Genomic DNA, 60,948 nt, shown 5'->3' with positions numbered 1-60,948 from the left:
CATCGGAGGGGATCTGAGCACCACACCGACGGGGAGATGGGTTACAGGTGCTGATTTACGCTGCCTGTGCCTTGAGACTTTGGCCCCACATCCGCAAAGGAGTTTGGTTTGGGGGACCCTGTTAGATCCAATTTTCTGATTCTGCTGTGTAGGACAGTGGTGTGAATCAGGCGTAACTCCATGGAAGGGACACTGGGGTCAAACCAGCAGAAGCAACTGGAGAATCAGGTTGGGTGAGTCTAATCCAGAATTAACCTGTGACCGTTAGAACGTCCAGCTAGTGAATTCCAGCTGCATGCTTCATGCCGCAGGCCCCCGTGCTGTTCAGTGGGGCCAGAATTTAGCTCCGCATGAGGCTCGAAGGCTGTTTTCATTCTCAAGTCTCTTCCCTTTTATCCTGCAGGCTGGCAGGGGCTGGAATCTAGTAGCAGGTGTTTCGTTGCTACGGGGCAGGGTCACCAAGGGTCCCAGTAGCTGAGCGGTTCAGCAAGTGCTACTCTCTCCGAACTGCCTGCCTGCCAGGTGACCTTTGGAAATAGCCGGAGCAAGACCAGCTGAAAGACTTTGACTTTGGCCCTTTCAGAACTCAGCCCCGAGGTGGCAGCGCAGAAATTGGCAAGGATTTCAGCATCTCATAATTATCCACTGCAATTTTCCTTGTGCGCTACCATTTTTTAAATTCATGTTTTATTTGTTTTTTGACTGGGAGATGCAATGCCCAGCCCGGCTTGAACTAAACTGGTTGGAGGTACTTATAACTACCAAGGCATCTGCACCAACACCCTGATCTCTCTATGATCCTTACACAGCCCTTCTAGTGTGAGAGCTGCTGAGATACTAATCTTTAGTGTATTTATCCCCATCGCCCCCCTGTGGGGTAGGGCAGTGCCCCATTGTACAGAGGGGAACTGGGGCACAGAGACCCCAAGACTTTCTTGTGACGGCCAAGACTATAACAGGGTTCAAAAAAGAACTAGACAAGTTCCTGGAGGACAGGTCCATCAATGGCTATTGGCAGGGATGGTGTCCCTAGCCTCTGTTTGCCAGAAGCTGGGAATGGGCGACGGGATGGATCACTTGATGATTACCTGTCCTGTTCATTCCCTCTGGGGCACCCGGCATTGGCCACTGTCGGAAGACAGGACAGTGGGCTAGATGGACCATTGGTCTGACCCATGATGGCCGTTCTTATGTTCTTGTGTCTACATTGCAATCAAGGCAAGTGATTGCAGCATGTAGCCCAAAGCTAGTTTGAGTAACAGCAGCAGTGAGGCCACAGGCGAGGCTGCTGGTGTATGGAACCAGGGTCCTGAACAGACAGGGCTAACCTGGGCGGCTGCAGAATCACTGCGGTTGTTACTCCAGCTCGCTTCGATCTAGCTAGATCGGGGGTGTTCACACCTGCTGTGCTCACATCTAATTGTAGAGTAGCTGTACCCCAGAAGTCTTTGGCAGAGCAGGGAAATTAACCCAGGTCTCCCAAATTCAAAGTTAGCATACTAATCCCTGCCGGGGGTGGGTGAGTGTGTGTGTGTGTGTGTGTGTGTGTGTGTGAGAGAGAGAGAGAGAGAGCACGAGCGAGCGACTTAGAACCCAGTGGATTTCATGAGCAAACGCATCTCGATCCTCCTGTGGGTTGACTGGATTTTATAAATTGCCCAGTTGTTTTCTCTTTGTGCACGGGTCTCCCCCTCTCACTAAATGTTTGCCCTTGGATGGATGCTAGTTTCATCTCCCCAGTGTTTAAAATAAAAGACAAATTCCTGTTTCCATGGAGAGGGAAAACACAGAAACATTACTATTCGTTCTTGGTTTTAAAATCACAGGGCATGATTTGCATTCAGAGCCACATGGGTCGAGTTCCATGGGGGCTGCCCTGGTGCTGGGCTCTGTCCCGGTAGGTCCAATTGCCGGAATGGGAACTTATTTTTCTTTTACAAAACCTAAATTTGGGATTTAAATTGGATAATTCTAAAGGCTCCCCCACTTAAAGCGTTCCTGAAGATTGCAGTCGTTTGCAGCTGCCCCTCCAAAATGATGATTTACGTCCCTGTAGCACTTGGAGGGCCCAGCTGAGACTGGGGCTCCTTATGCGAGGCGCTGTATAGACCTTCCCCACCCCAACGAGCTTCCAATCGAAATACCCACAGGGTGGGAGTGGAAACAGAGGAACAGCGGGGGCAAGTGACCAGCCTATGGTCACAGACCAGGTTGGTGGCAGAGCCAGGAAGAGAATCCAGGGACGCTGATTCTCAGTACAATGCCTGGTACGCTTCTAGGCCACGCTGCCTAAAGATTTCAGGAGTGAGATCTGGTGCTCGTGCAAGGAGCTGTCCTATGCCGGCTCTGTTGTGGGATCCCGAGGTACCTGGGACGGGGGGCTGAGGGAGGCTGAGTCATTGTGGCCCACGGCGGGTTGGGGAAGGTGATCCTCCCCTCTCGGGTGCTGACCTTTCAGCCCTTGTGCCATGTTGCCCAGGTCCTGACAATCCCAGCTGGGGAAGCTGTGCCTTCTGCCGGGGGGAAGGAGCGTCTGACTCCTCTCCCTCTGGATAAATCAGCTCTTTGTCCGGGCCAGGCAGACCGAGCCATTGCCTTGCCTGGAAACCTCAAAGGACATTGCCCTTCCCTCAAGCCAGGTCCAGCACATGCAAGAAACCCACTCACCCACCAGCTGAACAAATCAAATCCTGCCCCTTTGGCTGCCTTGTCTGTCTGCTCCCCCCTGACTGCCCCGGGAGCCTGCCTTCGCTTTCACGCCACACGCTGCTCCGCTCGATAGCTGGGGCAGGGCTCAGAGGCCCAACCTGATCATCAACCAGCAGGCAGTGAGTGCCCGGCTTAGATCTCCCGAGTGAATTCTGGCCCAGGTGGGCCACCCCTGGGCTAGTGGATCCTATTTAGTAACACAGCAGTGGGCAGAGTCACGTTTAACATGGGGTTTATACCGTGCTGGCATGTCCCAATCGGGTTCAGTTTGGGTTGCCACCTTTCTAATTGCTGGTAACTGGAGCCCTGAAGCCCCGCCCCTGCTCCGCCTCTTCCCCTGAGGCCCCGCCCCTGCTCCACCTGTACCCCTGAGGCCCCACTTCTGCTCCGCCTCTTCCCTTGAGGTCCCACCCCCATCGCTTGCTCCTCTCCGCCCCTCCCTCCGTCACTCGCTGGGTCATCTCAAGGAGCCTGCCTGCAGAGGCAGCCCCGGCTGAGCGGGGGCTGGCGGGGTTAATGACCCGACGCCTCCCCCCGCCCCGCGGTAACTGGACTTTTGGTTCGGTTGCCATTTAGGGTTGCCAGGTCCCTGACAACCAGGCACTCGGCAACCCTAAATGGCACCCGAACACAGAAGCCAAAACCCGGAGTGTCCGGGTAAAAACCGGCCGGGCGGTAACCCTAGGTTCAATCCCCGGAACGCCGGGCCCCCAACAAAAGGACGGGCCTGGAGCCGGTGTGCTCTCGGCACGCAGGTGGGAGCACCGGGAGTCGGTGCTGTTTGTCCCTGTCAGCCACATGGCTCAGCGTGACAGGAGGGCCACGAGCCAGTGATTCGATACTGGTCCAGGAGCTGGTAGGGTCAGAACAACAAGCCCTGATGGTGCCTGGATCCCCAGTCACTTGTGTCTGTCAGCACGCGGGCAGCTGCACTGCCTCTGTTTCCTTCTGTCCTCCTGCTACTTTGTTCCTTCACTAGACAGGGCTGGCGTCTGATGTGAGCATGACTGGGGCGATAAAAGGCGACATGCCCCAAATAACTCACCCGGCGAGGGGTTTGCATAGCAGAGATTCTCCTGAACGCTGGCCAGGACGAGGGCATGACTTACTGCCCGGGCTGGGCCAGAGCGGTGCAGTTCAGAGCAGGATCCAGTCGCGTGGGGGGGTCCTGAACCCGCATTCTTGTTCGGGCCCGTAGCTAGTTAAAAATATACAAACCTGGCCCCGCTCTTGGTAACCCCATTGCCCTTGTGGGAGGCAGAATCCCATCGGCCGTTTCACTAGCTGGGATCAAATTACCAAAATTGCCATGCTTCAGGGCATGGAGTTGTCAGGGGCTGCGGGTCAGGCAGACACTTCCTCCCGGCGGTAACAGCAATCATTGCAACTGGAAATCAGCAGTTCTCAGCCCGCGGCCGGCACGCCGCCTGCAACCCAATTAGCACACAGCTGTGGTGGCCCAGCTCAGCTGTGTGCTAAAGGCTGCGGGCTCCCGGCTCCCTGCCACGCAGCGGCCTGTGGGCTCTGGGCAACCGGCTGCCGCTTGACCCCACCCAATGGGGCAGTTGGCTGCCACCCGGGTCTCAGGGTCCGGGCAGCCAGCCGCTGCCCAGCCCCACATGGCGGGGTCCCGGTGGGGTTGGGGTCCTGGCTGCCCCAAGGCCTCATGTAGTGGGGTCTGGGGGCCCAGCGGGGTCTGGGGTTGGGGTCCTGGCTGCCCCTTGGCCCCCCACGGCAGGGTCTGTGGTTCCGGCTGTCCCCCACGGCAGGGTCTGTGGTTCCGGGAAGCTTAAGAAACCTGCAACCTGCCGGATGTTCCTGAGTGGGGCGCAGGAGGGCGGTTACTCCCCCATAACCCATTCTAGACGGGAGGCTCAGGTCAGTCTGCCATTCACGAACCACTGCCCCATGCTGCACCACCAAAATAGTCTTGTATGGGGGAGAGGACACCCTATCAGATCAATTCACGGGCAGCAGCACCTGGGCTGAAATTCTGAGCCCCCTTTGAATAGACGGTGGGCACAGCCACCTACTAATAATGCCTCGCTCTGATATAGCACTTTTCACCCCTAAATCTCTCAGTGCTTTTCAAAGGAGGCCGGTATCATTTTTTGCAGGAGGGGAAACTGAGGCACAGAGCAGGGAAAGTGACTTGTCCGAGGTCACCCGACAGGCAAATAGCAGGGCTCGGATTAGAGCCCTGGTCTCCTAAATTCCACTCTAGTGCATTACCCACTAGGCCACCCTGCCTCCTCGAACCCCAGAAGAAGCCAAACTTTCGGTGCCCTTGCAAAGCAGAATCTGGCAGGGGAAGGGCTGGATTTGATGGACCCTGCCCCTTGCTGGGGAGGGGAGGCGGCTGTTCTGGTGGCTTTGTCACCCAGTGCTTGGCTCTCAGCCGGTGACGTCGGTGATCGGAGCTGGTGGAAAGAACCCCGTGAGTGAGTCGCACTGAGCCCAGGTGAGTCAGGCCCCGTTCCCAACTGAGTGTGCTGATGGAGGGGAAGGCCGGCTGCCAATCCCCCTCCCAAGGCAGTCCCAGCTTGACTGCCAGACACCGGATCTCTTGCTTACGCGAACAGCGGGTGTCGGTTTCATCCTGACACACAGAGCACGCAGGCCTGGGGATAATTATAGCCTCCCAGGCCAGCCCCCCCCAGCTCCAGCTGCGTCTCTGAGAACCAGCCCTCCCCCAGTGCTGTGGCAACTACTGCAGCCTTGTGCATAGCTGGGCTGCCAGGAGCACCCAGGGGTGGCCCCTCTGTCCTGAAGCGTGAGATTTAAAAGCCCTGGCTCTAGGACTGCATTTTAATTGTTGGTAGTTCTTTGTATTACAGCAGCAGCTGGCGGCCTGTCACAGGGTTCCCTCAGCCTGCGCCTCGTGTTGCAAACAGCCCTCACGCCCGGCTGCAGCATGTTCAACACCCGGTGCGTGATTTACAGCACGCCACACACATGCTTGTTCCCCACGGGTGGGAGAGCGTCGCCCGCCGAGGTAGCGCTGTCCACACCGGCGCGTCTGGCGGTGTAACTCACGTGGGTCAGGGGTGAGTTTTTTTCACACTCCCGAGCGACATACATTTTACCGACAGAAGTGCTAGGGTTGACGTAGCCTGACTGTCCTCAGCTGAAGAGCGGAGTCACCTTGTTAATGGGTTAATCGCCTGGTGCTTCATCAATTGTCTTGTCAATTTAGCACATGTGGGGATGCTGACTATTCCCGCTCTGTCACAAGGCCCCAGCCCAGATCAGGGCCTCGCTGTGCTGGGCGCTGCACAAACCCATGTGGGAGGCAGTCCCTGCCCCACAGAGCTGACAATGTAATTAGACAAGGAAGGGTTCTTCGCCTCAACCCCTCATCGGTAAAAGAGAGTGAGAGAAGTCACGTGACTTGCCCAAGGTCTCGCAGGGAGACTGTGGCAGAGGCAGAAATTGAAGCTAGGTCACCCACAGCCCTGTCCAGTGCTTTAACCATAAGCCCCTTCTTCCTCTTTTCTCAGTGGAGCCATGTGTGTTTGACACTTGGGTGGAATTTGGCTTATTCCCTCTCAGCTCACTACGTGTTTCTTTGAAGGCCTCGGGTGGCTAACCTGGGTTAACTTCCAGATGGTGGCAGCAGTGGGCTGGTGGCTAGCTGACGCAACTGGCCTCAGGTCCCGATTCTGCCCACTGACTTTTACACTCCATAGCATGGCCGTTTCTGCTGTTGACCCAGTCCTAGTAACTGGGGAATTCAAGACTGAATCACTTTCATGCTCAGATTACAAGATGAAGAGGAGACATGAGCTGCCACTTAAAATTCTTCATCTTACAAAAGGCAATTGACTATAGAGCGTGAAACAGTCCATTGTGCCGGAGTGCTGAGAGCCAGCACCTGACCCAGGGTTTGGGTCACTTACTAGTTCCCCCAAAGAAGCCCTGATTGAGGGGAGGAAGACTTAATTATCTAATCAGACTGGGAGCTGATGAGCTAAGGGGTTAATTATCCCATCAGCTGAACCGGTAGTTCAAAAGCACAGGCCCTAGGTACAAAGCGGGGCTAGCAGAGCCCAGGGGAAGATGGGTTTCTGGTTGGTGAGAGGCCTGCTGCTGCTTGGAGACAGGGCTGAGGATTGAAGGACGCTGTAGGTAGATCTACTGCATGGGGATTGTGGTGGTAACATCAATAATCTCACAGAGGTGTTGATAATTAAGAGGCATCTGACTTTGGAGAACTCCAGGGTGGGAGAGAAACTAGCTTTGTGAAAGCCACAATATTTTAGGGTAAGTGCAAATTTGGTTCAAGCATAGGGTGACCAGATGTCCCGATTTTATAGGGACAGTCCCAATTTTTGGGTCTTTTTTTTATATAGGCTCCTATTACCCCCCACCCCCGTCCCGATTTTTCACACTTGCTGTCTGGTCACCCTATTCAAGCATAAAATAATATGTCGAGGTTTGGCTGACACACAGCTCATTTCCTTCCGATCAGCATGTTTTAAAAAACGTGAACTTAAAAGTGATATCACCAGCAATAAAACAAAGGTTTAACATCGGCTCAAAAAACCAGGCAGACCAGATGGTGGTTTTCTGACTGTTTCGTGTTTCGTTATAAAAATGCATCTTAAACCGTTACATATTTAAACCAGTGGAATATAAAAAACTGTCTGTGGCTGAGTTGTAAATTACGCCTCCATTTTTTTTTCCAATTATATACATAAGAGCTTTTCCAAAGGACAGTATGTGACTGGTTTACACAGAATTCTGTAGGGTTTATCCATCTTCTAATCTCTAAAGTACTATTCACGTCACATCTGGATCGTTAGCTCTCCTCAGACCCTGAAAAGCAAGAAAATAATCCCCGAGGATGGAAGGCGTGTGCTGTTTCAGTGGGGTCAACCAATACACAGAGAAGCAGAGGTATATTTCCCTATGAACAATTGAAAAGCATGTTCTGAATCTCTTCGAAGACCTGATGGCACAGGTCATCTCTGGACTTCAATCCATCCAGATAAACTGAAAAGGGGGGAAAAAAATCACTGATTAGTTGCAGTCAGAATGGCATTTGTGAAGGTCAAATTTCAAAAGGCACTTGAACCACGTCATGCAGGTGGCCAGCACAAAATAACTCCCGGCCCCAAAACACCTGCATTTTCAACCAAAATAAATCTCATTCCACGGAGTCTCTCAGGTGGGTTTAGACTTCCGGGAATAACCTGTTCCTAGGGCTGCATGGTTATAAATAACACTTTGCCTTTGAATGGTGTTTTCTAATCAATGCTGTTAGCTACCCCTGAGTAATTTCATTGAAGTTAATGAGGCTGCAACCAGGCCAGTGTTCTTGGCTTCATCACAAGCCAAATAGTAGAATGACAGGGAATAACCTCCTGGAATGAAGTCTTGCCTGCCTTAAATCAGCAGCACCGTTTGCAGAGAGAGTAACTTACCAGCATCAACCTCATGGGTCTCCATTTCCTTCCTGTATTTTAAATACATGGGCCACACGTGTCCATCGAAAAGACCAGGTGGGTCAGGTATAGGATAATGGCGTGTACTGTGGGTGTTAAAAGGGAAAGGAATCTGTTAGATTACTATGTTTCATTGTGTCTGGCACCATAGGCGCCGACTCCGTGGGTGCAGCGGGGCTGGAGCACCCATGGGGAAAAATTACCGGGTGCGCCGCACCCACTGGAAGCCAAGCTCCCCCCACCCCCGCCTTGCCTCCTACCCCCTCCCTCCCAGCGCTTCCCGTCCGCCGCCTAACAGCTGTTTGGCAGCACTTAAGACTTTATGGGAGGAAGGGGGAGGAGCGGGGACGCGGTGCACTCGGGGGAGGAGGTGGAGAAGAGGTGGGGCGGGGACTTGGGGGAAGGGGGCTGAATGGGGACATAGAGGGGGCGGGGACTTTGGGGAAGGGGGTGGAATTGGAGTGGAGCGAGGGTGGTGCAGGGGTGGGGCTGTGGAATGGGGGCTCGAGCACCCACGGGGCAGAGGGGAAGTCGGCGCCTATGTCTGGCACAATGCTAAAGACCAAAGGCAGGTAGCTAATGGTCCTTCAATAGTATATGTGTAATGGGATTCCTTCCTAGGTGGTGTGCTGGGGAGTGGGTTAGCACTGAAGCCGGTTTTATTTTTTTAATGGCGATTCTTCAGGCTGATGCCAAGACTATTTGGTGACGGGGCCGCGTGTTGCCCGTTGAAATTTTGTTGGTTGCTTTCAGGTTTACAGAGCCATCAAGACCCAACACTTCAACTCTGCCCTTAAAAACAGAAGCCCTCACATCGTAACCAATTCAATTCCAGGCCTTCTCCCTCGCCCTCCACCCCGCTTTGCAAAAATGGTGAAATCTGAGGTTTCCTAAGGGAGTTAAGTGCCCAGAGACAATAAGAGTTGGATATTTCAGGAAGTAAAGCTGTCTTTGGAAATGCCCCATTAGCTGGCCTCGTCCTCTGACTGGCTTGAAAGTTTGGAATTGGAACTTCAGTTGGAAAGTGATGTCAATACATCTAGTATTGAATCACAACAGTCACGTGACTAATACGTGGTCTTGCCTACGTGCGCAGAACCTAGAGCAAAGCCAAATATTATTAAACGTAGCTCAAGCGACTAGCTTACCTCCTCCTCCTCTTGCATTCGTCATAGGGAACTGTCAGATAGTAGCGTTTGTTGAACAAGTCGGTCAGTGGTCTGGGGAAGCAGGGGAAAAAAGGCAACACTAGATCACTACTAGATCACTTATCTCCTCAGACCGAGAGACAAATGCTAGTGGCCACGCTGGGACAAATAGAAGCTTTCTACATTTCCTCTATGGCTTGGCGTGCCATTGCTTCAAATTTTGCAGCAATGTTTCAGTCAGCCTGAAATTTCCAAATACTCGTGCGTACTACACAGAAGTAAGGTGTCTAAAGGGGCCCGAACAGCCAGATTTGGCACAAGAAAGCTAGTCAGCCCGTGTTCCTAGGGGGAAAAACAATGCAGGCTGTTAATTCTTTCACATTTGACTTGAATTATGTTCCTACTAGGCTGAAAAAACACTCACTGGAGAGGTCAGATCAGACCAGAGGATCACTGCAAGACCAATCAGATTTGTACAGCAGGGTTGAGCAAAGTTTGACTGACAGAATTCTGATACCTCCCATGAAGGCTCCCAGAATGCAGCATTCCATCTTGGCCTACAGATAAGCTGTTCACTTCAAGATGGAGCCTTTCATAATGGGACCCAAAGTCTCATTTGGGCAACACTGCTCCACTTCATTCAGGCACTGTACAGGCCTTGGGGGCCCTAGGCAAGTTACCGATGTAGTCTTCAAAGAGGCTCTCCTAATATGTAGTCTGTGGAGACAATCCATTTACATTTGACGTTCAGCTTCAGAAAGCAGATTGTCGCTACCTGTGAAGCTTGATAGACTCAGCGTTTAAACGTTGAGCAGGTGGCATCGTACATGCTGTCCCCGCAAAACTAACCACCGAGGGTAAGGCCAGAAGGGACCGTTGTGATCATCTCGTCTGATCTCCTGACTAACACAGGCCAGAGAACTTCCCCGAAATAATTCCTTGCGCAGATCTTTTAGAAGGACTTCCAAACTTGATTTAAAAATTGCCAGTGAGGGAGAACCCACGATAACCTTCAGTTAATTACTCTCACTGTTAAACATTTATGCCTTATTTCCAGTCTGAATTTGTCTAACTTCCAGCCATTGGACCGTGTTATGCCTTCTCTGCTAGTCTGAAGAGCCCATTATTCAATATTTGTTCCCCATGAGGGTACTGTTAGATGGAAATCAAGTCGCCTCTTATCCAGTAAATAAGCCAGTTGTTGGGAGCTAAGATTCTGATGCAAGGCAACTGTAACGCTTCTTGGAAGTCTCATAGTTGTCGACTGTATTTCACTAAAGTTACATTAAGGTTATATGTGTGGACATATAAGTCATGGAGACTTCCATGTCCCTCCGTCTCCAGCCTAGTCCACTACTCCCCACCTCCAAAACTAATTTTTCACCGCAAGAAGAGTGCAGAAAAATGGTGTTTTTCTCAAATGTGAAATTAATTGCTGAGCTCAGTCTAGTTCCTAATTGAGATTTACCTCACAGGAGGCTATTAGACGGCTTTCCCTTCACCCTGTCCCTGGGTTCTTGTCACGCAGACAGAAAGCAGAAGACCAGAAGTCCAAAGTGCAGGCAATGCGATGTTTATTGGAGTTAGTTTCCAGCAAGCATGTGACACTGCCGAGCCTTGTTTCCTAGTGTCCCCTCTCCCCCTCCTCAGCAGGTAATGCACGCCCACAGTCCCACCCCTTACAACTTAGGGTCATGTTCTGTTTTGGGCCTGGGGTCTTCATCCCACCTCTTGTACCCCTTGGGAGGGGTAAGGAGTGAGGTTGTGCTACAGTCAGGGACAGGCATTTCTTTGGTCTTTTATACCTCCCCTCCATCCCTCTTTGCCCCGCCAGACTGGTTGCTTGACCTTGCCTTGAGATAGGGGTTGAGGCAATCTTAAAGTGTGCTCTCCAGTAACACGTTAACTGCTCTTAGCTGTTCCCATTGTACTTACAAACCCATCTGGAAGCACCATACACAGAGTCTTTTGTCCTTTGTTAGGACATATTAGTAGAAGATATAAGAGGATCAAAAAGTCAAACCCAAAATTCTATCCCAGGCTAACAAACAAACCTATGTACTAACAGAGGCCAAGGACTGAATGGGCTTGGAGAATAAAGTATCTTCTTGATCCCATCAGTGATCATTGCCGGTCTAGGCTGAGACACGCTGGCAGGAGAACATAGGAGGGAAGTTTTAATGCAGGATCAGTGGGTAAGGAGCTCTGGTCTAAGCAGAAGTATGGGTGCCTGTCACTCCCAAATTCAAATTCTGGCTCTTGATTAAAAATTTGCCTTGAACAAGTCAATCTCTATGGGCTGGTCTACACTGGGGGCGGGTGTCGATGTAAGATACGCAAACTTCAGCTACGCGAATAGCGTAGCTGAAGTCGAAGTATCCTATTCGACTTACCCCGCTGTGAGGACGGTGGCAAATCGACCGCTGCGGCTCCCCCATCGAGGCCGCTTACTCCTCCTGACGAGGTGGAATATGCGCATCGATTCGGGGATCGATTTATCGTGTCTAGATGAGACGCGATAAATCGATCCCCGAGAGATCGATTTCTACCCGCCGATCCGGGCGGGTAGTGAAGACGTGCCCTATGTGTCTGTTTCCCCATCAGTAACGTGGGGGAAATTCTTCCCTACGGCACCTCACAGCAGCACTGCAAGGATCAGTTAACTAATGGCAAGGAGGCTTCGGTGCCCAGAGCTCTAAATCTAGCCTTTTCATTGCCACACATTTGTCTGTAAATAAAAAGACATTTTACTTGTAATTGTAAAGCAGGAAGCCTTCAATGACGAGGATGTGGATCTCCTCTGGGACGGGTTCTTTAGAGTTAGGCCTAACGTTCACCCCATGGGAGCGGGCAAACTTCCTTGGCTCCTCAATCCACGCCTGCACCGTGCTCACCATTGCATCCATATCCAGCGATTCCAGCGCTAGGTAGAAGAAAGGAAGGCGGGGAAGTCAAAAGCCACAAACCACAGAGGCATGAAAGTGTGTAAATATAAACTTGTCATATAGAATTATGGAAATTTACCATTAAATCTTAATATTAGAGTGAAAAAGAAATACTTAGGAAAAATATACATTACTGCTTCCTACAGCGATCACCGCTCTTACCATCCCATTGTTTAAAGCCGTCTTCCCCGACTTCTATCTGATCTTGTGGCTGAAATATAGTGAGCAATAAAACAGGGCTGCAAAGGCAGGGTGATCAGTTAGCTAAGACAAGATCACAACCTGAGCACTGTTGCACTACACAACGGAGCAAGTGTTCATTTAACAAACCGGCTGCCGCCTCTTTCTCGGGGGGAAATTTGACGGAGCCTTTTGACAGGCCCCGCAGCCTGAGAGCTTCAGAAAGTTCGTTTGCTCTCTTGTCCCCGGGGGCTGCTTCTGACAAAGGATTCTAAGTTTAACATAGTCTAATAATGCCAGATCTGATTAGATATAGGACCATGGTTTTTACACAAAGAAATAGAATCTTCGGCTATAAAAAACACAGGTAGTATTAAGTGACAATTGCTAGATCACATGTTCAGCATAGTAGGAATTAGTGTAACGAACAGGTCCAATAAAAGCTGTATGTCAGCATAGTAAATCTTCATCTTAGCTGTGCTTTCAAGAGCCATTTATAAATTAAACATGCCAGAGTGAAATTATATATTTTACAGAAAAAAATTAGCGAGAACGCCACCCCCTTTACCCTAAACTCCTATTAGCATTAATCTAGCTGCATTTTGTGGGTTAGGGTGAAGAAATGCTCCCAATTTAGCAATATATACAATCTATTTAGTTCTATTCAGTAGGGTGTGTATGCTTATGAAGGGCGGACAAACAACGAATAGGTTTGTCAGCACAGGAAAATCGAGGCTGGGGATATCGTGTTATTAAAATAGAATTGCTCCAACCGTATCATCATAACATGGCTTGGTCTTGCCTAGATCAGTGGGATCAAACTATGGTATAACCCGGGGGTAGGCAACCTATGGCACGGGTGCCAAAGGCGGCACACGAGCTGATTTTCAGTGGCACTCACACTGCCCACGTCCTGGCCACCGGTCCGGGGGGCTCTGCATTTTAATCTAATTTTAAATAAAGTTCTTAAACATTTTAAAAACCTTATTTACTTTACATACAACAATAGTTTAGTTATATATTATAGACTTATAGAAAGAGACCTTCTAAAAATGTTAAAATGTATGACTGGCACGCGAAACCTTAAATCAGAGTGAATAAATGAAGACTCGGCACACCACTTCTGAAAGGTTGCCGACCCCTGGTATAACCATTATGAAAATTGTTAGTGTGAAACACAATTCAGGAACATGTTCTAACGTGGCTTGGTCTTTGACATCATCTGGGCTTGATCCAACACACCCACTACCTCCAGTGGGATCTTTTTCCACTGACTTCCATTGGCTTTGGCTCAGGGTCCTACAGAGGTAAAACAGAGCTAATGGTGTTAGACAGTCCCCTGACATAATACTCTTCCTGGCCCAGCTCCTGAAAGGTATTTTGACTCCTAACTTCCATTGAAATCAGTGACAGTTAGGAGCCTGAATACTTTTGAGGATGTGCCTAAAGGACGATAGATTGGTTTGGCTTTGTTTTAAATTATAAATGCCGACTTGCTTGCAGCTTTGTCATAAAAGATCATTTGAAAGCACCGGAAAGAGAATGCTAGCAAGAAAGGGTCAAGGTAGGGACAAACTAGGAAAATAATTTGAAATAAAAGCAAAAAAAAAAAAGTTGCCTATGTTCCAACCTCGTTGGCCTAACACGCTGGGTTCCACATACTGTGTTGAAACGAACACACTAGCATTTAATAAAAGGCAATTGTATTTCAGTCTGTCCAAAACAATTCAAAAGTGAAATATGTTCTTCCGAAACAACTTAACCTCACAAACGCACACCGAACGTCCCTACGGTACATACTTGACATTGTACTAAATAGAGAAATACATTCAATATATAAACTATTTCTAAATCCATTAAAACGGCAGAGTAGTTATACTTACCTTGTAAAAATCATCCTGATGGACAACACAACAGTTTGGAAGTGCTTTGATAAGCCGGTTGGTCAAAGTGGTTTTGCCACCGTTGGTCACGCTAAATAGAAAATTTGAAGCAGCATTGGGGAAGATGCATTAGTTCAATGGGCAATGACTGCCGACTAACAGTACTTCTTCCATTACAACCAGGTCTATTTGCTTCTGCATTATATGAATTAAAAAGAATCTTTAATCAAGCATTCTGATTTGTGGCACGTGTTGATGGCCAGCAGGCTCCACACTGTTTGCCCTGATGGAAGGAAGGGATGTTTCTTACATTAATTCCATCACTTTCGCTTCAATATTTCTTGTCCCCGCAGGATCTGGCAAAAGAGGCTAGGGACAGCAACCCTGCCCGTCCTAATAGCCATTGATGGACCTGTCCTCCATGAATTTATCTAGTTCTGTTATAGACTTGGCCTTCACAACATCTCCAGGGTCCTCATCTCAAGAACCAGAGCCAAACGGGGGGACCCCTCCAGTCAGAGGGAAAGTCCCCCTGTCCTTCAGATTGTTCCCCTCAGTCTCAAATGGGGGGTGTTCTATGAAACCTCTAGTTAAATTGCTCCCCTTTTGGGATCTCTGCCATGTGTGTTTCAATGAGAGCCCTGACATCTCTCTGAGACCCATGTGGCTTCAGCCCTGAAGGGGCAAAGTTGCTCACTTAAAATATCGCCCCGTCTTTAAATCCTGGAACTACGAACAACGAACATGAGCAGACGTCTCCCAGGGATTCACTCAATGGGGGCTGGCCCAGGCAGGCACCCTTTTGATGAACAAGCCATTTTAAAAATAGATTCCAAATGTCTTCTTCTTGGCATTGCTTTAGCCCCGTTACCCTTCTATCTGTGGGATTTAGGATACATCAGTTGATACAGCCAAGATCCTTGAGACTTTAAAAAAAATCTGCCACAAGAGGGAAATGCTTTAAACAGCTGCCTTAAAAATAACCCCAACGCAGGGAGTCTACCTTTGCTGTCCTGTGAATGAGTCTTGGGGCAGATCTGGATTCAAACTCCCACGTTCCCCCCACAACTGCATCCCCAAGTGGAGGGATTTTCCTCCCCAGAGGAGGGCGCAAGTCATCAGGGCTGAATGTGCCAACTTCGAACTTTTCATTCCAAAGCTTTCACCCTCGCATGCTTTTTCATACCCTATACATCAGATCCTCCGCTGGTGTCCGTTGAATGGCCCGTGACAACCGGCACCCGCAGAGGATCTGTCCCCTGCAGTCACCCAATTCTGGAGGTTCATGCAGATCTACTTCCCAGTCTCATGCATTTGGAGAGGAAGGAAAAAAAGACCCTTCTTTTTGGATCCATTTTAGGAAGCTTTTCCATCAACTTCCCCTGTGTTTTGCAATGGAACACTTAAAACCTCACTCTGCCTTGAAAGGCTCTTTCGTTTTCTTAGCTGTTTAAACCTACTTAGAAATCACGGCTAAAGATAAAGCTTTTCTGGCTTCAGCTCCCTCCCTTTTTTACTATATAAATCCCAACCTGCAGAACTCTCCGCATGCAATATAACAAGCATGGTCTAGTGTTAGGAGACATCAGTGCTAGATTTTTGCCTTATTTAAATCCCCGCCTTATTACCACATGAAAGTACATATCATCTTCACGCCCCAGGGCGTGCTGCGCGCAACAAAAATAAAAGGCGGGAAATAAATGCAGTGACTTACCCCCCTATACCTATGATGTATTTCATCTTCCTGGAGTTGCGTCCTCAGCAGCAATGGGGAGGGAAGAAACTTGGATTCACGAGCAGAAAGGATGCAGAGCTAATGTATGATCCTTTCTCTCTCTAAACGTGTGCTTGTCTCCAGCCTCTCACTCTCAGCTCTGCTTGCAAGTTGCTTGACTATTTCATTGAGGAAAAAAAGACGTGGGCGCCTTTAATTTATACCCTGCTTCTGCAATGACCTCCCCCCTCCCTCCGCCTTTCCGTGCCCCACGGGATGATGGAAAAGCACTATGACTATCATGAGATGCAATACTTTAGAAGCTGGTCTTAGCCAGTCCTGATCTCAGTAGCTGGGTCATGCGCACAGCAGCGGCACCTGTTTTCCACTCCTCCCAGACCCTTTACTATCCCTTGCTAGCTGGGTTATAAATACCTTCTTGGCAAACCTTTCCTTTGCCTAAATTAGTAATGGGCAAGCTGAGACTGTCACCCCTTTTTACATTTCCACGGGGACTTCTGGGGTAGGGGAGGGAGGTTGGTAATGGCACAGTGAAAAGCGTTGCCTTTTCCTTGAAGTGACACACACAACTTCTTTGCCTTCCCTTGCCTTTCTCCTGTGTTTCTAAGTGTCTCACAGCGAAAGCATGCGAACTCAGGATTCCACCTATGATTTTTAGAGGAACATTTCAAAGAAGACTGCAGGGGGAGGCGGTGAAATTATGCTGGGCTACCACTCCTTGAGGCTTTTTTGGGAAGGGCACGTTGGCTTAACCGCCCACTATTTGGGCTTATTTCTTCCACGTAGACACAAACGCATGAAAAATTACATGGGCTGCCTTCCTAAGTGCCTGCTTCTGCAAAATTGACTCCTATTGAGTAGCACTGACTCATGGGAGTTGACTTGAGTTGGACTACACACTTGAATACGTACTACTCAGTGTGAACAAAGATTGGAGAACCTGCCCCCAAACCTTTATTCTTTCCAAAGGCCCTGCTTTTTGTCCTACTCAAATGCTTTTGCAGGTATAAGGAACTGGGGACCTTTTGAAGTGAAGGCTAAAAAAAGCTGCTGTTAACCTGGAGATCATTTTTAATGATCTTTTTTTTTCAGATCAATATGATGCTAACAATGCATAAAATACACTTAAACCGCCTCTGTTTTGAACAGAGATGGAGCTTCTGGGTTCGAATTCCCCAACCACAGTGTATCTTTTCTGTTGTGCGTTTGATAGGATCAGTGGATAGACAAAAGCTTACCGGAAGATTCCTTACTTTGCAAGGCTTTGTATGCACCACTGTCAACCTTTGTGCTGTTGATTTTTATTTAAACGACACTGTGGACAAGTCCTGTCCCTTTCTTCTTCACTCTTTTGCAGTCCCAGAGAGCCAAATTTTGCACTGTGCTCATGGGGTTACCGTACATGTGGGTAGTGCTGAGGTGGGGGCTTAGCCAGTGGATTGTCGGGCTGAAAGCCAAGCTGAAGGAGAATGCAGGGGACTCAGACACTCCTACAGCACTGAAGTTGCATTAATGGTCATGGAAAGGGTTCCCAGGTGCCCTGCTGTAAGGATTTTTAGGGACCCTATCTGACCAGAAGACTTCGGGGAGCTTTACAGTATACCTCCCGCTGGGTCCCCACTTAAGCCCCTCTATCCGAGCTGGAATAAAAGAAACCACCACACGGAGATAAACTCACAACGCTCTATTTACTAAAGGAGAAGAAAGGAAGGGGAGGGGGATGGATTAAGGACACTGGAGATTTGGAATATAAGCAAACACACGCACTCGATAAAGCGAAGATGTTTTTCTACCTCCTTCAGGTACTGCCGGTGGCGAGGTTGCAGAATCCAGACTGGTGAGATCAGTGATGGACACCAACGATGGATCACAGGGGGCCAAGATAGGTAAGTAACCCTATCTCAGATCCACCCTGTCCCTCTTTGCGTCGTCTGTGGGTGAGTGTCAGATCTAACTAACCGGATCTAGTCCGAGAGCGCACGTCTGCTTCCCAAAAGCAAATAACTAATAAACCCCAAGATGATAACTTCGTTCAGAGAGTGGCTACTGCAGGCCAGTAACCCATGTGGGAGCTGTACCACCCCACATAGAGAGCGAGCTTTTAGACACCCAAGCCCCAAAGATTAGACAAGAGCTCCTGGCCCCCTCCTTCGTTTGTTTATATAGAAACCGGTTACTTAGCAACAACTGATTCCCGCTCTTTTCACTTTCCCGCCTTTTGCAAGGAGTCACCTTGTTCTTATCCAGACCAAGATGGCCACCTAATAAACAGTGCCCTTTGGCAGGGTTGTAATTAACACTGCATCTTGGAGAAGAGGGAAGAGAAGAATTCTTGCTGAGCTTTTACACGGCACTAATCATTGTAGCATCTGATTGCGTAGTATTTTCTGTACTGCATCTTCCAGAGACTCACCGGGCAATACAAACACACTCAGCATTTGACCCATTAAGAATAGAAAATCTGCCCATCCCAATGATAAACATCTATGGACGGTCGCAAAAAAAATAGCACGGTTTGAGTGGTTTGCACATGTCACCCATAGGCCTAGATCAGTGTTTCCTAATGTATTCCCATCAGTTTAAGCACAGCACAATATTTGCAGTGGGGAGTCAAGGGGGCAGATCTTCAGCTCGGTTGAATCGTCATAGCTCCATTTCAGTGGAGTTGGAGCTATGACCCGCTGAGGATCTGGCCCAAGATTGGATCTAGGGTCATTTAGCTTTTCCCACCCTCACTGCACTTGTCCTCTGCCCTGCACGCCTGGGCTGGGAAGCTCTGCCAGAGATAAAAATACCAATGTATTGCATTAGTTTGGTCGGGTGTAATCTGGTGTTTGCACAGTCGTATTTCAAACATAACACATACAATTTTAATTAAAACATCACTAACAACATTTCTCAATGTATCATTATTGTTGGATCAACTGAAACTTCCTTTTTCCTCCCTGTGTGTAAATAGTGTCTTTACTGACACTTTATTCGTACAAATACCTCCCACCAACCCACCTCAAACAGATAAGGAATATGTTACCTCTCTTTATATTTCTTGCGTATTACGAATGTTTACAAATAGTTAAGGGGGTTAAAATATTTTGATAGTTAAAATTTTGGAGCCGGTTTGAATTGTATGTGAAAGCAGATAATTTTACATAGAACTTGATGCTTTTTCCAAGGACTAAAGTAGGACTAAAAGTCAAATGAACAAAATGTCTCAAATACCCCAAGAAGCTAACGATCGCAGCCCGAAGTTCCTGTATGTGAAGCACCAAAAATAAACATAAAATGTTCTGTTGAAGACTTTCCCTCTCTCCATTTGCTTTGTCACTTCATTAAGCTCCCCTAGTGTTGAAATTTTCTTTACTCATGGTATTAACGATGCATAATTGTAAGATTTCTGGGGCAGGGATCTTGCCTTGTTTTCAGCCTAACGCCCCATGCACATCTATCATGACATATATCTGATAATAATGTACATCGGGGTAGGCAACCTATGGCACGTGTGCCAAAGGCGGCACACGAACTGATTTTCAGTGGCACTCTCACTGGCCGGTCCTGGCCACCGGTCCGGGGAGCTCTGCATTTTAATTTAATTTTAAACGAAGCTTCTTAAACATTTTAAAAACCTTCTTTACTTTACATACAACAATAGTTTAGTTATATATTATAGACTTATAGAAAGAGACCTTCTAAAAATGTTAAAATGTATTCCTGGCACGCGAAACCTTAAATTAGAGTGAATAAATGAAGACCCGGCACACCACTTCTGAAAGGTTGCCGATCCCTGATGTACATCATCAAACATGTTGCTTCATTCATGGGCTACCTTAATTTTTAAATAACAATATTGGCATAAAACAGGGGTGTGGGAAAGGTGAATTTTCAGTGGTGGTGGTTGGGGTGGAACTTTGCTCTTTTGTTGTGGGAATTTGGGTAGAAAGGGTTTCAAAACTCCTGGACGATTATGGGAAATGTTGAAGTGTCACTTTAAGGCTTGAGAATTGAAATGATTTCTATAGTAGTTGATTATAAGTTTTGGGGGGCAAAGCTTTGTTTTTATCATACTTTATGAATTTTTGGATGGTCTGGTGGGGTATTTTTCTTGCTTACAGTCTGTGGACTTGCTTGCCATTTAATGAAACTAAACTGAGCAAGATTTGCCACACAGAGTAATTTTGGGTTAAAGTGGCAGATTTGGATTTGAGCTTTAACAGGATGTGCCATTCTTGTACATGTCTCATTAATGCCTCCACCAGAGAAGCCCGCTTTATATGTCCAACTAGATGCTCTCTAAACAGGCAGAAAGCAAAACCACAATAAGTGACTTTTGATTGAGAAGGAGAGGAGGGACTCAAACCTTTCATCTACCCCATGTGGCCTGGTTCATAGACCTTAGCGATAGACACAATCTTTTAGGTAAGATTGGCAGAATTTGATTTTTATTTTGTTGTAATTTTGATGGATAATATGTTTATTTTTAAGCATTTTTTTCAATTTTTATCAATTTAAATTTTCACGGTTGCATGAAATTGGGGGTAAGGGGGAGTCAACATCACATGTCAAAATATACTAAGTAAATATCCTTAGCATTTTTCTTATCGTGCCTGTCTCTACATTTCAGTCATCATCAATGGAAATATTTTTCATTGGTTTGTGTGTATATGGTGAAATGGACATTTTCCGACATTTACCCATAAAAATCTAATCCGTCTAAGATTACTTTAAAATAATTTATTCTATCCCAGAGCCTGGCAGGATTGTTTCCTACAGTGCTTTGCCAAGTGCTGATTATGGCAGAGCTTAGTAGTATAAGGGGCTTACCATCAATCAAATGTTGGCCCCATCAGGTCCCACCCACCTGTCACCCTAAGACACCTTCCCCCCCGGTGGGGTATTACTTCCAGGGTCAAGATGGACACATGACCGGAAGAAGCTTAATTACTTGGACTTATTTTCCATTAGTGGCCTTCTCATTAAGATTTGGTCTTTTACTGTAACTGAGGCCACATCTATGTTACGGGCACTACAATGACAGCGCTGAAGTTATGCTGCTGTAGTGCCATAGCTTAGATGCTTCATACAGCAATGGACTGGGTTTTTCTGTTGATGCAGGTCATCCATCTTCCCAAATGATGTAGCTAGGTTGATGGCCTAGCCATGTCTATACAGTGGGTTTGGTCAGACTAACTATGGCACTCAAGGGTAAGAATTTTTCACATCCCGGAGTGCCATAGCTATGTCGACCTATGTGTAGACCCAGCCGGTGTGTTTTATCTTTTCATGTAGGAAGGGAGTGCTGTGCACCTAAGGAAAATATTAGCAAAGTCATCTGTTTCACAATCCATTTATCTACAGAATACACATGGAGGATTTCCCAGGTTAAGTGAAATGAGCAACCTAATTCCCCCCTAAACCCCAGTACAATTCAGTATCCCCCCAGGGTTTCTAAGCTTTCCAGTGAATCTCCTCTTCTGTGTGCCAGTTTTCAGACTACGCTTTTTGTCCCAGAGATGGTTGTCTTTTTAGTTCTGAAGCAGAACTAAACATTAAGTCAGTGCTTAATAAATACTAAATAAGAATATAAACTCAATAAAGCAGTCTGCTGCATAGAAGAAATCAGTGTCATTTATGGAAAAATACAGCAAAGACTGCGCAAACAGTGTGTGTTTTTCCGAGAAAGGACATTTTGCCTTCTGATTACAACACTTTGTTTCTTCAGTAGAGTAGCAGTTAATCCTATTTCAGTTGCACGGCGTAGTCATAATGTGGGGAGCTTTCAAACTTTATCTGTTGTGCTGGTCACATTCCTAGCTGTCAGGATGTGTGATTAGCATACCTTAGCCAGGATTCCCGGCCTCCTTTTTTGTCACCACTGACTCAAATTCTTCTGATGGCAAAGCAGTGAGGTTAATAACAATCTGGTGAAGGGCCACTTGAAATATTTTAGAAGTAATTCAGATCCAAGTAATAGGTGCCCCTACCACTGAGGCAGTGTTTTTATCTCAGATAGCATGTTACACAGCATTACTTCAATCAGCATACTGTTGGTAAGTCTCTGGAAATAGACCAAACGAGAAGTTCATACACTATTACTTCCACCTCCATCTTGCCTTAAGCTTTAAAATACCACTCTCTAAGCACAGTATTTCATCTGCTCATACCGGTTCTTTTGAGAGAAATATAATTTAAAATCAGAGATGGGATCAGACAAATTATCAGAAGAACGTTAGTTGTTCTATATAGCGGTTATAGGGATAGATGCTCTGTAAATCAATATTAAAAAAATAATGGATCCAATTCTGCTCAAATTCTGCTCTCAATTTCTGCTCTCGTGTAACCCAAATGTCACCCTAATAGTTTATACGCATATTAAATGTTATGGATTTCATGGTAAATTTTTCACAACATACATCCAACAATGTTTGGTTTACGAGGATATTAATTTATATTTTATGTTCACGCAAATATCTAATTTAAAAATGTTTCTAGCATTCAAGTTAGGATCCTGACATCTTAGCTATATGTTGGTTTATAACAGAATCTCTTGTGACTGAATGGGGAAGCACGTATGTCAATTAGACTGCAAATGAATATACAAAGAACAGGTCTTCTCAAATTTCAGTTTTCGTGGCAGAGTACGGTTCTGCACAGAGTGGGAGACACAAAGCTAATAGGACAGTTTTTCCATGAGTCTTTTCTGAAGCAAAATGTAGAGACACACTTGTAAAAATCATATTGATATAGTAAAGGAAAGTTGCTATATTTTTAGTAAGTATCAGAGGGGTAGCCGTGTTAGTCTGGATCTGTAAAAACCGACAAAGAGTCATGTGGCACCTTATAGCCTAACAGACGTATTGGAGCATAAGCTTTCGTGGGTGAATACCCACTTCATCAGATGCATGTAAGAGCATTTTTAGTAAGAGCATTTTGAGAGATTCACCTTGCAGCCTCAGCATTAGAAATCTGGCACTTTGTGACTTGTTTTCTAGGAGGAAATGGTCCTTAATCCAAAGAAACTGAGATTTTCCTCCTGGTTTTTACATTTAAGGCCACTTTGTAAACAAAATACAGTGAAATTAGATGCACACAAACTGTAGGAGAGGCATTTTCCTTTAAGGGTCATTCTGATTTTAATTAAATATCCACAGATTTGTATGGCATAATACAAAGCAAAAAATAATAATAATACATAGTTAACAATCATCTAGGTCTTCTAGCATAAACCACCTAAATACAAACACTTTAGAAAAATGACAGTTCACACATTATTACATGTAGGTATGTTTTGGAGGGCCCACTGCAAAAGAAGAAAACTGAGATTGATTATAATCCCCCTCATATGGTGGCTTCAAAATTCACTTTAACAGTAGCATGCTCTATTTTTGATTGCCAGTAAGTATGGAAATACAAAAGAAAAGGTGTCTGCATTTTTAAAGCAATCTTGCCTGTATATTTCTCCCGCTATCAAGTCAATATCAACTTAAAGCAACCATTCTTGTATTAACTTTTCTTTTTTCCTAGCCAGGAAGGTGAAATAGAGGAGTGCTGCTTTTAAGAACGTTTAACACTTAGGAATATTGTTTTTCTCTACCAACATGTAGACACATCGGTAAGCAAAGAGTCTTTGGAAAAAGTAGATGGAAAAAATTGCCATGAGGTATGCTCTAAACGGACACTCGGATTTACACCGGACTGATTAGATCACAGACTCTGTCCATTTCGTTTCCTGTGTCTTGTGGGACCAAAACAAAAACTATTGGACAGTCCTGAATTTGGACACATTCTAACAATGCCAGCACACAGTAGTTTGATGGCATACCCCTGTTGACTGCTGCTTAACCCTGGAAAAAATATCTGCAGTTCAGAAGGATTGATCCTGTCTAGCTCATTCTACTGATTTCGTTGGGTTGTCAGTAAAATATAGCGGAACAACAAGTAGATTGGAGAGAAATCACTGAAGCTCTTAGACAAACATACAAAAAAGTTTCCTTCACTATGGCCCACGTCCAAAGTTTACTGAAGTCAAAGGGAACATTCCCATTGACTTTAATGGACTTTGGAACAGGCCTTTAGGGAGTATGCATGAATACATTCAAAATTGAATTAGGATGTTTTAAACTCTGCCCTTTAACTATCTCGATATAAAGACCAGAATCTGATTTTTTTTAGTTCCTGGTTTTCTATGACCTGGATGGTAGAATTCAACCACTAGTAGGTGTGAGTGGAATACCTTCTTGTTATTCTTGGAGCTGGTGTCACAGATGTAAGATAAACTTTTCCTCTATCAAAAATGTTGCTCTGGATGGACTCAATATTTGAACTAAATCACATAAGTGGTGGAGTCCAGGAGTTGCCTCACCCAGGAAAATGTTTGATAACACCTGTTATTTGATATCATACAGAGCATTCATAAGCCCAAATAACTACTCTTCAGAGGAATAAGGCAGGAATAAGACCAGGTCTACATTAGACCAGGTCTACACTAGAAACTTTTCTGTTATAGTAATTGTGATATTTTTACATTTTTATACCAGCAAAAGCCCTAAAGAAGATCCAGTTATACCGCCAATTGCTGCTTCTGCTGGTCTTGCTGATTTTTGGTTGGGGAACTGATTAAAACCTGCAGCAACACTAGAGTTTTTTGCTAGTAAAACGATACCAACTTCGCTATCCCATTAAACTCTTTCTAGTATAGACAAGGCATTAAAGTCATCACTGTCAGACCTCTTTAAGTCAATGGCAAGGAAATCTCGTGCCCTACCTCCAATACTCTTTCCAGTTGGTATTCTGTATAGCAACATCACATCCAGGCGTAACCTTTTTGAACGGCAGACCCATTTTGCCTTGGAAAGTAATATTGTTATTAACATGGATGTATTTCTCCAGCATAGAGTAAGAGTGGAGCTTCAGTGAGATGCGTGGAAATAAACCCACCAAAGGCTTCTAATGACATCATTAACCTCAACAGTGGACCTTGACTGATGTCACCAGCTTTCTGACATGGCATTATGTGGTACCAATTTGTGCATTTCTAGCAGATCCCTGCACATCTTAGTTCTGCGATGAGGCCCAGGTATGTTAAATGCCTTCAACTACCTAACGAGTACAGCTGTCCAGTATGACGGCACTTTGTGAAGTGTTATTACTGTCATAAAGCGTATTTTGTTGTACTTTTTAAACAACTGGTTGAGGACTCCAGGCCTATGCGGTTATACCAGATCCCTGCGCTCTCTGAAACTTTGTCCACCATTCTGATTCTCTCTTTTGGCAGGCCAAATTCAACCCTCTTTGAAATTCACTGAGTCTTCCTATTGTCTTCATTGAGAGAATCCAGCTCTTTTTAAAATGAGTGCAGCCATTTTGCATTGAGTATTTTTACAGTCTAGGGATCTTCTATTATATTCATGTATAAAAACATTTTAAAATCGCACAAGGCGATAATACCAGTCTTAGATATGTGGCTGCATATCTGGTTAAAGGGATACTGCCAACCTGAACGGCACATTTCCATCTCAAACTTTTGTAGCTACTATGGTTACAAGTAATACCTAAAATCCCCACAAGTGAAAGAAGTGATTGATACTTTTTTGTCTCTTTTTAAAATTTACTTTGTGCATTTGACAGGACTGTGTGTATCATCTGTTTCACTTTTTCTCCTGTATAGTCAGTTTTTTTCATATTGAAAAGATCCTTATAAAGACATCAGCTGGGAAGCAGAAAATCTCTCAACACATTTTTAAAAATTTTTTAGGATATCCTGTTTAAAGAGTGCTCTACCAGAAAGTGTAATTTTTAAAAAAATTAGCTCATTTTACGAAATTCAAGTTGACGTTCTCCATTTCAATGAATTACCTTCCCTGTATGTGCAAATGAAATAGATGATGTACATTTTAATATCCTGAAACCTCAACCCCAATTGTGAAGGACCTACCTACTAATACTTCAATCTCCAGGTCCATCCTTTCTGTGGTTTCTCTGCTAACGCTGCAAATGATGGTGTTTAAAAAAGTTCACCTATTGTGGTTACTATTCACAATCAACGTTTTAGTTCTCAAGGTCCCAAGATTTTTTTTTTTTTACCCCAGCAGCATGTGTGCCAGAACAGTGTTAGTCCACTGACTGGGATGTTGTGAACATTTTTGCTGAAGTGTTGAGTTACTACAGATGTGGTATCAAGTATCAGGGGTTGGATTTCAAACATCTCTTTAATGTTCTACCAAACTGCCCATGATATGACTTTACAACTCCCTTCCACCTTTCAATATCATAAGTTTATTGCATTCTTAACGTCCACTGAAATGCAGGAAAGTGTTCTCAGAATGAAAGCGAAAGTCTAGGCCCGTGAATTTCTGATGGCAATGGGGAATTCACATGTTCTGTGCTACAGTAAGAGCTGTAACGATTTATTCTGAGTGTGTTCCAAAGTTCTTTGATGTCAGGGGGAGTTTTTCTATGCACTCCAATGGGATTTGGATCAGTCTGTTTGTGGACCAGATTAACCTTCACATATTCTGACTACTGCTTCTTGCCTTGAAACTGAGTGACTGCCGAGTTTTTGGAATGTTTAGTGCAAAATGTTCTTTTTTTGTCTTATTCAGTGTAAAACTCAAACGCCAAAAAATTTGAAGTGCTGCTTTCTTTTGCGTGTAGCACAGAAATCCTACCTCTACAGCCAGCAATTGGCCAAGAGTGAAATTTCCAGGAAGCCAGGTGGCTTCACGAATGCTTGGCAAATGAACTGTTACTTCTTTTTAACATGCCTGCAAGAGAAAACATCTAGTTCTTCTGCTTCTGTGGTTCAGGAGATCACTGCAGTTCTCCTCTCCTTCCATGCATATGTCTGTTCAGTAAATAAATCCATGATTGAAGAGTCATGCATCCCACTGAAAACCTTCTGCCCACAATATAGGAGAAACATGCGGAACATGAGAAGATAAGAACATTGGCAAGTATAGGGTGAGCTAGCATACTCTCTGCTCCTCCGCCATTGTTAATGATCGGAAAGAATAAAAAGCAACGCTCTGCATTTTACAGAAAGACGATTCCTCTGTTCAGAAAATCTTGCTTTGCCAGTATTGCCCTCCTGTGGGGTTTTACAGCAGAGGGAAGTGGTATTAATTTCAAATGGTAACGAACAGCTGGACGGTTGGGGCTCTGTACCCAAGATCCGCCAGGGACACCAGTTATAAAATGTCTCTTGACCACTGAGATTCTCAGATAATTCTTCAGCTGCAGAACTCAGCCATCAGGGGTTTTACCTTGTGCATGTGTAAGATTGTTTGCATAGGCTGACCCTGGGCTAAGCCAGGGGTTTACAAATCACGTTGCCCGATTTCTGCTTGTTCAAATGCTTCTCTCCTCTGCTGAAAAATCCTCACGAGCCCCCAAGCCACGTGTTAAAGTCCTGATGCCATGTCTGCATCGCTTCAGAGCTGAGCACCTGCAGGTCCATACAATTCCCCGTCTTCATATTTGCAAGATTCCCAACCTGGGTTTGTGCTGGTCACACTGCAATCCGCCCTTCGCTCAGACAAGACTCTCACCACCCAGGAAGAGAATGTAGGAACATTTAGCGGCTTGTTTTTTGCAATAGGAGGTATAAAGAGTGGATGATTGTCCAGTGTCATCATCTATATAAAGAAGAGGTGTGAAAAACTTCCCAGTCCATAAGGTTCCTTCATAAGAATAGGTCTTCCTTTGTGCCATGCTGTGAGAAAATGCTTATAGAAGGATTCTGGCTAAGGTGGCATCCGAGATAGAGGATCCTTCTTTCAGAGTATAGTCTTTTATCTGTGAGAGCCTTATGAAGAGGGACAGAACAAATTAAACATCATCGCACTCACTCATAGATAAGTTTCACCATGAGCTAGCTAGCAAGCTGAACCAGCAAGGATGTAGGAGATGCGGGAGCCAGGGATGGGGGAAATGTGTTGGCCAAAGGCTTGGTGGACACTCAACATCTACTGGAAGAAACATACACCGTCTCTGTAAGGGAGGAAAACTCGCTCTTCCCAGTTCCTGCGTCAGTTAACGTAGGGCCATCGGAATCGCTATGTGGAGGAAACATGATGTGCAATTGAAAGCAAAAGCGCACAGTGCTGGCCAGCAGCAAGTTGGAGAAGGGGTTTATACATTAAAAAAAATAGAGCTCTTCTTTTGGGCTGGTGGCTGTGATGGACTATGGAGTGATGTTTACGTGCTAAGAGGAAATAGTGTATACGTTTGCACTATTTATCTCTTGCCACAAGCCATCGTAGAAACAGGAGCCCTAGAAAGTGCTATTATTGAATTATTCTTTCCTTAAATAAAATGTTTCCAGAAGCTTTAAAGGACTTTGCATCTCTGAGAGGGGGGAGGCAGGTTCCTTGATCTTACAGGAGTTGGAATGAGACGATGACTAGATCTTGTACCAGGAAGGGCATTTACAGTGGGTGGCTGCCGGGCGGCATCATTCTCCGGTTCCATTCATTCCTCGTTATTTCTATTCATGACATGCTAGGAGGGGAGAGAAAGACAGGGACATTTTTAGAGGGCAAATGGTAAGAAATCTTATGCCTTGAAAGCCAAATAGCTAAGCATCCCAAAGAATATGGATATGTGGGAGTTTAATCCTCCATAAAATTCTGCAAGCCAAATACATGTCGGGCCACCTCATGAAGGCATTCCTTTTCCAAAACTCCTATCAGGGCCGGCTCCAGGCACCAGCCAACCAAGCACGTGCTTGGGGCGGCACTTGGTAAAGGGCGGGCAATCTTGGGGTGGTGGGGGGCAGCACGGCGCGGCGCTCGGCGGGGGGGTGGGGTTCCGGCGGCGCAGTGCTCGGCGGGGGGTGTTTGCCGGTGCTCTGCGCGCGGGGGGGGGGGGTGTTTCGGCAGTGCAGCGCTTCGTGCGGGGTGTTTGACAGCGCGGCGCTCGGCGGGGGGTGTTTGGCGGCGCTCCATGGGGGGCGGGGATTTCGGCAGCGCGGCGCTCCGCGAGGGTTTCGGTGGCGCTCCGTGTGGGAGGGGGCTTCAGCAGTTCGGCGCTTCGCGGGGGGGCAGGGGTGTTCGGCAGCGCAGCGCTCGGGGATGTTTGGTGGTGCGGCACTCGGCGGGGGTTTCGGCGACACGGTGCTCGGCGGGGTGTTCAGCAGCGCGGCGCTCAGCGGGGGGTTTTCGGCGTCGCGGCAATCGGTGGGGGGGGTGTTTCGGCAGGGCGGGGCGATGCTGGGGGGGGGTATTAAGGCGGTGCGGTGCTTTTTTTTGCTGCTTGGGGCAGCAAAAAATTTAGAGCCGGCCCTGACTCCTATTCACTTATATGGCCATTTTGCGGGGTCCAAAACTGCAAAGTTTTATTTGCCCAAAGTAGTGCTTATTCCTGTACGTAGCCCATTGATGTCTATGGTCTACTCATTGAGTAAGAGTGGCAGGGTCACGTTTAATGTGGCCCTTAAGAACGCTAGGTATTTCCTACGCTGTGATCTATACGTTCCCTTATGTGCTGTAAATAACAGCTGTTCCACTTTTTAAACATTATGCGTGTTGTCCAGTAGACTTTTAGGGGTTGATGTTTGTTTCCTTCCACCAGTTGTATGATCCTTGACGTTAATGAGCATTTCTAACTGGTGACAGTAACTTCTGATGGCCAGTACTTAAACATAATCAATGCAGGTCACTACTTGGGGCCCGCTGACTGGCCCAGCCTCGCTCTCTGGTAGCAGGGCAGGAGACGATAAAAAGTTCCCTGGCTCATCACTTTTTGCATCTCATAATACATACTTTCCTGCAGCGAGAGATCATTCGAAGCCCAATGTCTCCATCCAGCAGCTCAAGGACTCGCTAACGCTAAACCCAGCCCAACCCTTCCTAATGGGCCACACATTTCTCTGCTATTAAACTCCATCAGCAGGAAGCTTGTGTCTCCAGCAGGTGTTTGTGTGCTTGAGGATAGTGGGAGCATTAAGGAATGCCAGTCAGGGCGCGTCTACACTGTAGCACTTCAGTCGTGAATCCACCTGCCCCCGTGGGTGTTGCTAGGCTGCCAGAAGAACTCTCCCGGTGACCTAGCGGTGTCTACACTGGGGGTTAAGTCAGCTTAACTACATCGCTCAGGGGCGTGGATTTCTCACATCCCTGGGCAACGTATCTGGGTCTACTTTTGAGTGTAGACCTGGCCCTAGTAATGCTTGATGAACCTTAGCTTAATCCCATGAGGATAACTCTGCTAATTTAGCGAGACCCAGACTAGAGCCAAGATCTTTGTATTCCAACTAATGGCATAATTAAGGGCGACAAAAATGTTGGAAGGGATTTTAAACCTTGTCTTTCAGGGATTAAGCCAATCTCTAACCATTACAGCTCCGGGTGATTCGCCCACAGTGTCTACAGCATCTTCCTGGAAAGCATTTGGCACCGGCCACTGTCAGAGACAGGCCACTGGGCTAGATGGACCTTGGATCAGATCTAATCTGGCAATTCCTATGTCCCTATCAGTAATATCGTTGCAGCATTTGCTGGTAGGCATGTAAAGACGTGTCATTGCATGGCAGAAAGAACGAAAACAAATGTTAAATTCTGAATTAAAAATAGGTTTCATTCCAACCTGGTTTCCTGATCCTCCCTCGGCAGCACAGGCCTGCTTGGGAGACAAACATTGCAGTGAATACGCAAATCTGCACGACACACCGGTCATCCTCAACTAACAGTCCTAGAGTCTCATGTGGTTCTTTGGAGTTGACACGGGCAGCTCCAGTGAAATCGCCAAGGTTTGATCTTACCCTGGGGAGGGAATAGCAGGAAGACCCACCTTCCCCTTCAGAAGTAGAAAGGAAAGACTCTGTGTTAAATAGAGTCAAATAATCATGGCGTGAGGTCTTGACACTGCCGTCTGACATTTGTCATTGCTTTGTGATGATGCGGGAGGGTCATATTCTGCTTCTAGCTGCACCCAGGAGTTGCCCAGGTTTACCTGGCAGCAGAATTTGGCCCTTTCCTTTGCAGTGACGCAACATCAGAGACAAACTTTGCTACGCAGTGTCAGGAGACCACTCCGTGTGACGTTGAGGGTCTCCGGCTCCATCCCCTGACCACAGCGTGTTTCCAGCTCTATGAAGTTGAAGAGCACTGCCAGGAATCCATTCAGACAGATGAAAACCAATAACGGAGCAAGATCAAGCTGTTCCATGTATTCTTTATACAGTCACAGTACAGAAAATATTTCAATCTCTAGAACAGGAGGTGGGCTCATCAGAGGTGGGACCTGGGGGAGGTGATACAGCGAGGCCTGGTGCTAGGCTTAGAGAATTCGCTAACTTGGACAATTCCCAAATGCCTGGGAATCACACAGCTGTGTTTTAAGGTCATTCCCCAAAGGGCTGTCTGATAGTTTCAGGGGGTGGCGCTTCAGAGAGCTACCCGTCAGCTGCACCCCTCTGCAAATTTCTGTTTCCAGAAGATTGTGGCCACGTTTATGTCTATTAAGATGTTGACCTACACATGTGGGTGGGGTTTTTCCTGGTATAAATGGGAGGGAGAAACTGGCAAAGGCAAAGTCCCAGGCTGCCGTAAGGAATTAAATCTTACCCCAAACGGGGGCTGAACGGCTGTGATGCAATAACGGTTTGTAAAGTCCTCCCTTGATTCATTGCCTTTGGGCTAAGAGCAAGGTAGAATCAATTTCCCTGCAGGGACAGCATGGATTCCAAAAGTCTCTCGTTTCCTTTCTCACTAAATCTTCTTAGGATTGCCGGGTATCCGGGTTTCAACCGGACGGTCCAATTGCAGTATCCGGTCAGATGTACTGATCAGACACCAAAAGTCTGGTCACCGCTTGGGGAGGGGGGAGGCACCCGGTCATTAACCCATGCTAGTCCCTGCTCAGCCAGGACCGCCTCCTACCTGCATCTCATGGGCAGGCAGGATCTGTGTCAGGGGCTGCAGCTCCTGACCCAGCGCCAGAGCAGAGGGAGGCCAGCTGGTGGGGAGAGAGAGGTGGAGAGGATCGAGTGATGAGGAAGGGGGAGAGCAGTGAGTGACAGGGGAGGGGTGGAGAGGAGCGAGCAGGGGCGGGGCCTCGTGGGAAGAGGCGGAGCAGGGGGTGGGGCCTCAGGGGGATACGCGAGGCAGAGGGTGGTGAGGGAGGAGAGAGGTTCTGGCGCTCCTGCTTTAGGGTCCGGTTTTCAGAAATTAGAAAGTTGGCAGCCCTAAATCTTCTCTTGGTTCCCGAGAACAACTCTCTCTGCCCCTGGTTTCACATCCTTTGATACGCGAGTCCCTGGATTATCTAGGCCAGAGCTCCCTGGCTTCAGTGACTCAGGAGGGATTTGCATTGTAACATGCTGTCTTTTCACTGTGGTCCATGAACACCCAGTTGAGCAATCACCTGCATTGGGGTGTGGGGTTTGATGGCAGCAATTGACTTTGTGAGCTGCTACACAATAGGATCGTTGGTTATCCTAAGAGCAGACTGGACTTTAGTAGGGTTAGAATCTTCTCGAAGCATGCACCAGCTAAGTTCCATGGCCAAGGGTGTGCCCTTCCTTTTCTTTCTGGAGAGCTTGCTGATTTGCTAGCTAGATTTTCCCCGGTAGCTTTTATCACAATATTTTCAACCACTATTAGCAGCATTACACCATGGAACAGAACTGATAACCATGAACAAGGCAGGAGCTGAGGTGCAGAGTCATTGCATTCAGCTTGCCGATACGTGCAGGGTATTTACCTTTCTTTCTCTGTCATGTCTTGTTTCTCCTCTGCCCTGTAACGATAAAACGTATTTGAAATCTACCGAGTGGGAGCAGCCAACGTGAAAGGGACGCACTGGATTCTCCAGCACATGCAGCTTCTAAATCAAGACTGGACATCTTTCTGAACGAGATGCTGTGTCTCCACCTAACGTGATTTGGCCTGATGCAGAAGTTTTCCTAGAGTAAATGAATCACAGAATATCAGGGTTGGAAGGACCTCAGGAGGTCAACTAGTCCAACCCGCTGCTCAAAGCAGGACCAATCCCCAGCCAGATTTTTACCCCAGTTCCCTAAATGGCCCCCTCAAGGAGTGAACTCACAACCCTGGGTTTAGCAAGCCAATGCTCCAACCACTAAGCTATCTCTCAATAGGAGAGGCTCTTCAACCACTGTTATGCAGGAGGTCAAGCTAGATGATCATAATGGTTCCTTCTGGCCTTAAATCTATGATTCTATTAAAATACCGAGATCCAGACCTTTCCATTTTCTCTCGCTTATTACAGATCAATTTCGCCTTTATGGTAGGGTATAGTGTTCTGAAGATGTCAAGCGCTATGTACCTATATTGCTCATTACAGTCCTGATGTTGCAGCCATTACTCGAGTGAGTCACCGTGTCTCCCAGGACTAGCCCTTTGCGACTGCTGGCTGCTCTAATTTTACGTTCGTGGCGGTTTTTGAGCTTTAGAGAATCTTGCAGTTTTTTTGTTTGATCAGCTCAAGCATTTTAAAGTAACTGATTACTTCTTCTTTTGACCCTCTGACCGCACTCCTGTCCCTGTTATTTCTTTAGCTGTCCCCCGAAATCAGTTGGGTTTCAGGTCCTGTTGCTCCTCCCCTTAGGCTGGGGGGGCGGATCCTTTAGCAGTGGGCGGGCTTCCGTCCGCCCACTTCCCGGACCCCAGTAGGTACTTCTAATAACTTGGGGCTAGAGCAGGGGTAGGCAACTTATGGCACGCGCGCCAAAGGCGGCACGTGAGCTGATTTTCAGTGGCACTCACACTGCCCGGGTCCTGGCCACCGGTCCGGGGGGCTCTGCATTTTAATTTAATTTTAAATGAAGCTTCTTAAACATTTTAAAAACCTTATTTACTTTACAGACAGCAATAGTTTAGTTATATATTATAGACTTATAGAAAGAGACCGTCTAAAAGCATTAAAATGTATTACTGGCACGCGAAACCTTAAATCAGAGTGAATAAATGAAGACCCGGCACACCACTTCTGAAAGGTTGCCGACCCCTGGGCTAGAGTCTGGCAACGTGAAACCGTGACCCTAATGGAAGTTTTGCCATTGACTTCAGTGGAGCCAGGACTTCACCCCAGGAATCAATGCAGAGAAATGCAGGCCTGGCAGAATCTGACCTTTAGGCTTGGGTTACACACAGGTTTTGCACTGGTATAACTCTTTCGATTAGGGGGTGATTATTTTTTAATCAAAATAGTTACATTTGTAGTGTGGACGCAGTTATACTGGTTATAAAGGTGCCCTGTACCTTCCTGTAGAAGCTAGACTGGTATAAGCACCTTTCATACCTGTCTAACTGTATCCACACTAGAGGGGGGTTGTAATTATTTGAACTCTAGCAGTACTGGGAAAGTGATACGATTTTGGGGGGAGAGGCAAGTCCCAAGAGAGGTAAATAGGCTTTTATTTAAGCATGCAGTCCAGTGGTCCCCAACCTTTTTCGTATGGCGGGTGCCAGACGACGAGTCACCGAGGATCATGGCCGGCGGATGAGCATCCGCCAAAATGCCACCGAGAAGTGGCAACGTCAAGCGGCGTCGCCGCCGAAAATCGGCAGCATTTCGGCGGCAACGCCTCTGGATGACGCTGCTTGTCGGCAGCATTTTGGCGGATGCTTGTCCGCCAGCCAGTACGCGGGCGCACATAGATGCCCCGGCGGGCGCCATGGCACCCACGGGCACCGCGTTGGGGACCACTGATGTAGTCACATGCATTTTCAAATATTGGTCAGTTTTTCAATAGCTCCTTAACTGTGAAGGGTCCATGGAACTGGGTGGTTTTAACGGGTTGGAGGACTGTGAGTGGCCCCTCTTAAAAGATGCTCCCGGCGCCTGAAGCGTGGTCCTGCCCCTTGGGCCATCCCTTCTCCCCGAGCAGCAGGGTGTGGCCAACAGGGAGAGGAAGCCAGGGTTCGAGCGCCAGCCAATGTATCAAGATCATTTTGAATTCTAATCCTGTCCTCCAAAGTGCTTGCAACCCCTCCCTGTTTGGTATCATCCCAAAGTTTATAAGTGTCCTCTCTGTGCGATAATCCAGATCATTTGTGAAGATATTGAATAGAACTGGACCCAGTACAGATCCATGTGGGACCCCACTCAATATGCCCTTCCAGCTAGACTGTGAACCATTGATAACTTCTCTCTGAGTACAGGTTTCCAATCAGTTGTGCATCAACCCTATAGTAGGTTTGTCTAGGTTATATTTCTCTCGTTTGTTTATGAGAGGGTCATGTCGCAGGGCCGTCCCTAGCTATTCTGGGGCCCTACGCAGCCCCCCCACGGGGTGTGTGTGGGGCCCCAGGCCTCCGCGGGGGAGGAACAGGGGGGCGGGCCCCAGGCCTCCATGGGGAGGGGGCTGGCTTGGGGGGCAGGGGGGAACCATCCCCCAGCACTCACCGGCGGCGCAGCTGGGGCCGGGTCCGCACTTCCCGCCGCCGCTGAGTGCAGGCCCGGCCATGCTGCAGAGCTCAGGGGAGTGGGGAAGGGGCAGGGGCAGGGGCGGAGCTGGGCAGGGGCTTAGGGGAAGGGGTGGAGTGGGGGCGGGGCTGGGGCGGAGCAGGGGTGGGGGCCCTGGGTAAGAGGCGGAGCAGCCCTCATGATAATGGAGGCTATTGTCACTAGTTGGGGCAATATATCCTAATTCCGGATTATTGTTTTTATCGGCTGGGATGGCTTAAAACATGGAAATAAAACAAACTAGGATACAATGGGCCCAATTCTCATTTATAGTAAGGCCCCGTTACACCTCTCTGGCCTTAATGAGAGCGTAAATTACATTTCCTGCCACGTTACACCACCGTGGTGAGGTAAAACAGCCTTAAAGAGGCTTTAGGGCTTGTGTGGACAGGAAGTGGTTCCTGATTAACTCCATGTGGTATTCCAGAATAAGAGCGTCCACACACGGAATTAGTCAGGGACAGTTAAGCAGGAACAACTCCTTGTGTAGACCAGCCCTTTGCCTAACTGAGAACTGGGCTCCATAGTTCCACTGCAGGTTTATTCTGGGGGCCTGTTTTTGTGCAGTGTTGAAGTATTAGTTGGGGGACAGGTTCTTCCTAGGAATGGAAGGTGAGGGTTGAAATTACCACAGGGAGCATCTTCACTAGGGAAAACGGTACATTGTTAACTCAAGTTAGCTAACCAGAGGTAAAGTCCTAGTGGGGACAAGGCAGTTGGCAGGTTTCACCCAAGGTAGCAGGTTGAGTTCAAACCTATGGGGAAGCCTGGGGTTTGCATCGTGTGTCTGTTCTGAATGAATATCTGGAGAAGTCAAATACAGACCAAATGGGTTGCCTGGGTTATGAGGAACACAGAATTTACTGGCTGTAACTCCCATAGGAGAAATCTTTAGGACAATAGGAGCCCCATTCCCCCAAAAGCTGATTTTTACCTTTCTTTCCTGGCTTTGGTTCTCTCTTCTTCGTACCTGCAACGAACAAGAGAGATTTCCTTAAATGTCCCCGCAGCATTCACTCTAAAGGCGAAAGAGCCTGGGGCAAGCAATGGCTCCAGAATACAAAGAGTTAATGTCTTCTCTCTCTTGCATTTCCTGCCCGTAGGAATGGAGAAGCTCGAGGCACGGAGAGGGTAGGACTTGCCCAAGGCCAAGCAATGAGTTGAGCTGGGATTAGACGACAGCCAGGCCTCCTGAATGCCAAGCCTTGATCACAGGTCCATCCTTCCTCTCTGAAGCACGGGGAAACGGTGCACATGGTGAGGAGCTAATGGACGGTGGCCCCCAGAGGTGCCAAGTTTTCACGTAAGAGCTCCCTGTGATACTTACTGTAGGAGGCAGTCAGGAATCTGGACGTGCTCCATGGGGATAGTCTGCTCCAGTTCTTCCAGACTGTGAACGTACTGGATCTTATTGATAAACTTCACACTGACAGAGGAAAAGAACATGCACCCTTTAAGAGCTTATTCTGACTTTCCCCCTTCATAGAACGGTGGCTAGGTGGGACATACATCCAGATCCGATTGAAGTCTATGGGCGTGTTGCTGTTGATTTCAATGCAACTGGGATGTGACCCAAAACGAAGGCTTCTCTTTAGCCAGAGGCTGCGAACTGTTCAGACAGCTAGAGCGGGGTTCTCCTGCTCCCAACTTCATTCCACCCTTTTGATGGTAACTTTTGCTGGGAGAGGATGGCTGGGGGGGGGTGAGCTGTGAGTGCCTCTCCTATGAGTTTTTACACCAGTCTCTACAGTGACCCCTGCTGGGAGAGGCTGGAGCTAAGGCATCTGGGACTTCTCAAAGTACCAGAGCTCTTGCACCGGGTCTTACACTAACTCCTGGGGGGAGAGAATTTGGCCTAGAGTCCTCCATGCTAGAGCACCCACCTGGCCTACGTCAGGAGCTGGCCCAGCCGTTCCTTTAGTTGTTATAAGAACTTGATAAAAATAAAAACAAAAACAAAAAAACCCCTCCAGCAGCATTGGGACACCTTTCCCCTCTCCCAGTGAGCAAATTTCCTGCCACAAAAATCCAGCCTCCCTTTCTGGCTGCCTCAGTAGGGTAACAGGAACACAGAGCGAAGGTCCATCAAGCTTAGTATCCTCTCTCTGACTGTGGCCAGTGCCAGGTGCTTCAGAGGAAGTGGGGAGAACCCTGCACTAGACCCAGGTGGGCTAATTTGCCCCTTTGTATAGCCCTCACCCTGCTCTCTAACATGTAGAGATTGGCACAAGGTTTAATTGCCTTTCCAAAACCCACTGGGATGCGGGAGAGTTCTTTGTTCACCTGATGAAGGGCCTGGATATCGCCAGCACGGTCCGGATGAACCACGAAGGATGCACGATGATCAAAGCTTTCAGGTTTTTCCGTAGCCTGCGGAAAGGCCAGAGGCGAGAGGTTAGACGCAGAACTCCTGGAGGCCCCCGTGGGACTCCGTGGATTTCACGGATTTACTCTGGTGCCGGGGCAGAATTGGGCCCACAGGATCACATACGTTAGAGAAGGAGAAGACCTGCTAGGGCAGAGTCCTGCTGCCTTTAGCTGTTGTAGGAATGTTCCTACACCTCACCCAGGCCACTCTGATGATAATAGGGCCTCCACCACGTCCGTTGGAAGAGGAAAGAGAAAATCTGTTCCAGTCCTAAAGCAGCAACAGGCTAGTCACACAAAGGGTCTCAGGCTGGTCCTCTAACGTTAAGGTGCCTAGAAAATCGCTGGGATTCACAGGGCCTGAGTTCGGGGCCTGGGCTCGCTATACAATGAATGGGGCGAGACAGGCGCCTCAGAACGGGAATCACAAAAGCCAGCGCTCTAGGAGGCTCCTTGCCCAAGCTAGCTAGAGGGAGTGTCCTGCCCCGCCCCTCTCATGGAGATAGGTTCCTCCTTCTGCCTGGGATTTACCAACCTTCTAGTGAAAAAGTTTTTCTTAATATCCAACCTAAACCTCCCCCACTGCAACTTGAGACCATTACTCCTTGTTCTGTCATCTGCCACCACTGAGAACAGTCTAGATCCATCCTCTCTGGAACCCCCTTTCAGGTAGTTGAAAGCTATCAAAGCACTCTTCTCTTCTGCAGACTAAATAATCCCAATCCCAATCCCAATCCAAAATACATGCTTGTATTTAATACTCCTGTGAAATATAACCAATAGAAGGGACGACACAGCATCCAAGTCTAATGTGAAAATGACCCTGTGTTTTCTTGTTTATGGACCCCCTGGTCTGTATATGCTGCATCTTTGTCTTCATATACACCTCTACCTCGATATAACGCTGTCCTCGGGAGCCAAAAAATCTTACCGCGTTATAGGTGAAACCGCGTTATATTGAACTTGCTTTGATCCGCCGGAGTGCGCAGACCCACCCCCCGCGGAGCACTGCTTTACCACGTTATATCCGAATTCGTGTTATAGCGGGTCGCGTTCTATCGGGGTAGAGGTATATAACAACGTGGGGCAGGTTGCGAAGTGTGAACACGGTAATCAGGAATGAATGACCAGTGAGTGGAAGGAGGAAACAGGCCCCACAGTTCCTCCTGCGGGGGCTCATTCAGCGCTGCAGGCTGGCTTTCCCAGTGCATCACTTTGAAAGCGTCCCGGTGCCTCCTGGGAGATGTGGAATGATACCAGGTGAGAAACAATTCTGCTGACTGTCCCCTTTTGGCTCGGAGGGATGGATCCGTGCCCACGGGACTTGCCGTGCTCTGCAGTTCATCTGCTGCTGCTTTATCTGCACTTGAAATCCCACCCCCTAGAGGAGGGGTCCCAGTCCTCTGTATGCCTCCAGTCCTAACATACCTTACGTGGGTGTATAAGAGCCAGAATCAGGTTTACAGCTTTGGGGCTGAGTCTCATTTCCACTAAGGCTCCTTTGCATTGTTTTGGTGGTGCCTTAAGCTGGGTGTATAGTGCAGTGGACCATCATGGAAATAACCTGCCCACAGAGGGCGGTTCCTCACCTTCTGTCTATCATCTGGTAGCATTTCTTCAACCAGCCCAGGCCCGGCATCCTCCGACGTGGTGTGGCTCCATTCAGGTACACGATCATGTAGTCCTCGGCCACCAGCAGCTCCAAGCTACTGATCACGTACCTATCGGGTGGCAATCCAAAGCAGCCATGTGGTGGGATTGCTTCAATACATACAGCGGGGTTTCTGTGTTTATTTGTATGTACCCTCTCCCCCAGCCCCACCAGGCTGATCCTTCTTCAATCTATTCTGACTCTGTATTGTGACCCAGGTCACTGTCTTTGGCCACAAGAAGGTTCAAAGGAACCTTGTAACTGAAAAACTGACCCGTCTGGCTTTGTGGGTTTTGAGACTTGGAGATGTTTCAAATCCACCGTGAGGCACCTTTGCAGGAACCACGGAAGGGTGTGTTTAGGTGGGTTCCTAGAGATCAGGAACGGTGGTCCATACATTTATGTCCATAAGTTCCTTTGCACAGCAGTAGCCTCTGATGGATAATTTCTACTCTGGGCATGCATTTATGGCTGGCCAGCATACGGGCGCACCTTAATGCTATATGTGAAGCTGCTGTGAGGTATCTGTGTTGGGTCCGAATTTGGACCATTGGGCATGTAGGAGGACACTGTGGACATCAGGTTATCCTGTAGCATTCAGCCAGATACACGGCAGCACTCTGTACAACTGGCATGGATTCCACCTTGCCTAGTTTCCCAGTTGAGATGCTCTATGTAAAGTCCCAGTGAGTGGCACAGATACTGAGGTTACCCGGGGACCTGGGACACTTCTTGCCTCCCCTCCATCATGCAACTTGGCATAGTCACTTACAAGAAGAGGTTCTCCATGATGTAATGGTAATCAGCTAGATTGCTGTCTGGGAGATAGCAGGCAGCAAAGACAATGATAGCATTGAGCCCTTCTCCGTAGTACCCTAATAGAGAAAGAGATGGACAGCATGGCCACTTGAGTGAGGAAGAGGCAGGAGGTCAATACGGAAAACAACAAAGTGCTTCTGCCGCCAGGCCTGTGGGTCACCACCCCATCCACAGAGAAGTGTCCTGACCCTGCGCTGAATTCCCATTGACCTCCATGCAGGAGGAACTATGGAGGATCATGGCCTGGGAGAGATGCAACGAAACGTTTGCTTTGTTTTATTAGTGTATGAAGCTCCTGTTGCTGTAGCAGCTCAGGGCTTATTTGTAAATAACTATGGCTTGCAGAGTGCCACAAAGCTGTGCGGATGAGGATTTTGGCAAATCCCCAAGGAAATTGGGTTCCAGAGGTAGAGGCCATCGACTGAGAGCGCCCAATTTATGAGCCAGTCCAGAAAAATTTTACCCAGGGGATGAACAACAACGGCCTCCCAGTTGATCTTAACTTGCTCCATCAGGCCCCATATTCAGCATGGTCAGTCTTTGGAGATAGACCAGTCTTTGTATTTGGGGGATATATGGTCCATGTCAAAGCACAGGACAAGAAGCGCTATTCCTGGCTGTACCATGGACTCATTGTTAGCCACGAATTTTCAAAAGTGGCCATGACATCTGGTGCCTTAGTATTTGGGTATCCAACCTGAGACACCAGGGGCTGGTTTTCAGAGTTGCTTAGATCCTGCAGCTGCTGTGGACTTCAGTATAAGTTGAAGGTGTCCTGCCCCTCTGAGAAGGACCAGACCCTAGATCTATTGCTGCCGTCAGTTCCTGTATGCTTTCTATTATGTAACTAGGTTTATTTGGGTGACATACAGAGCTGGGTGGAAAATGGTTTTCCCATCCCTGGAAGATTTTTGATATTTTATCCTGTCCTAGGATGAAAAATCAAAATCTTGAAAATTTTTGCAAATGAAAAAATTAACAAGACCTCCAGTTCCGGTCAATCCAAACATTTGGTTTCGACCTTTTTAAAATGTGTTTTACATTGAACTATGAATTAACTTAAATTTTGAAACAAAAAGTCATTTTGGACCAAACGAGGGAAACTTTGAAAAGGTCAAAACCGGCTGTAGTGATGTGAATGGTGCCGGGCAGAGCGGGATAGCTACCTTGTACGATATGGGGAACCGACTCTCTTTACTGATGGCCAAGATAACCAGTTGCTCATGGGCGGCGGGTATCAAAGGCCGGGGGAGGCTGAGCTCCCCAACCAGCCTTGTGTGGTCCTGCCCACGCTCTGTCCCCAGGCTCCCCACTGCTTCCCAGCGCTCTGCAGCTCTTCCCCCGTGGCCTGGACCCCGGGCTGGGGCTAATGGGGGCCGGCCTGTGGCCAAGGACTCCGGGCGGCTGGAGCCGGTGCACATGCTTGCCCGCCCGCCCAGCGCTCCGGGGTTGGGGTCGCTGGGGGCTGCGCCTCCTGCCCAGTGCTGGGGGGCTTTGTGCTCCGGCAGGGGAAGCGGGAGAGGAGGGATGGGGCCTCGGGCACAAGGGGTGGGCCGGAGCTAGCCTCCCTGAGCCTGTGGTTCACCCGCCGCCCATGCAGTTGCTACATCTCTTCCAGCCCTACCATCCCAAGAAGCAACATTTTATAAGAAAGGCCAACAGGGCAGTGCATTTCTGAGGCACCATGGTCTTCCTAAACCTCACCTCCATGTGTCACCACTTTCATGTAGGGTTTGATCATCTGCAGATCAATGCGGTGTTCCTGCTCCCCAATGATAACCGTCCTCCACAGTCTCCCATTGGTAGCGCTGCCGTCTTCCACCACCCCATCCCCAAAGAGGTCTGCGCTGTTCCCGGGCATGTTCTTGGCTGTGGCCACAGGTGTATCATCTGGAAGAGGGAAAGTGAAAACGCTGGTGAGCTTCTCCTGGAGACTGGACAGAGGTCTAAGATGCTTATCTAGGCAGCGCTGTAACGAAGGGCTGGTCTACACTGAAAACTTATATCGGCATAGCTATGTCTCTCCGGGTGTGAAAAATCCCCCCCTCCCCATAGCAACACAGTTCAGACAGTTCAGACGACATCGAGATTCAGAATGCATGCATTAAGAATACAAGCTGGAGCCCTGCAGGACAATGAGAGACTGTGACAACCACAAATGGAGAGCCTGTCACCTCAGGATGGGATGCAGAGATATTAATTTCTAGACACCATTAATGACGGCCAACTGAAGCAGCTAAGCCTGGAACCCACAACGGGAGAGGCAATTCTTGCTTTAGTCCTAAGTGATGCACAGGATCTGCTCCAAGAGGTGACCATAGCTGAACCTGTCAGTAATAGCGACGATGATGTAATTAAATTTAACATCCTGGTAGCTCCATTGACTTCACCGGAGCGCTGACAATTGACTACAGCTGAGGCGGTGCCATACCGTCAGCCCTGAACGTACTGAGGGCAAACGCTATACAATGGAGCTACATGTCACAGCCAGGGCCACCGAGAGCGGGTTCGGGCCCCGGTGAAAATTTTTTTCGGGCCCCCCAGCAAGGGCGGACGGGCTAAATAGGGCCGACGAGACCGGGGCAGGGGGAAGCCAGGGAAGCCGGGCCCCCTTCCGGAATTTTTTTGGGCCCCCCAGCAAGGGCGGACCAGCTGAACAGGGCCGATGAGACGGGGGGGAAGCCAGGCCCCGGTAATTTGTACTGGCTTTCCCCCCCTCCCCCCTTCGGCCCTGGTCATAGCTGGAGAACAGCAGAGTCAAAAGAAAGAGGGTTGAAGTTAATCCAAGACAAGCCCCAAGTCCTAGCGAAATCCACCCCACGTTGGCCTTTTACCTTCCCATTCCAGTTCATTCCCATTGCCCAGGAACTCCAGGGAGTCCGTCTCATCCGGGGTTTCGATGTCATCCACGTTGATGTCCAGGTCATCGGGCGTGTCCAGGAAGTCATCGGACAGGATGGAACCCTCACTTTGGTCCAGGGAAATGTTGATTTCAGGGGCTATGAGCGTCTTGCGCTTCCGATGAGCCCCGTTAAAGTTCAAAGTGTTAGGGGGAGCTGCACGGAAAGCGGAAAGTAAGCGTCAGCTTGTCCTGATCATCCACCTTGCAGCAAGACTTTGCTTTGGCAGATCCTTGCATCTGCGCAGCAGCCTTACAAGCCTGTGCAGTGAGTCGTTTTATCCCCATTTTAAAGGGGGGTTAAACTGAGGCACAGAAATGTTAAGCACGTGTCCAAGCCAAAAGAGTGAGTCAGTGGCAAGAGTCAGGAGTAGAAGGCAGGTGTCCTGACTCACAGCTCTCTGTTCTAATGAGGTCCCGGCACACTACAAAATACAGCCCTACTTTTGAAGTGCTCACAAAGTCATCCCTCGCCGAGCTGGGCGGGTTACTGAGACTGAACTTTCTCTGGGTCCAGAGTCTCTGTTCAGTTAATAACACTTAGCATTAACATAGTGCTAACTAATTGATCTTCACGAGCCCCCACGAGACAGGTCAGAATCATTATTGCCATTTTAGCGATGGGGAAACCGAGGCACAGAGGCCCTAGCTATACCGAGCAGGAAACTGTGGCTGAAAAGTCGATTCAAATATAAATAACCATAAGAATAGACCAATGTGGGGCCCGATGATGCTAGCACCCGTATTTGAGCCTAGTTAATAGCCTGATAATTGTTTGGTCTCTGGAACCCTTGCTATGGCTGATGGGTGACGGTGGTTTGCTGACATCACGGAGGAGGCAGCCTGGGACAGTGAATTAAATATATGGCTGTGAGGAAGAAATTCCTGAGTGCTCATTCTGGCTCTGCCACTGACTTCCAGGTAGGGCCTTAGCCCAGTCACTTGTGCTCTCAAGTCCTGTCTATGATGCGAAACACGCTCTCATCTTAGGGGAAGTCTACTCTCAATAGCCAACCTCAACGAAAGCTGCAGAGCTCAAAGCATGGGGGTGAACAGAGCAACTTTTCCTTAAGGGATAAACTAACCAGATAAAATGAAGCGAGGGAACGAAGATGGTTGGGGCCACTAATGCAACCGTCTTTTTGTGCAGCGCCTAGCACAATGTATAGCACCCAGTCCTGGCGCTCCTAACTGCCACAGCAATGCAAAGAATAGATAGAATCACAGAAATCAGGGTTGGAAGGGACCTCAGGAGGTCATGTAGTCCAATCCCCTGCTCAAAGCAGGACCAATCCCAAGACAGATTTTTGCCCCAGATCCCTAAATGGCCCCCTCAAGGATTGAACTCATCACCCTAGGTTTAGCAGGCCAATGCTAACCCACTGAGCTATTAATAAGGATTGATCCTTAGGGTTCTTATTCTCGCCCTCTTAAACAAGTGCTAAATAATATCCTGGCTCCGTTCGTGGAGCGTGTGGAGCCGTTGTATCTGCTCCGTTCTGCCGGAGTCCAGGCGCCCGGCAAAGCTCGATTCAATAATTGCAATGAGCGTTCCGGTCTGAACTCTGTTCTGAGCTAAGTGAATTACAGCAGTAATTGCTCAATGGCTTTTCAACCTCTTCCGACTGCTTTGCAGCAACTCACTGAGGCTGCAGGTGCCAGCTGGATGGAGGCCACGGGGCATCCCACTCGAGGAAGCTGAGAGGGGTGGGACATAATTTGGAGGGGCTGAACCCCCCACAATTCCAATAGGAGTCCATGGGAGTACTCAGCACTGCGAAAATGCCTGTTTCCCCCCCTTGTGACTCTGCAACACACTCCAATGCTTCTTGGTTTTGTCCCCCAGGCAAGATTTTTTGGCGGGAATTTGTTCTCTCTCTTCTCTAACCGCGGCCTGCTGCCCACTGGGCTCAGCCAAATACCCTCTTCAAAGCCCAACGAGGCCAGGCTGATACTTACAGGATGTGTTCTCATTTGCGGGGCTGCCCAGGGAGTCCATTCCCGTCTCTTCTGGGAGGGGTCTGCAAACCAGCCAGAGCAAAGGGTCCAGGAGGCAAAGAGAGCACCATTAGCAGGATATGCCACTATTAAAGTCCGTTCATCCCAGCTCCCTGGGCTTCATAACGACTATCCTTAAGTATATTAGGCCCATCGTATTTATCAAATTCAAGGTACAACATCATTTAAAAATCCATCAGGAAGAAGTCCCCCACCCTAATACCAAATAGGACAGGACCAGTTATCCTCAAGTCAATGCCTCCTCCCACCCAACTCCCTAGCAAAAGAGATCAATTCCCAATGGATGCAAAGGAGTAGAGGGGAAAATGGCTCAGAGGTGCAAAAAGCTCTGGAGTGAGCTACAAAATGGACAAGAAGAGACCAGCCAAAGCAGATAGGATCTGGCATGTATCCAGAATAAGTAGGCAGTGAAGGACCTCAGGGAAGAGAGTCTCTCAATGCAAAGAGCTCTGGATTGAGAAAGACCTAGTCCGAGACTGGTTCAATGTGACTCTAGGGATGGAGGACAATGGATCTACCTTGGCCAACTCTAACTGCTGGGCAGGGGTGTAGGGTCAGAAGAGGCCTTCAGCTCAGAATATGAGGCTCTTTAGAATAATACGTGATACTGAGCTACGAAGCTATTGCTCCGTTGGCTTTGCATCCCTGACCTTATACGCATGGGCAGACGGTGCCACCCACAATGGAGTGGGAGATCGATAGCATTGTTGACGGACTGGAGAGCATTTCAACCAGACGCAATAGTTGAGTTGGGTCCATCCCATCTGGAATAGCCTGGGCACAACCTAATCAACGGCCATTTATTTTTATAGCATTTTGCATCCCAAGGTGGAACTATCTATATGAACACACGTACTTACACACACACGCATCACATCCCCACTGAAATGCAGCCACTTCTGGGGTGCGAGGCAGCAGCCAGACACACTGCCGCCACTCAGCAAGGAGAGAGGACATTTTAGCCAAGGGCAACAGAGCAAACTCTCTTTTACCCCCCAAAAGTGCCAAAAGATGTCCTCACTCTCCCTTATTAAACTGCATGAAACCCACGTTCGTGTCCTGTGAAGGATGAAGGCTTGTGTCAACAGGGATTTGAGTTTGTGGCACTAGGGAATCTATAGATTTAAAGTGTATCAGAGTTTCAGAGTAGCAGCCGTGTTAGTCTGTATCCGCAAAAGGAATAGGAGTACTTGTGGCACCTTAGAGACTAACAAATTAATTTCAGCATAAGCTTTCGTGAGCTACAACCCACTTCTTCGGATGCATAGAATGGAACACACAGACAGGATGGAATGGAACGGATAGAATGGAACACACAGACAGGATGGAATGGAACGGATAGAATGGAACACACAGACAGGATGGAATGGAACGGATAGAATGGAACACACAGACAGGATGGAATGGAACGGATAGAATGGAACACACAGACAGGATGGAATGGAACGGATAGAATGGAACACACAGACAGGATGGAATGGAACGGATAGAATGGAACACACAGACAGAAGATACAGAGGGTCCTGTGGCACCTTTGAGACTAACAGAAGTATTGGGAGCATAAGCTTTCGTGGGTAAGAACCTCACTTCTTCAGATGCAAGTAATGGAAATCTCCAGAGGCAGGTATATATCAGTGTGGAGATAACGAGGTTAGTTCAATCAGGGAGGGTGAGGTGCTCTGCTAGCAGTTGAGGTGTGAACACCAAGGGAGGAGAAACTGTTTCTGTAGTTGGATAGCCATTCACAGTCTTTGTTTAATCCTGATCTGATGGTGTCAAATTTGCAAATGAACTGGAGCTCAGCAGTTTCTCTTTGGAGTCTGGTCCTGAAGTTTTTTTTGCTGTAAGATGGCTACCTTTACATCTGCTATTGTGTGGCCAGGGTGGTTGAAGTGTTCTCCTACAGGTTTTTGTATACATACAGAGAACATGAAAAGGTGGGAGTAGCCAGACCAACTGTAAGAGGCCAATCAATTGAGATGAGCTATCAGCAGCAGGAGAAAAAAAACCTTTGAAGTTTGATGTTTCAGCTATTAAATTACTGCCCCCAGCAGTGTGTGAATTAACCCTGAGATGCACATGAGGAACATACCTAGTAGGAAACCCTCATCCATCATCTCCAGTGTCCGTCCGTGTCACATCTATTAATGGAGGAGGCGCCTTCAGGAACTAAGGTCTGAGGAACGCTTAGCTTCTGCAGAAGGCGACTCTGACCTATTTGCTGGCTGCTGTGTTAACCCTCCGCCGAAAGCGCCCCTTTGCCAACCTTAAAGATGGGATGTTGACGGGCAGGTGAGTCTAGCAGAGCTGCTGAACCTGGACGACCTGTTCACTCCCCTGCTTGGTGGATTCTGGTAGGGAGGTATTGTTTAGCCATTCTCACTATGGCAAGGTGCCTTACACCCTTGTTTCCTTGCCCACCCAGATGAGGCTCCTCCCTGAATCGAATAATAATAATAAAGTATTCACACAGGAGACCCAGTCATGGGCCAGGGCCCCATTGTGCTCGGCAAACACAGAACAAAAAGATGGTCCATGCCCCAAGGAGCCTCCAATCGAAGTATAAGACAAGACACAGCAGATGGAGACAGTCCAATGGAGGAGCACAAGGAAACAGTGAGACCAGCATGATAGGTTGTGGTCTTAGCACAGCAGCAGCCGGGCTGTCGTCAAGTTTTACGCATTGCAATGTGCATTGAAATGTTCTCCTGGGTTTTCATGTCAAGTTTCTGGTTTGGATTTAACCCTTCCCCAGCTGTGTCTGCAGCCCAGCCAGCACGGCCTTGTGTGGGTCCCTTGACAGCCGGAAGGGGAAACCGACTAAAGACAACGCCAGGCAGAAGCCTTGGAGCTCAGCCACTCGACGGGCTGCACTCGCCGCTCAGAGCAGGTGCATTCACCCACCCTGGCCTTCCCTGGAGGAGCCCACAACCTTCCTGTGTCCTCCAAGAAGGGAGCCTTGGAGGGTAAAGTGAACAGACTCTGGGCACGTCAGCACCCACCCTGGGCCGGTTACCTGGGGCCTGACTTCATACTTCTGCCCAAGGAAGGTGCGGGGGAAATTTGGCCCGTGGCATAGGCGGCACTTTGCAATTTTTCTACCCACAACTCTGCGAGCTGCACCCCGACCCTAATCTGCAACATACCCCGGCGACTGCCTTTTACTCGTTCTCTTCAAGGCACAGGGGTGGTGGGTGGAGCCACCTTCGGGGAGGCTACCCCTGGCTCCACCCCTTCTGCCTGCCCTCCCCCCCACAGCCAGAGCCCCATGCCCTGTACGCCCCCCGTGCCCGGAGGAGCCCTGAGCCCCACCCCACCTGCCCAGAAGAATCCTGCGCCAGCTGCAGCCGCGCCATGTCGCCCCTCCCCAGCCCCCAAGCCGCCCGGGGAAAAGGGTCTGGAAGAAGCTTTGGCTAGGCCCCACGCAGGTTCCGGGGCAGCTGAGGAGGCGGGATTTGCTACTCAATCCAGAGAGATTACTGAGGAACCCAGGAAGCTGAATAGCACATATCACCTCCTCAGCCGCCCCAGAACCTGCCTGGGGCATAATAAATCAAAAACGTCTCCCCAAAACCCCACCACCGGGGGTCTGGTGGCAGCGCCAGGGGGGGCACAGCCTCCCCTGGCCTATTCTACCCGCCGCCCTTGTCAAGGCACCTTGCAGATATTAACTAACGAACCCTTCCAGTATTATTGTGGCCTTTATATGGGCGGGGAAACCGATGCCAAGAGGTGAGGTGATTGGGGCAAAGGGAGTCCGTGGCCTTAAAACTCAGGAGAACTCGGCACCTCCATGCTAGGCTCTGGCTCAAGCCTCTCCCGTTTCTATCCTGGCCCTCCCTTGTGCAGAAACCGACGATTCCCCACAAAAAAAGCTGCCGTGGTTTTGTAATACACACAACCAGGACCCAGGCACACTGTATCATTTCCCTACACAAGAATTTCCAGCCATGTCTCGGGGAGCAAAAGGCCAGGGCGCTCACTCACTGAGCAATACTGTCTGCAGCCCCGGGTCACCGCTCTAGAGGCAGCTTCTGACTTTCGGCCAGGCCGTAAACCTCCCTTTTCTGCAGGACGGTCGTTGCTAGCAGGAGGTTCAGCCACGCCAACGTAACTGAAAGCTTTGCTTTCAGATGCAAGGGCCAGGGCCAGATTCTGCACTCAGTCACACGGGTGCAAGTCCTGCGTCGTTTCAAGGAAGCCCGTGGATCTACCCGGGTGTCAATGAGATCAGAATCGGGCCCACACTTTGCATATGTTAAGCAACACGCCTTGCCACGTCCACTTGTAGTCTGCCCAGCTGAGCTACGTAGACCCTCGCCGGCGCGTGAATGAGGTATGTTATTCTGACGTTCTGTATGCTGTGCAAAATGCCAGGCTGCGTTCCTTCTGCCTGGTGCCTCGTAACCCGAACTAGAACTTGCGTTCCACTATCCAGGGCTTGCTAGGGGCTGCGGTGTGAAGATTTGCGAGTTCAGGGACGGAGCCCCACAGAACAGGCCAGTCTCAGAGCAAACCCGTGCTTGTTTTACCTGGTACATTCAAGCAAGGGGGATAGACTGCACGTGCCCTACAAAACTAGAGAGACTGCCCTTTGCACTGACACGCCGCCACAACCATCAAATTAAACTGTATAACTATTCAGCTGAAGGGATGATCCCCTTGGAGCCAGGTTGTTGTATATTAATGAGTGCACGAGTTCTGATTAAAGGCATATTGGCCCTGCCTCTAAGATCCAGCCCAGTGCCCGGCAGACAGCAGTACCCTAAACCGGCAAGAAATAAGAATATTCCTAGATCAGTGCAAAAGATCTACCGGACGGACGGACACACACAGACATGTGCATGGATGGACACACACACACACACACTGTCACACACACATTGTCACACACACACACACACACACAGTCTGTCACACACACACACACACACACACACACACACACACACACACACACACACTGTCTGTCACACACACACACAGAGTCACACACACACACACACACTGTCTGTCTGTCACACACACACACACTGTCTCACACACACACTGTCTGTCTCACACGCACACACACATACACACACACTGTCTGTCTGTCTCACACACATACACACACACTGTCTGTCACACACACACACACTGTCTGTCACACACACACACACACACACACACTGTCTGTCTGTCACACACACACACACACACACACACACACACACACACACACTGTCTGTCTGTCTCTCTTTCCCTGGTTGGTTCTGTGACTGTGGTCTGACCCTCTGATGCCTGACACAGTCGGGTGATGCACTGTCAAAAAAACAAGCCATCTGGCTTGGGTGTATCAAAATACTCGCTGCCGTGCGGCTCGGGGGTTTATGATGCTGACGCGGGATTTCAGATCCGTTTCATTTAGCAATAGAATCTGTCTAAAAGTCACAGGGACGGGGTCTTCCTTACCTTTCCAAAGGATGCTTAGACTGCTGTCTCCCACTTCCTAGGATAAGTCTGCCCTTGGATTTTCCTTCCCACACAGCTAGCTTAAGAATCTTTCCCTTTTCCAGAGTTTCCTGAATATAGCAGCTTTTCTAAGGGTCATGGGCCACCATTTTGCGCCGTACTGATCATCTGATGGCCAGTTTCACCCTATAAGGCACCTGCTCTCAGGCGGCGAACAGCCTGCGCCTCTGCTGTGATTAGATGGATGCTAGAGACCCAGTGAGCATGCTCCTGCATCCGCCCTCTCGCATCACTACAGCATCACTGCAGGACCGGAGTCACAAACAGCTGAGACATACTGGAGCCAGGAGATCAAACCTCCAGGGAGCTCTAGGGAAGAGGGGGAGGAGTCTCTTCTTGCTGGTGCCACTTAGCTCATTCTCAGCCTGGGTGACACCCCTTTGCTACCAGGGGACAGGAAATTCACCCCAAGGACCGGCTGGCTATGGGGAACGTTCACATTCTGCCCTTTGCCAGGTCACCCAGCTGGGATCTTTGTAGGGGCAGCCTGCAACTTCGGAGCCAGAGGGGCTGATGGCAGCTAAGCAAATGCAGTCGCTCAGCACGTCATCCAGCCGAGAGATACGGGCTCAACGGCAAGCCGGAAGGGACAGTCTTTGTGATTTGAGTGTGAAAATACCTTTAAATAAATTCTCCAACGCCAGCTAAATTCTGCAGGGGCTCATGTGTCACGTGACAGGCTTGGTTAGGTTTTATTTACATTAAAGGTTAACCTCTTTCCCTATTTAATCCCTATGCAGTAGGCGGGAGTGTGGTCTAGCGGCTAGGCCAGGGGGCCTGGTATTCAAGACACCTGGGCTCGGTTCACAATGCCGCCACTGATTTGCTGCGTGGCCTTGGGTACGTCACCTCAGCTCTTTGTGCTTCCGTGTCCTAGTCTGCAAAGTGGGAATAAAGGCTATCGACCCTCCTTGAGATCGAGGGGGGGAAACCCAGGAGAAGAGCTACGTTATTATGATAAGATCGTGAATTTGCTGCAACTGAAGAAAATGGGGCTTTGCGGCTCCTGCATAGGCATAGCAGTGTGACCTAGTGGCTAGTGCACTGGACTGGGACTCAGGAGACGCGGGCCTGTTGGCCACTGTGTTTGTACAGCACCAAGCGCAATGGGGGTGTGTGTGTCTGAGCTCAGTTGGGATCCAGTTCCTATAGATGCTTCTATCATAGAAATAACAAGAACGTTTGGGAGCGTCATGACTGCTGTCCAGTCTTGCGGCAGATCTCCGCCTCAGGGCTGGCTTGCTTTCTCATGAGCTCTTTGCCATTTTGGGGCCCCTGTCCCTCCCTGAAATAAGCGAGGGCTGTTCCCATCTTCTAGCAACACAAAGGCCTGTCTGAGTCTCATTCTTGTGCGTGGGGAGGCTACCGAGTGAACAAAACCGAGCGGGGTACTGTGGCTGCAGACAGAGGTGCTTGGATGAGCCCTGCAGCTGGGACTTGCATGAACAGAGCCAAGCGAATCATCCAACAACAAGGAGAACAGGAGACCTCTGACTACAGTGGTTGGCCTTGCCAGGGTACCGCACTTAACAGGCCGAATTACACAGCGGGCCCACTGTCCTATGAACACAGGGTGGCTGTAGCCCCAGCGGTAGCAATTCCGCTGCAGCTGGGAAGAGAGGATCGCTACTTGGAAGGTGTCCTCACAGCATTCAGGCAGCACCCCTCCACCCCATTCATCAGTGCCAGCTGCACGCTGTGTCCCGAGGGATACGCACGGGTGTAGCCAGGTGCTGGGGACAGGCTGAAGACTGGAGCTGGGAGAGATGGGTTCAGTGCTAGGGGCAAAAATTCAGATCGGGTGCGAGCAGGTGCAACTCCGTCTTTCTCTACATGGCTGGCTGACAGCCCGGTGGGGGAGCAGTCAGAACCTGATTCTGCAACTCAGAATGGGCGTCGTGTAGCAGTTATTCACCCAAGTAGTCCCATTGACTTCAATCGCCTCACTGGGGCTACTCGCTTGAGTAAGTACTTGCAGAATTGCTACTCCCTGCATCTTAGACGAGAGAAGGAGGCATGTCCAGTTTGCTAACTATCACCTGACCACCAGGCCCCTCACCCTGGTATCTGAGTGCCCAAGCAGGTGTGAGTGTGATGCAAGATTATTGCCAGGCAAACATTTAAAAAAGGGCTGTGAGCCATCCTTGCAAATTCCCTGCTCTCAGTGACCGCTTCCCTGAACACCTGCTTGTCAGACCCAGGTGTCCTACTGCTCTCTAGTACCATTTCCCCTGGCCTTTAGCTGCAGCTTTACCAGAACAGACCTGGGGAAGTCCTCGTCTTGCCACTCCTCCTTCACCTCCACATTCTCCATCCGCAGCGTGGCTTCGGTGGTGCCCATCGCGCTCGGGGGGAGATTCCGGCCGCACTGGGTTTCACCTGCCAAGGGGCTCGGTCTGGAACAGGAGACACAGCGGCATGGGCAACGAGCTGAATGCCGAACGTAAAGCTACAGCCTTCAGGATCTGCCGCCCCCTGGAAACTCAGGCGCGTGGGATTTTTGATTCTGGCCTGTTCCAACATCAGAAGCCATTTGGAAAATTTAGCTCCAGATGTGGGTCGGGGGTGGGGGGAGTCTTCAGATCTGACGTGACTCTCTAGACTTTCTACATAAACCACGGTGGCTTTATAACAGCATGAGCCACTGAGCTCCTGGGCGTGGTGGTTTGGGGCTATCAACCCCCCTGGATAAAAACAAGTCAGCTGGTCCTGGAACACAGGCTCTGTATAAAATGCGACCGGCGTATCGCTCACCCTTTGAGAGGCTAGTTCTGAGCAGAGCCATCGCAGTGATCCGCAGGGACCCAGCACGCTCCGTTCTGTGGAGTGCAGGCTCACCTTTCGGATTTTATTCTGCCGTACGACTAATATTGACGTTAACCAACACGCTCGCCAATGGAAATTCAATACAGGTTTCAAGGATAACAGTACAAGATCACTTTCAGGTTATGTGGCACTGACACCTGTTTCTATCTTGCTGTCTCCTGTGGATGTGAATCTCGTCTGTCGCACAGAGAAATTTCGGGGCGATGTGCTGTATTGCTAAGCCCCCCCCCCGCACTGAGAGAGGAAGAGAGGGGTCTATGAGGAAGGCCTTCTGTGAGGAAGACCCTGGCTCTCCTTCACTCAGGAGAGACACGTGTTAGCCTTGTGACATTCATCACTTGTCCAGGGTCCCATTTTTATAAAAACATATGTCAAACCATATAGGGACATGTCTGCGTGTGGGCCTTGGCTCTGCGCCCGCTTCCATGTGGTTTATACTGACGTAACTCCATTCACGTCAGGGCAGTCACTCCTGATCCACGCGAGTGCAAGGGAAGGCAGAATCGGGACCAACAGGGCCTAGTTCTTATTTACATCCCGGCCTCTGGCAGTGCTAAGGTGTCTCAGAGTGACTGTGACTGTAGCTGACTCTCGCTTTGTGACCTCTTTACGCTGCCGGTCAAGGAGAATCATGCCCATCATATCTAGGGCCTGCCCCTGTATTCCTTGCACACCTAAAGCTCGAAATGAAGTCAGTAGGAATTTAGAGCGTACAAGGATTCAGGATCAGGACGGCATGTTGTCAGATCCTTTAGCAAGGCCCCATATACTCCTCTGTTGACCGGATTCCCTTCCCATTGATCTCGACAGCAGCTGAATTTAAAGGGAGCAGGATCCGGCCCACTGCCAGAGCTGAATAACCGACATGACACACCTGCACATAAGCGCGGCCAGCATGAAAGGCACATGAATGTTCAGGCTGAATCCAATGTGCGTGAGCTGTCTGTGTATTTAGGGGTCGGCCACATAGTAACATATTCTTAATACAATGGGCCAGATCCCAGTCTCGGTGACATCAGCGTCAAGCTACTAAAGCCAATGTTGCTCCTCCGGCCCACTCGATGCTGTTTGTGAGAGCCAGTGCGGTTCTGAGGCCCTTTCTAAAGAGGGCCTCCATGATGATGGAGAAGCAGGAGACGCAGTTCTGTCTGCATGCTGCTTTAAGGTGGTAAAACTCTACGGATCACCAAGGAAATCCGGTGTTCGGATTTACTGGGGGCATTCTCAGAGGTAGGAGCCAGTCCCGGAGGAGGCTGGCAGAGAGCTGTGTGGCGAAGGGTTACTGCGTTCTCCCCACCCTCCCTCTGTCTGTGCGGCGCTTCCTGCATTACATATTTGTCTTTATCCTGGTGCATTGCCGGCTGCGCTGCCCGGGAAAGGAGCGTATTGGTGCTGAGGGATGATTTCCTAGCATGTAGGAACCAGCCATGCCCCAGCGCCGCTGCAGATCCGAGAGCTCTAATCCCCCTTCCCCAATCCCTTCAAAGCACGACGGAGGAAAAAACACCCCAAGAGCCGGACCCAGTGTCTCCATCCTCAACGGAAGCACGGACGGCGTCTTGTACTTACCCTCTGAGGGTCTCTTCTTGCTACTGAAGAACAAAGAAGCTCTCTCCTGTATTCCAGATGGGCATTCCTCCTTCTGTAGCAGGGGGCTCCTTAGGACGTCCAGGATTGGAATAAAAATACCGCTGGGCCAGGCTGCGGAACAAGGAGCTGCATCAGTGCTGGCTTCAGTGCAGGAGCTGGCCTTTTGCTGTGGAAATGGATGGCCGTTATTTGTATTCTCTTAACACGGGCCGGGCCCACCGCTGCTTGCTTTGCCTCAGAGGTATTTGATTATTTGCAGCTCACAACTGGCTAAGCCCCAGCTCCCTTAAGATAGCTAATTGCAGTGCTTTTGTGTGCGGGGAAGGAAGGGAGGGAGGGGTGTGGGTGGGTGGAGAGCTAGCAGCATAAAGCACCCCCTTTTCAGCGCCGCGTCGCCTCTGATTGGATCGGGGAGAGCAAATGTCTCCACAGCCTCTCCCTTGGCATCCTGAACATCCTCAGCCCCTGGCAGGATCCGGCCCAGGAAGAGAGGGGCGGGGGAAGAGCTGTTTAATAGAGAGCATCATTGGCTAAGGAAAGGCAAAGGCGGAGTGGTCCAAGGCAGGTTCTCGGTCTCCAGTCTCTCTTCCCCCCAGCGTCTCTCTGCACCTGGAACAGAGGGGCTCTCCCTGCTGCTGGGAGCTGGAGTGGGGGTGGCTAGGAGGGCCACTGGGGAAGTGCAGCCCCCCAAAGGGTTTGGAGGGAGCTGAAAAGAATCGGCTCTGAGGAAGGGGGAGGATGGAAGGCAGGTCTGTGCAGATGCAGCCCAGAGCAGATGGCAAGTGGAAATGGCACCAGCTGAAGATTTAGGCTGGGGGGGAGTTTACAAAGGGGTGGATCTAGGGTAGGGTGACCAGATGTCCCGATTTTATAGGGACAGTCCTGATTTTGGGGTCTTTTTCTTATATAGGCTCCTATTACCCCCTACCCCCAGTCCCTATTTTTCATACTTGCTGTCTGGTCACCCTAATCTAGGGTGTCCAAACCCCACTGTCAATGGGAAGCAGGTGCCCGATTCCCTTAGGCGCCTCTGAAAATCCCTGCTTCTGTTTCAGCCAGGTTTTTGGAAACTTTCCTCGGGCTTCCAGGAAAATGCTGTTTTGAATGCCAGGTGTTACTGCTGAGATGCAGGCGTCCGCTGATGAATTCTTATTATTATTGATGATTTGTATCACCGTAGGGCACGGACCAGGGCCCCTTGCGCGAGGGGCTGCAAAGGACAGGACAAAAAGATGGTCCCTGCCCCCAGCTAACAGACTGGCTCCCAGCTATCGGCATCCAGCACATCAAGTAAAGCGTTATAGTCTTTGAGATCATCCATTCTGCCCCTCTTTCCTTACTGAAATCCTTAATGTTGTGTAGCTCAGGGCTGGGCAAACTTTTTGGCCCGAGGGCCACATTGAGGTTGCAAAACTATGGAGGGCCAGGTAAGGAAGGCTGTGCCTCCCCAAACAGCCTGGTCCCCGCCCCCTATCTGACCCCCCCACTTCCCGCCTCCTGACTGCCCCTCTCAGAACCGGTGACCCATCCAATCCGCCCGCCCCTTGTCCCCTTACCGCCCCCTCCTGGAACCCCCGCCCCTAACTGCCCCTGGGATCCCACCCCCTATCCAACCCCCATGCTCCCTGTCCCCTGACTGCCCCGACCCCTATCCACACCCCTGCCCCTTGACAGGCCCCCCGGGACCCCATGACTATCCAACCCCCCCTGTTTGCCATCCCCTGCCCCCTATCCACACCCCTGCCCCCTGACAGGCCCCACAGGACTCCCACACTTATCCAACACCCCCACCCCCAGCGTCCCCTGACCATCGCCCAGAACCTCCGCCCCATCCAACCGCCCCCTGCTCCCTGTCTCCTGACTGCCCCCCAGGACCCCCTGCCCCTTATCCACCCCCCCCAGCCCCGGCCCCTTTACCATGCCGCTCAGAACAGCATGTCCAGCAGCCGCGCCGCCAGACCGGAGCCAGACACGCAACCCCGCCGCCCAGAGAGCTGCCCGCGCAGCGGCATGGCTGCGGGGAGGGGAGGGGGACAGGGGGACAGCGGGGGAGGGGAGGGGGGCTAGCCTCCCTGGCCAGGAGCTCAAGGGCTGGGCAGGATGGTCCTGCAGGCCGGATGTGGCCTGCGGGCTTTAGTTTGCCCACCTCTGCTCTAGCTAGATGATATAATACTCTGATGGAACAGCTAAGCAAATCCGGTTCCCCAGCCCCATCCTTGCACATTAGGAGGGATTGTTGGGGTGACATGCCAAAGACGGGTTGGGCAGGGCTCCCCATTTCTTAGCCACACCCATTCCCCTCCTTTTCTTTGCACTGGTTTGGTGCCAACCCCATCATGCACAGCCCCGGAATCCACGTTGGTTCTGCTGAATTGAGGGCTTCCAGCTGCCCTTCTGCTGATGGAGAGTTGCCAGGATGAGTCGGAGGCTTTGGGGCAGGAATCTTGCCAGCGATCACGATTGAAAGGCTTTGCAGGAGGAGCGGGTCTTGAAGAGCGAAGTGAGGGAGGAGCAGGAGGGAGTGGTTGGTCACTTGAGAAGCAGGAGTCCATCTGATGCTCTTTACAGAACATTAAGCATAAACCTTAACTACGGCCGAGCTGGGTTCCAACTACAAACACTAACTGCAGTATCTACAAACATACAAGCCCCAGTTACCCCTACGCGCCCTCGCCCTGGTAGGTTTTGGTGGCTTCTGCAGGAGAAGACAAGGAAGCTCACACACTATTTAAAGGCATCCTACCCAGTTCCTAGGCACTACACTTTCCCAAGACTAAACTGGGACAAGGAGCGAAGGGTCACTTTAGACCGTGACAGCTCAGGTATTGCTGATCAAAGTGGGTGTGGGACTATCCAGCGGAGAGGAACATTTCGGTGGTTTCTTCTGTTTTGTTTTTGCACAAGAAACATTTCCCTCTTTTGCAGTTTTGTGGCAATCGAAGCCTCATGCAAAGCTTATGAATGCCACCTACTGGTTCTTGCTCCTTTAACTATTGTCTCTGTGTGCTTTTTGCTCAGGCTTCTTATCAGTCCGGTCATTTGCTAAAAATAATATATATGGAGCTATACCTATCTCATAGAACTGGAAGGAAAAGATCACTGAGTCTAGCCCCCTACCTTTGCTAGCAGGACCAAATACTGATTTTTGCCCCAGGTCCCTAAGTGGCCCCATCAATGATTAAACTCCTAACCCTGGGTTTAGCAGGCCAAGGCTCAAACCACTGAGCTATCCCTCCTCCGTGAATAGATGTGATCCTGGATTTAATCACTCCCACCTTGTTTGCTGTGCCAAAATATTTTAAATCCCTTCTTTGGTGAGACGATGGATTCATTCTGTTTTCATGTTGTTGTGTGTGAAAAAAAATTGAGCGATTTTCTTTTAAGCGTTTTCATTTCACCCGGTCGTTATTTCAGGCCCTGACTCTGCAAATACTTATGCAAGTGTTTACTTTTACTCACATGACTAGCCCCATTGACCTTGATGAGACTACTCCTGTGAGTAATGTTCCATACATGCACCTGTGTTTGCAGGATCAGGGCCTTAGTGCAGCTGAGAATTGATGACCCAGGTTTTGTTAATTTTTGTCTCTCTGTCTCAGGTCCTTAGCTGGCCTCCATCACCATAGTACCTGAGCATCTCACAAGCTTTAGTCTCACAACACCCCAGGAGATAGGGCAGCGCTGTTCTTCTCATTGTACAGAAGCACTGATTTTATATTGATACAATGATGTCGATTAAGGCTGGGATTTTTTCCCTGATATACCACTACAACCACGAATGTGGATGCAGGTATATTGGTATAAAAGTACCTTATTCAGGTATAGCTTGTTCCGCTTTCTTTAGAAGAATCAGTTATACTGGTATGACAGCGTGAACTGTCACATGGGAGAGAAAAAAAACACCCCAAGCAGCTGACTCCCATTAACCAATCTTCTCAGAGGCTGCTGGGAGTGGGAGGAGTCTGGGGTCTATATAAGCCAGACCCTGCTCACCCTAGCTAGGGAGGAGATAGTGATATTAATAACCAAGAAGGCTGGAGGACAACAGCTCCAGAGAGGGGCAGGAGGCCAGGTGATCACCCAGAGGGAAAGGTACTGGGTCTGGGAAAAGTTGAGCACAGGCTGTCTGGGAAGTTTTGGACTTGCCTGAGAAGTAAGAAAACTTATGTGGGAATGGGACTAAAGGCTTTGGGTGTAGATGCTGATTGATTGTGGCCCTGCAAATGGCCCCCTGCCTTGATTTCCCTCTCTGGGGCACTTGCTGTTGTAGGAGCAGCAGTGATCTGTATGTTCTGTATAACTATGCTATGTATAACCTGTATGCTCAAAAGGTCTGTTATACTCCCCCCCCCCCCCTTCCCCCTTTGTCTCCTCTCCCTCTTTGAATACCTGTGAAGTGGCTTTCCCCCTCCCTCCTGGAATGCTTGTGAGATGAATGGGCTGGTTGAACAGCTGGAAGATCAGAAGAGCTCCCAGGTAGACAAGGTGTCTGGGACTCTTTTATTAGGCAGCGCTCACACTCCCAATGCATGGACACTACATGGACACTGGCTGAGGTGGAGTGTGACCAAGTCATCTCTAGTCGCAGGCCATGAGGAGCAGGTCTTTAAAAGGGGAAGGGGCCATGTGCTCAGGACTGCACTCACAACCTTGTACCTCTGGTAAAGGCCCTTCGCCCGGACCGCCTGGCCAGTGGTTCACTGCGTTGCATTCCATCGTGCCTCGGGAAGACTTACCTTCGCCCCGTCCATCGCTGTGCTGTGGGACGCTTACCTTGAATGATCCGGACATCTCCAGTGCTGTGCCTGTCCTTGGAGCGTGAGTATGCAAGTGTGAGTGTGACAATCCCCTCCCCCCTTCTTTTGAGCTTAGCTCTCAGTATAATAAATGTGCTGCTTTCTGCCAAACTCTGGTGGGTCATTAGTCCTCCCTAAGCTTACTAGCTGGTCCAATTTCGGGCCTCACTTGCCAGGGCTGATCACCTGCGTGCCTTCTCTACCATGTGCCTACCTCAGTTTCCCTGCTTGTTCTGGAGTCCCCAGTACCTCCAGCAAGTTTCCAAAAGTAACTAGCTCTTTGTGGGGTTATCATACAAGTCCCCCCATTGGGCTTGTTACTGGAAGAAGCAAAACCTTTAAAAAAAAAAAAAATCTGGTCCCTAGTCCGTGCCTCAGTTTCCCCTCTGTGGCACTGCCCATCTCACAGAGTTTGTGAAGGTAAGGGCCTTAAAGATTGAGGTGCTCAGATACACTGGTAATGGGGTGTATAGGTGTCTTTTTGTTGTTGTTGTTTTGGGGGGGGGGCCACAGACCACTAAAATTGATCTCTCTAACGAGTTCTCTCCATGTCCGATTAAGGGCTAGTTTATTTAGTCTCCTTCAATTGCTTTTGAGAGAGGTCAGAATTTCTGTTCTGTATGAGCGGTTGGATATTCAGAGGCGCAATATTGAATACTCAGTATTCTCAATGACTCTTTTAAAGATGTTGCCTCTGTTCTGTCCTGGACAGAGATGCTACATTTAGTCCTTATGGTGGAGATATAACTCATCGCTTTTATTGAATTTTTGCATGTTCTAAAGCAATTCAATTGGTCAGTGGCGGACTCGCAATATGATTCTGAAATGCTGACGAATCCAGAGTCTCGCAAGGTTTTGCACTGAGCCAACAGAGGTCAGTGTGCCCTAATTCAAAACCATTTTGGAAAAGGACCCCTTTTTAAAAAAATCTCCTCTCGACCAAAATTGCTTATCCATGAATCTGCCTGAAGGGGTCACGCTGCACCAGGAGATCACAG

The 60,948-nt window shown here is 49.0% G+C and overlaps 2 protein-coding genes across 7 annotated transcripts; both read right to left on the bottom strand.

Annotated features, from left to right (window-relative positions):
• Positions 1-7,271: 7,271 nt before the first annotated feature.
• On the bottom strand, positions 7,272-16,293 carry NMRK2 (nicotinamide riboside kinase 2). Of its 2 annotated transcripts, XM_008168855.4 has the most exons (8): positions 16,027-16,293; positions 14,313-14,403; positions 12,614-12,618; positions 12,412-12,488; positions 12,056-12,227; positions 9,305-9,376; positions 8,136-8,242; positions 7,272-7,704 (listed from the first exon to the last, which is right to left on the bottom strand). In XM_008168855.4, the coding sequence occupies exons 1-8, from the start codon at positions 16,050-16,052 to the stop codon at positions 7,619-7,621; spliced, it is 636 nt and encodes a 211-aa protein (XP_008167077.1). In that variant the 5' UTR covers positions 16,053-16,293; the 3' UTR covers positions 7,272-7,618. The 2 variants fall into 2 exon arrangements, with proteins under 2 accessions (XP_008167077.1, XP_005281269.1); XM_005281212.5 differs by lacking the exon at positions 12,614-12,618 and having other exon boundaries at positions 12,412-12,460; positions 16,027-16,290.
• A 6,856-nt stretch (positions 16,294-23,149) lies between these two features.
• ATCAY (ATCAY kinesin light chain interacting caytaxin) lies at positions 23,150-55,616 on the bottom strand. 5 transcript variants are annotated; one of them, XM_005281214.4, is made up of 13 exons: positions 55,134-55,616; positions 53,003-53,134; positions 45,165-45,226; positions 43,141-43,362; positions 42,011-42,196; positions 40,260-40,362; positions 39,426-39,557; positions 37,753-37,839; positions 36,797-36,895; positions 36,404-36,439; positions 32,743-32,778; positions 30,625-30,657; positions 23,150-28,539 (listed from the first exon to the last, which is right to left on the bottom strand). In XM_005281214.4, the coding sequence occupies exons 2-13, from the start codon at positions 53,077-53,079 to the stop codon at positions 28,530-28,532; spliced, it is 1,083 nt and encodes a 360-aa protein (XP_005281271.1). In that variant the 5' UTR covers positions 53,080-53,134; positions 55,134-55,616; the 3' UTR covers positions 23,150-28,529. The 5 variants fall into 5 exon arrangements, with proteins under 5 accessions (XP_005281271.1, XP_005281270.1, XP_065434314.1 ...); XM_005281213.4 differs by having other exon boundaries at positions 30,625-30,660; positions 55,134-55,609; XM_065578242.1 differs by having other exon boundaries at positions 30,625-30,660; positions 52,993-53,134; positions 55,134-55,522.
• Positions 55,617-60,948: the final 5,332 nt, after the last annotated feature.

The sequence above is a fragment of the Chrysemys picta genome, chromosome 25, assembly GCF_011386835.1.
Source record: "Chrysemys picta bellii isolate R12L10 chromosome 25, ASM1138683v2, whole genome shotgun sequence".
Classification (NCBI taxonomy): domain Eukaryota; kingdom Metazoa; phylum Chordata; order Testudines; family Emydidae; genus Chrysemys; species Chrysemys picta.
The sequence above is the reverse complement of the archived record's forward strand: the minus strand, read 5'-3'. Positions and strand labels throughout refer to the sequence as shown.

Excerpts from the sequence above, each read along its gene's own strand:
- NMRK2 (XM_008168855.4), bottom strand. The coding sequence starts at position 16,052 with ATGAAATACATCATAGGTATAGGGGG. Across the intron at positions 12,228-12,411 it reads CGGCTTTAAACAATGGGATG|CGCTGGAATCGCTGGATATG; the intron begins GTAAGAGCGGTG and ends TCTTCTACCTAG. Across the intron at positions 9,377-12,055 it reads TTCCTGCTTTACAATTACAA|ACCACTGACCGACTTGTTCA; the intron begins GTAAAATGTCTT and ends CTGCTTCCCCAG.
- ATCAY (XM_005281213.4), bottom strand. The coding sequence starts at position 53,079 with ATGGGCACCACCGAAGCCACGCTGCGGATGGAGAATGTGGAGGTGAAG. Across the intron at positions 43,363-45,164 it reads CGCAAATGAGAACACATCCT|CTCCCCCTAACACTTTGAAC; the intron begins GTAAGTATCAGC and ends CTTTCCGTGCAG. Across the intron at positions 36,896-37,752 it reads ATATCCAGGCCCTTCATCAG|TGTGAAGTTTATCAATAAGA; the intron begins GTGAACAAAGAA and ends TTCCTCTGTCAG.